A 72089-nucleotide genomic window follows, 5' to 3' on the forward strand; every position below is an offset into this window, starting at 1 on the left:
GAGCGAGAGCGAGAGCGAGAGCAAGAGAGAGAGAGAAAGAGAGAGAGAGAGAGAGCGAGAGAGAGAGAGAGAGAGTCAGTCTGAAAGAAGAAAAAGAAAGCACCTTACGATCCTTAAATCTGGTTGTGAACACTACCTCAAAGAGGGTGGACATTTCTGCTCTTGTGCCCCTGTAAAACCCATAATATCCACTGGTGATTTTTGCCTTTCTGGTCAGAATGGTTGAGTAAAGTCAAAAAAATGTAAGACTCAGGGCTCATTCTGTGAAGGAAAAGCTTGAAATGGAGAGCAACTACAACTTTGTGTAAGTTAGAAAAAAGTTTTAAAGATCATTGGTGAAGACTAAGCTGTTGGAGTCCAATGCATTTATCGTGTGCTCCTCAGTGATATCCCACTGCTCAAGTAAATATACCTAATTTGGAGTCATGTCCTCGAGAGTTGCCATTCATTGAGTTATTCACTCACCTTTGCGTTTGTCCACTGCAGCTTCTTTGGGGCTGAGACGCTCCCTCTCTGCAGAGCAAAGTGAAAGCAGGCATCAATGACCAAATACTCAGAAAATGAATATTATGAAAGAAAAGCAGCTCATGGCTAAGTTTCGCCTGAGAAGAGACAAAGATATTGAAGAAGTTCAAGACAATTTTCCCTTATGTAGCCTCCTCAGAAGCAGTGTGTAGGAATGTGTAAATTCACTTTTGTGGAAACACGTCAATTCCGCTCCAAATCTCTCTATTCATGGACATAGAGAGGTGAGGGTATGTGCCCAGATGCTTCTCCGGTAAGACGATAATTTAGTCAGGCCTGGAACCCTAACAGCTTTTTGCTTGGTCTCCGTCTCCACTTTGCTCAAGTCCTAACCTCTCCCAAGTAGGCAGTTATCCAAGTAATCTTCCTCAAGCACACAGTTAATCATCTCCTAGAAACTAGATCCTCCTCGCTATTGACGGATGGGATGGGTCTATCTATGTCCACGTAGAGTTGAAATATGGACGTCATGCAACTCTCTAGTGAGGAAGATTCATTCACTTATGCCCTGGGAAATCAGCATGTGAGCAGTGACACCTAGAATGAATGTTGCAAAAACAGATCTATAGACTATATGATTAAGATCCAAGCAGGAGGAGTACCTGCTAATTCTGTATCAAGAAGCATTTAGGAAGCATTTCCAAAAGAAAGGCTTTCCTGAACGTTTCCCCGTCATTCTCTTTGCATCAATCAAGGTCAAGGAAATCCCTCTCCCAATGATCTCAACCCTCCTCGATCCCTGATCCTTATTAGCGTTCTCCTTTTGTCCATTGGTTGTCATTCACTTAAAGAAACCTTTTCACCATGATGGGAAATTCTGCACATGCACAAGAGGAGAGGAGGAGCAGGAAGGGGGAGAAAGGGCAACAAAAGGAGACAGAAGGAGAACGACAGAGCGAGCGACAGAGCGAGGGAAGGAGCAACGCAAAGAGACACGCTCAGAGACAGAGTGAGAGACAGGAGGAGGGAAACACCGAGTGAGAAACGGAGAGAGACTGAGAGGCAATGACAGAGAAGAGCAGTGAAAACAGACCTGGGGCCTGACTGAGATAGAGAAAGAGCAAGAAGGAATGACAGAGAACGCCTGAGAGGAAGAAACAAAGGCAACGAGGAAGACAGACAGACTCAGAGAGAGTGTGTGCAAATTCTCTTTCCCTCTCCCTGCTATCTCTTCCCATGTGTGACAGTCTGTTCTTTCTCACTTTCTGTGTAGCACTCTGTCTCTTTGTCTTCCTATCTGTCTATCTCTCAGCTTACGTGTCTCTCTCTCTGTCTCTATCTTGCACTCTTTTTCTCTCTGTCTCTCTCTGCCTCTCTCTCTCTCACTCTCTCATGTTCAAATGCAAACTAAAGCAAGTATACATCAATGGACCAACCCAGAACGCCTTGAAATGCAAAACTTGAAAGAATCAATTTAAGGTTGACTAAGGGGTTTCCATAGCATTTCTAGTCAAGACAATTGGGTTGACGTTCCAATCACTTGCTCTGGGCTCCAAAAAGATACAGAACGGCCAGAGGAAGATGTGCCCTTTGAAAGGATGGGTTAACTTAGAGAGGTATAGTTGAAGTAGACGTTTACTCACCTCTGGGTTTCTCAATGGCCGATTCCTTGGGGCTGAGAGGCTCTTTATCTGCAATGGAATTGGGATGATACGTCAAATGCAGCCATACTCACGAAATGAATGTTTTCAAAGAACATCAGCTAGCTCATTCTGAATACCAACATGAGAAGGAAGCACACTATCCACTGGGTCGAAACCACTTTGTGGAGAATTTCTCTCCTAAGGGCCCAGAGGAATACAATGCTTGCTACCTGTTGATTTAGTTTTCTGCATGCATTTAAACGTCTATCTGAGGTTCCACTCTAAAGAAGCCAGGGCTGCAAGTCTGATAGGATTGGTCTCCTTGGAACCACTGATAGCTACTCAGGGTACCAAGTAAACTTCCCAAATCATGGCACATCAACAACATCCCTCCATGCCTTAAGGGCGATAACAAGGACATCTATGTCATTGGAGAGTAGAAATAGCCACAGAATCAGTTCAAGATAGCAAAGAAGACCTTTTCCGGGGTGGCATTTGGAAAGCAGTTTTGAGCAGAGAGCCACCGAGATACATGTGACAAATGAGATAAAATCTATTTATATATGTATATGTATAGTTTATATGAATAAATATATATATATATATGTATATATTTATATAGAATCACTCCAATTGATAGCATAGAAGGAGGAAGATTAATTGGCCAATCTTTGAAAGGAGGCACTCCTGAATATTCTTTGAAGAAGAGCCTTAGGTAAAGTTGAACAACTGAAGGGGCATTTCGAGCCATCATTTCACAGAGAGAGAAAATCGATGATAATCTCCATCATTTTCACTAAAAGGTATCGAGAAGAATTGGCCTTTAATATATTTCATATCATTTAGCAAAAGAATAAGTTTACAAGGTTTCTAAGAATTCGGCATTTAAAATGAGGAGAGAGAAGGAATGAGAGCATAAAGGTGAGAGCAGGAGAGTAAAAGAGCGTAAGAGAGAGAGAGAGAGGGAGCCAGTAAGCACGAAGCCAAAGACAGCATCTTATGATTACACATTCCTTCTCATCATACACATTATATGATGAGGATTGATATGTGTGCATATGTGTCCATGAGCAATCCATCATATCTGCTGGTGGTTTGGCAAAGTTGGTTTGCTAAAGTAAAAGAATTGAGATAACAGGGCTCAACCTCTCATCTTCCACCTGGAAATGGAGAGCTTGAATGACTTTGCTTAACAAGACCAAAAATGTTTTTTTGCTCTGATCTCTTTCAGAGCAAGCTGTTGATGTGCTAACATTTGTGCTGGGCTCCTCACTTATGTCCCACTGCTAAAACAAATCTATCTACTTGGGAGACATGTGAAAAAGAGTTGCAATTCTTTCGATATTCACTGACCTTTGCGTTTCTCAAGTGTTGCTTCTTTGGGGATCAGACGCTCTTTCTCTGTGGAGCAAAGTTTGAGTTTATATAAATGAAAGCACACTCATAAAAGGAATATTACGAAAGAAAGCCAGCTCCTTCTAAAGATTACCAGGAGGTGGAGCAAAGCTATACAAGTGGATCCAAACAACTGGCCTCCTATATTTGCTCCCAAGAAGCAGGAGGATTATTGCATTCAAAAATGTGAATTTAGCTTTCTGGAATCATGGAAATACAAATCTATCTGTTAATCTACAGGTACATTTATCAGTGGCTTCAGCTGCACTATGGTTCCCTGACGTTTTGTTTTGCATACCTTCAGTGTCAATGACTTATAGAAAAGTTTTGACACGATCAGCAATTCTGCGCATAACCATAGAGCAGTGCCAGTGTAAGGGTGTGCATTTTCAACAGGTCCAAGAGGGTTATACTGTAATTTATGCAAAAAATTCACTCACCTTCGGGTCTCTCTATTGTGGATTCCTTGGGGCTGACAGGCACCTTATCTGCAAAGGAATTTTCATTACACACAAAATGAAACAAAACTCAAGAAATGGCCCCGTGGAAAGAAAATCGGCCCATGAGGACTGTCACCAACATGAGAATGGAGAACTATAGACGCCTGCTTGAAAACACTTTGTCCGGAATTTTTGTCTCAAGGCCCATGAAGGATATCGGGTTTGAATAGGTGGATTTCGAGTTCCGGAAATTTGGAAATATCTCTCTGGGGTGGGACTCTAAATGCATCTGGCCTAAAAATCTGATAACAGCTTTATGATTGATCTCCTTGCCTCAGAGAGTCAGGAACCCCTGATGTGTACTCAGTAACCCAAGCAATCTTCCTCAATCATGATACATGGACAAAAGGCCTCTATGTGTTAAGGGAATACGCTATGGCATCGATGTCTATGGAGAGTAGATACAGCAAAAGAATCAGGGGAAGAGATCCAAGAAGCACGCTGAAAATATGCAAGGGGAAACCATTTTGGAGTTCCAGGCTATCCAGGATCTAGGTGCCCAATTAGACAAACTAGATATAGTGCAAATGACAGCATAGTCGCTGGAGGGTTACGGGGCAATTCCTTGTAAGGAGGCATGCGTGATTCCTGACAAAAAGGTAAACAGTCATTGCCCGTGATAATTTCACAGAAAATGATACGAAAGTCACAATCAACTTTGCTACGACTTTTTCATGAGGGTTGTCCTTTCATATACTTTTTGGAAATGTACTTGAAGAAATATACAATGTTCAGCACTTAAGTTGAGAGAAAAGGAATGAAAGACTTCAAGGGAGAGAGCTAGACAAAAAGAAAGAGAGACAGAGAGACAGAGAGAGAGAAAGTGAGAGAGAGAGAGCGAGAGCGAGAGCGAGAGCAAGAGAGAGAGAGAAAGAGAGAGAGAGAGAGAGCGAGAGAGAGAGAGAGAGAGTCAGTCTGAAAGAAGAAAAAGAAAGCACCTTACGATCCTTAAATCTGGTTGTGAACACTACCTCAAAGAGGGTGGACATTTCTGCTCTTGTGCCCCTGTAAAACCCATAATATCCACTGGTGATTTTTGCCTTTCTGGTCAGAATGGTTGAGTAAAGTCAAAAAAATGTAAGACTCAGGGCTCATCCTGTGAAGGAAAAGCTTGAAATGGAGAGCAACTACAACTTTGTGTAAGTTAGAAAAAAGTTTTAAAGATCATTGGTGAAGACTAAGCTGTTGGAGTCCAATGCATTTATCGTGTGCTCCTCAGTGATATCCCACTGCTCAAGTAAATATACCTAATTTGGAGTCATGTCCTCGAGAGTTGCCATTCATTGAGTTATTCACTCACCTTTGCGTTTGTCCACTGCAGCTTCTTTGGGGCTGAGACGCTCCCTCTCTGCAGAGCAAAGTGAAAGCAGGCATCAATGACCAAATACTCAGAAAATGAATATTATGAAAGAAAAGCAGCTCATGGCTAAGTTTCGCCTGAGAAGAGACAAAGATATTGAAGAAGTTCAAGACAATTTTCCTTATGTAGCCTCCTCAGAAGCAGTGTGTAGGAATGTGTAAATTCACTTTTGTGGAAACACGTCAATTCCGCTCCAAATCTCTCTATTCATGGACATAGAGAGGTGAGGGTATGTGCCCAGATGCTTCTCCGGTAAGACGATAATTTAGTCAGGCCTGGAACCCTAACAGCTTTTTGCTTGGTCTCCGTCTCCACTTTGCTCAAGTCCTAACCTCTCCCAAGTAGGCAGTTATCCAAGTAATCTTCCTCAAGCACACAGTTAATCATCTCCTAGAAACTAGATCCTCCTCGCTATTGACGGATGGGATGGGTCTATCTATGTCCACGTAGAGTTGAAATATGGACGTCATGCAACTCTCTAGTGAGGAAGATTCATTCACTTATGCCCTGGGAAATCAGCATGTGAGCAGTGACACCTAGAATGAATGTTGCAAAAACAGATCTATAGACTATATGATTAAGATCCAAGCAGGAGGAGTACCTGCTAATTCTGTATCAAGAAGCATTTAGGAAGCATTTCCAAAAGAAAGGCTTTCCTGAACATTTCCCCGTCATTCTCTTTGCATCAATCAAGGTCAAGGAAATCCCTCTCCCAATGATCTCAACCCTCCTCGATCCCTGATCCTTATTAGCGTTCTCCTTTTGTCCATTGGTTGTCATTCACTTAAAGAAACCTTTTCACCATGATGGGAAATTCTGCACATGCACAAGAGGAGAGGAGGAGCAGGAAGGGGGAGAAAGGGCAACAAAAGGAGACAGAAGGAGAACGACAGAGCGAGCGACAGAGCGAGGGAAGGAGCAACGCAAAGAGACACGCTCAGAGACAGAGTGAGAGACAGGAGGAGGGAAACACCGAGTGAGAAACGGAGAGAGACTGAGAGGCAATGACAGAGAAGAGCAGTGAAAACAGACCTGGGGCCTGACTGAGATAGAGAAAGAGCAAGAAGGAATGACAGAGAACGCCTGAGAGGAAGAAACAAAGGCAACGAGGAAGACAGACAGACTCAGAGAGAGTGTGTGCAAATTCTCTTTCCCTCTCCCTGCTATCTCTTCCCATGTGTGACAGTCTGTTCTTTCTCACTTTCTGTGTAGCACTCTGTCTCTTTGTCTTCCTATCTGTCTATCTCTCAGCTTACGTGTCTCTCTCTCTGTCTCTATCTTGCACTCTTTTTCTCTCTGTCTCTCTCTGCCTCTCTCTCTCTCACTCTCTCATGTTCAAATGCAAACTAAAGCAAGTATACATCAATGGACCAACCCAGAACGCCTTGAAATGCAAAACTTGAAAGAATCAATTTAAGGTTGACTAAGGGGTTTCCATAGCATTTCTAGTCAAGACAATTGGGTTGACGTTCCAATCACTTGCTCTGGGCTCCAAAAAGATACAGAACGGCCAGAGGAAGATGTGCCCTTTGAAAGGATGGGTTAACTTAGAGAGGTATAGTTGAAGTAGACGTTTACTCACCTCTGGGTTTCTCAATGGCCGATTCCTTGGGGCTGAGAGGCTCTTTATCTGCAATGGAATTGGGATGATACGTCAAATGCAGCCATACTCACGAAATGAATGTTTTCAAAGAACATCAGCTAGCTCATTCTGAATACCAACATGAGAAGGAAGCACAATATCCACTGGGTCGAAACCACTTTGTGGAGAATTTCTCTCCTAAGGGCCCAGAGGAATACAATGCTTGCTACCTGTTGATTTAGTTTTCTGCATGCATTTAAACGTCTATCTGAGGTTCCACTCTAAAGAAGCCAGGGCTGCAAGTCTGATAGGATTGGTCTCCTTGGAACCACTGATAGCTACTCAGGGTACCAAGTAAACTTCCCAAATCATGGCACATCAACAACATCCCTCCATGCCTTAAGGGCGATAACAAGGACATCTATGTCATTGGAGAGTAGAAATAGCCACAGAATCAGTTCAAGATAGCAAAGAAGACCTTTTCCGGGGTGGCATTTGGAAAGCAGTTTTGAGCAGAGAGCCACCGAGATACATGTGACAAATGAGATAAAATCTATTTATATATGTATATGTATAGTTTATATGAATAAATATATATATATATATATATGTATATATTTATATAGAATCACTCCAATTGATAGCATAGAAGGAGGAAGATTAATTGGCCAATCTTTGAAAGGAGGCACTCCTGAATATTCTTTGAAGAAGAGCCTTAGGTAAAGTTGAACAACTGAAGGGGCATTTCGAGCCATCATTTCACAGAGAGAGAAAATCGATGATAATCTCCATCATTTTCACTAAAAGGTATCGAGAAGAATTGGCCTTTAATATATTTCCTATCATTTAGTAAAAGAATAAGTTTACAAGGTTTCTAAGAATTCGGCATTTAAAATGAGGAGAGAGAAGGAATGAGAGCATAAAGGTGAGAGCAGGAGAGTAAAAGAGCGTAAGAGAGAGAGAGAGAGGGAGCCAGTAAGCACAAAGCCAAAGACAGCATCTTATGATTACACATTCCTTCTCATCATACACATTACATGATGAGGATTGGTATGTGTGCATATGTGTCCTTGAGCAATCCATCATATCTGCTGGTGGTTTGGCAAAGTTGGTTTGCTAAAGTAAAAGAATTGAGATAACAGGGCTCAACCTCTCATCTTCCACCTGGAAATGGAGAGCTTGAATGACTTTGCTTAAGAAGACCAAAAATGTTTTTTTGCTCTGATCTCTTTCAGAGCAAGCTGTTGATGTGCTAACATTTGTGCTGGGCTCCTCACTTATGTCCCACTGCTAAAACAAATCTATCTACTTGGGAGACATGTGAAAAAGAGTTGCAATTCTTTCGATATTCACTGACCTTTGCGTTTCTCAAGTGTTGCTTCTTTGGGGATCAGACGCTCTTTCTCTGTGGAGCAAAGTTTGAGTTTATATAAATGAAAGCACACTCATAAAAGGAATATTACGAAAGAAAGCCAGCTCCTTCTAAAGATTACCAGGAGGTGGAGCAAAGCTATACAAGTGGATCCAAGCAACTGGCCTCCTATATTTGCTCCCAAGAAGCAGGAGGATTATTGCATTCAAAAATGTGAATTTAGCTTTCTGGAATCATGGAAATACAAATCTATCTGTTAATCTACAGGTACATTTATCAGTGGCTTCAGCTGCACTATGGTTCCCTGACGTTTTGTTTTGCATACCTTCAGTGTCAATGACTTATAGAAAAGTTTTGACACGATCAGCAATTCTGCGCATAACCATAGAGCAGTGCCAGTGTAAGGGTGTGCATTTTCAACAGGTCCAAGAGGGTTATACTGTAATTTATGCAAAAAATTCACTCACCTTCGGGTCTCTCTATTGTGGATTCCTTGGGGCTGACAGGCACCTTATCTGCAAAGGAATTTTCATTACACACAAAATGAAACAAAACTCAAGAAATGGCCCCGTGGAAAGAAAATCGGCCCATGAGGACTGTCACCAACATGAGAATGGAGAACTATAGACGCCTGCTTGAAAACACTTTGTCCGGAATTTTTGTCTCAAGGCCCATGAAGGATATCGGGTTTGAATAGGTGGATTTCGAGTTCCGGAAATTTGGAAATATCTCTCTGGGGTGGGACTCTAAATGCATCTGGCCTAAAAATCTGATAACAGCTTTATGATTGATCTCCTTGCCTCAGAGAGTCAGGAACCCCTGATGTGTACTCAGTAACCCAAGCAATCTTCCTCAATCATGATACATGGACAAAAGGCCTCTATGTGTTAAGGGAATACGCTATGGCATCGATGTCTATGGAGAGTAGATACAGCAAAAGAATCAGGGGAAGAGATCCAAGAAGCACGCTGAAAATATGCCAAGGGGAACCCATTTTGGAGTTCCAGGCTATCCAGGATCTAGGTGCCCAATTAGACAAACTAGATATAGTGCAAATGACAGCATAGTCGCTGGAGGGTTACGGGGCAATTCCTTGTAAGGAGGCATGCGTGATTCCTGACAAAAAGGTAAACAGTCATTGCCCGTGATAATTTCACAGAAAATGATACGAAAGTCACAATCATCTTTGCTACGACTTTTTCATGAGGGTTGTCCTTTCATATACTTTTTGGAAATGTACTTGAAGAAATATACAATGTTCAGCACTTAAGTTGAGAGAAAAGGAATGAAAGACTTCAAGGGAGAGAGCTAGACAAAAAGAAAGAGAGACAGAGAGACAGAGAGAGAGAAAGTGAGAGAGAGAGAGCGAGAGCGAGAGCGAGAGCAAGAGAGAGAGAGAAAGAGAGAGAGAGAGAGAGCGAGAGAGAGAGAGAGAGAGTCAGTCTGAAAGAAGAAAAAGAAAGCACCTTACGATCCTTAAATCTGGTTGTGAACACTACCTCAAAGAGGGTGGACATTTCTGCTCTTGTGCCCCTGTAAAACCCATAATATCCACTGGTGATTTTTGCCTTTCTGGTCAGAATGGTTGAGTAAAGTCAAAAAAATGTAAGACTCAGGGCTCATCCTGTGAAGGAAAAGCTTGAAATGGAGAGCAACTACAACTTTGTGTAAGTTAGAAAAAAGTTTTAAAGATCATTGGTGAAGACTAAGCTGTTGGAGTCCAATGCATTTATCGTGTGCTCCTCAGTGATATCCCACTGCTCAAGTAAATATACCTAATTTGGAGTCATGTCCTCGAGAGTTGCCATTCATTGAGTTATTCACTCACCTTTGCGTTTGTCCACTGCAGCTTCTTTGGGGCTGAGACGCTCCCTCTCTGCAGAGCAAAGTGAAAGCAGGCATCAATGACCAAATACTCAGAAAATGAATATTATGAAAGAAAAGCAGCTCATGGCTAAGTTTCGCCTGAGAAGAGACAAAGATATTGAAGAAGTTCAAGACAATTTTCCCTTATGTAGCCTCCTCAGAAGCAGTGTGTAGGAATGTGTAAATTCACTTTTGTGGAAACACGTCAATTCCGCTCCAAATCTCTCTATTCATGGACATAGAGAGGTGAGGGTATGTGCCCAGATGCTTCTCCGGTAAGACGATAATTTAGTCAGGCCTGGAACCCTAACAGCTTTTTGCTTGGTCTCCGTCTCCACTTTGCTCAAGTCCTAACCTCTCCCAAGTAGGCAGTTATCCAAGTAATCTTCCTCAAGCACACAGTTAATCATCTCCTAGAAACTAGATCCTCCTCGCTATTGACGGATGGGATGGGTCTATCTATGTCCACGTAGAGTAGAAATATGGACGTCATGCAACTCTCTAGTGAGGAAGATTCATTCACTTATGCCCTGGGAAATCAGCATGTGAGCAGTGACACCTAGAATGAATGTTGCAAAAACAGATCTATAGACTACATGATTAAGATCCAAGCAGGAGGAGTACCTGCTAATTCTGTATCAAGAAGCATTTAGGAAGCATTTCCAAAAGAAAGGCTTTCCTGAACGTTTCCCCGTCATTCTCTTTGCATCAATCAAGGTCAAGGAAATCCCTCTCCCAATGATCTCAACCCTCCTCGATCCCTGATCCTTATTAGCGTTCTCCTTTTGTCCATTGGTTGTCATTCACTTAAAGAAACCTTTTCACCATGATGGGAAATTCTGCACATGCACAAGAGGAGAGGAGGAGCAGGAAGGGGGAGAAAGGGCAACAAAAGGAGACAGAAGGAGAACGACAGAGCGAGCGACAGAGCGAGGGAAGGAGCAACGCAAAGAGACACGCTCAGAGACAGAGTGAGAGACAGGAGGAGGGAAACACCGAGTGAGAAACGGAGAGAGACTGAGAGGCAATGACAGAGAAGAGCAGTGAAAACAGACCTGGGGCCTGACTGAGATAGAGAAAGAGCAAGAAGGAATGACAGAGAACGCCTGAGAGGAAGAAACAAAGGCAACGAGGAAGACAGACAGACTCAGAGAGAGTGTGTGCAAATTCTCTTTCCCTCTCCCTGCTATCTCTTCCCATGTGTGACAGTCTGTTCTTTCTCACTTTCTGTGTAGCACTCTGTCTCTTTGTCTTCCTATCTGTCTATCTCTCAGCTTACGTGTCTCTCTCTCTGTCTCTATCTTGCAGTCTTTTTCTCTCTGTCTCTCTCTGCCTCTCTCTCTCTCACTCTCTCATGTTCAAATGCAAACTAAAGCAAGTATACATCAATGGACCAACCCAGAACGCCTTGAAATGCAAAACTTGAAAGAATCAATTTAAGGTTGACTAAGGGGTTTCCATAGCATTTCTAGTCAAGACAATTGGGTTGACGTTCCAATCACTTGCTCTGGGCTCCAAAAAGATACAGAACGGCCAGAGGAAGATGTGCCCTTTGAAAGGATGGGTTAACTTAGAGAGGTATAGTTGAAGTAGACGTTTACTCACCTCTGGGTTTCTCAATGGCCGATTCCTTGGGGCTGAGAGGCTCTTTATCTGCAATGGAATTGGGATGATACGTCAAATGCAGCCATACTCACGAAATGAATGTTTTCAAAGAACATCAGCTAGCTCATTCTGAATACCAACATGAGAAGGAAGCACAATATCCACTGGGTCGAAACCACTTTGTGGAGAATTTCTCTCCTAAGGGCCCAGAGGAATACAATGCTTGCTACCTGTTGATTTAGTTTTCTGCATGCATTTAAACGTCTATCTGAGGTTCCACTCTAAAGAAGCCAGGGCTGCAAGTCTGATAGGATTGGTCTTCTTGGAACCACTGATAGCTACTCAGGGTACCAAGTAAACTTCCCAAATCATGGCACATCAACAACATCCCTCCATGCCTTAAGGGCGATAACAAGGACATCTATGTCATTGGAGAGTAGAAATAGCCACAGAATCAGTTCAAGATAGCAAAGAAGACCTTTTGCGGGGTGGCATTTGGAAAGCAGTTTTGAGCAGAGAGCCACCGAGATACATGTGACAAATGAGATAAAATCTATTTATATATGTATATGTATAGTTTATATGAATAAATATATATATATATATATGTATATATTTATATAGAATCACTCCAATTGATAGCATAGAAGGAGGAAGATTAATTGGCCAATCTTTGAAAGGAGGCACTCCTGAATATTCTTTGAAGAAGAGCCTTAGGTAAAGTTGAACAACTGAAGGGGCATTTCGAGCCATCATTTCACAGAGAGAGAAAATTGATGATAATCTCCATCATTTTCACTAAAAGGTATCGAGAAGAATTGGCCTTTAATATATTTCATATCATTTAGTAAAAGAATAAGTTTACAAGGTTTCTAAGAATTCGGCATTTAAAATGAGGAGAGAGAAGGAATGAGAGCATAAAGGTGAGAGCAGGAGAGTAAAAGAGCGTAAGAGAGAGAGAGAGAGGGAGCCAGTAAGCACAAAGCCAAAGACAGCATCTTATGATTACACATTCCTTCTCATCATACACATTACATGATGAGGATTGGTATGTGTGCATATGTGTCCTTGAGCAATCCATCATATCTGCTGGTGGTTTGGCAAAGTTGGTTTGCTAAAGTAAAAGAATTGAGATAACAGGGCTCAACCTCTCATCTTCCACCTGGAAATGGAGAGCTTGAATGACTTTGCTTAAGAAGACCAAAAATGTTTTTTTGCTCTGATCTCTTTCAGAGCAAGCTGTTGATGTGCTAACATTTGTGCTGGGCTCCTCACTTATGTCCCACTGCTAAAACAAATCTATCTACTTGGGAGACATGTGAAAAAGAGTTGCAATTCTTTCGATATTCACTGACCTTTGCGTTTCTCAAGTGTTGCTTCTTTGGGGATCAGACGCTCTTTCTCTGTGGAGCAAAGTTTGAGTTTATATAAATGAAAGCACACTCATAAAAGGAATATTACGAAAGAAAGCCAGCTCCTTCTAAAGATTACCAGGAGGTGGAGCAAAGCTATACAAGTGGATCCAAGCAACTGGCCTCCTATATTTGCTCCCAAGAAGCAGGAGGATTATTGCATTCAAAAATGTGAATTTAGCTTTCTGGAATCATGGAAATACAAATCTATCTGTTAATCTACAGGTACATTTATCAGTGGCTTCAGCTGCACTATGGTTCCCTGACGTTTTGTTTTGCATACCTTCAGTGTCAATGACTTATAGAAAAGTTTTGACACGATCAGCAATTCTGCGCATAACCATAGAGCAGTGCCAGTGTAAGGGTGTGCATTTTCAACAGGTCCAAGAGGGTTATACTGTAATTTATGCAAAAAATTCACTCACCTTCGGGTCTCTCTATTGTGGATTCCTTGGGGCTGACAGGCACCTTATCTGCAAAGGAATTTTCATTACACACAAAATGAAACAAAACTCAAGAAATGGCCCCGTGGAAAGAAAATCGGCCCATGAGGACTGTCACCAACATGAGAATGGAGAACTATAGACGCCTGCTTGAAAACACTTTGTCCGGAATTTTTGTCTCAAGGCCCATGAAGGATATCGGGTTTGAATAGGTGGATTTCGAGTTCCGGAAATTTGGAAATATCTCTCTGGGGTGGGACTCTAAATGCATCTGGCCTAAAAATCTGATAACAGCTTTATGATTGATCTCCTTGCCTCAGAGAGTCAGGAACCCCTGATGTGTACTCAGTAACCCAAGCAATCTTCCTCAATCATGATACATGGACAAAAGGCCTCTATGTGTTAAGGGAATACGCTATGGCATCGATGTCTATGGAGAGTAGATACAGCAAAAGAATCAGGGGAAGAGATCCAAGAAGCACGCTGAAAATATGCCAAGGGGAACCCATTTTGGAGTTCCAGGCTATCCAGGATCTAGGTGCCCAATTAGACAAACTAGATATAGTGCAAATGACAGCATAGTCGCTGGAGGGTTACGGGGCAATTCCTTGTAAGGAGGCATGCGTGATTCCTGACAAAAAGGTAAACAGTCATTGCCCGTGATAATTTCACAGAAAATGATACGAAAGTCACAATCATCTTTGCTACGACTTTTTCATGAGGGTTGTCCTTTCAAATTCTTTTTGGAAATGTACTTGAAGAAATATACAATGTTCAGCACTTAAGTTGAGAGAAAAGGAATGAAAGACTTCAAGGGAGAGAGCTAGACAAAAAGAAAGAGAGACAGAGAGACAGAGAGAGAGAAAGTGAGAGAGAGAGAGAGAGCGAGAGCGAGAGCGAGAGCAAGAGAGAGAGAGAAAGAGAGAGAGAGAGAGAGAGAGCGAGAGAGAGAGAGAGAGAGAGTCAGTCTGAAAGAAGAAAAAGAAAGCACCTTACGATCCTTAAATCTGGTTGTGAACACTACCTCAAAGAGGGTGGACATTTCTGCTCTTGTGCCCCTGTAAAACCCATAATATCCACTGGTGATTTTTGCCTTTCTGGTCAGAATGGTTGAGTAAAGTCAAAAAAATGTAAGACTCAGGGCTCATCCTGTGAAGGAAAAGCTTGAAATGGAGAGCAACTACAACTTTGTGTAAGTTAGAAAAAAGTTTTAAAGATCATTGGTGAAGACTAAGCTGTTGGAGTCCAATGCATTTATCGTGTGCTCCTCAGTGATATCCCACTGCTCAAGTAAATATACCTAATTTGGAGTCATGTCCTCGAGAGTTGCAATTCATTGAGTTATTCACTCACCTTTGCGTTTGTCCACTGCAGCTTCTTTGGGGCTGAGACGCTCCCTCTCTGCAGAGCAAAGTGAAAGCAGGCATCAATGACCAAATACTCAGAAAATGAATATTATGAAAGAAAAGCAGCTCATGGCTAAGTTTCGCATGAGAAGAGACAAAGATATTGAAGAAGTTCAAGACAATTTTCCCTTATGTAGCCTCCTCAGAAGCAGTGTGTAGGAATGTGTAAATTCACTTTTGTGGAAACACGTCAATTCCGCTCCAAATCTCTCTATTCATGGACATAGAGAGGTGAGGGTATGTGCCCAAATGCTTCTCCGGTAAGACGATAATTTAGTCAGGCCTGGAACCCTAACAGCTTTTTGCTTGGTCTCCGTCTCCACTTTGCTCAAGTCCTAACCTCTCCCAAGTAGGCAGTTATCCAAGTAATCTTCCTCAAGCACACAGTTAATCATCTCCTAGAAACTAGATCCTCCTCGCTATTGACGGATGGGATGGGTCTATCTATGTCCACGTAGAGTAGAAATATGGACGTCATGCAACTCTCTAGTGAGGAAGATTCATTCACTTATGCCCTGGGAAATCAGCATGTGAGCAGTGACACCTAGAATGAATGTTGCAAAAACAGATCTATAGACTACATGATTAAGATCCAAGCAGGAGGAGTACCTGCTAATTCTGTATCAAGAAGCATTTAGGAAGCATTTCCAAAAGAAAGGCTTTCCTGAACGTTTCCCCGTCATTCTCTTTGCATCAATCAAGGTCAAGGAAATCCCTCTCCCAATGATCTCAACCCTCCTCGATCCCTGATCCTTATTAGCGTTCTCCTTTTGTCCATTGGTTGTCATTCACTTAAAGAAACCTTTTCACCATGATGGGAAATTCTGCACATGCACAAGAGGAGAGGAGGAGCAGGAAGGGGGAGAAAGGGCAACAAAAGGAGACAGAAGGAGAACGACAGAGCGAGCGACAGAGCGAGGGAAGGAGCAACGCAAAGAGACACGCTCAGAGACAGAGTGAGAGACAGGAGGAGGGAAACACCGAGTGAGAAACGGAGAGAGACTGAGAGGCAATGACAGAGAAGAGCAGTGAAAACAGACCTGGGGCCTGACTGAGATAGAGAAAGAGCAAGAAGGAATGACAGAGAACGCCTGAGAGGAAGAAACAAAGGCAACGAGGAAGACAGACAGACTCAGAGAGAGTGTGTGCAAATTCTCTTTCCCTCTCCCTGCTATCTCTTCCCATGTGTGACAGTCTGTTCTTTCTCACTTTCTGTGTAGCACTCTGTCTCTTTGTCTTCCTATCTGTCTATCTCTCAGCTTACGTGTCTCTCTCTCTGTCTCTATCTTGCAGTCTTTTTCTCTCTGTCTCTCTCTGCCTCTCTCTCTCTCACTCTCTCATGTTCAAATGCAAACTAAAGCAAGTATACATCAATGGACCAACCCAGAACGCCTTGAAATGCAAAACTTGAAAGAATCAATTTAAGGTTGACTAAGGGGTTTCCATAGCATTTCTAGTCAAGACAATTGGGTTGACGTTCCAATCACTTGCTCTGGGCTCCAAAAAGATACAGAACGGCCAGAGGAAGATGTGCCCTTTGAAAGGATGGGTTAACTTAGAGAGGTATAGTTGAAGTAGACGTTTACTCACCTCTGGGTTTCTCAATGGCCGATTCCTTGGGGCTGAGAGGCTCTTTATCTGCAATGGAATTGGGATGATACGTCAAATGCAGCCATACTCACGAAATGAATGTTTTCAAAGAACATCAGCTAGCTCATTCTGAATACCAACATGAGAAGGAAGCACAATATCCACTGGGTCGAAACCACTTTGTGGAGAATTTCTCTCCTAAGGGCCCAGAGGAATACAATGCTTGCTACCTGTTGATTTAGTTTTCTGCATGCATTTAAACGTCTATCTGAGGTTCCACTCTAAAGAAGCCAGGGCTGCAAGTCTGATAGGATTGGTCTTCTTGGAACCACTGATAGCTACTCAGGGTACCAAGTAAACTTCCCAAATCATGGCACATCAACAACATCCCTCCATGCCTTAAGGGCGATAACAAGGACATCTATGTCATTGGAGAGTAGAAATAGCCACAGAATCAGTTCAAGATAGCAAAGAAGACCTTTTGCGGGGTGGCATTTGGAAAGCAGTTTTGAGCAGAGAGCCACCGAGATACATGTGACAAATGAGATAAAATCTATTTATATATGTATATGTATAGTTTATATGAATAAATATATATATATATATATGTATATATTTATATAGAATCACTCCAATTGATAGCATAGAAGGAGGAAGATTAATTGGCCAATCTTTGAAAGGAGGCACTCCTGAATATTCTTTGAAGAAGAGCCTTAGGTAAAGTTGAACAACTGAAGGGGCATTTCGAGCCATCATTTCACAGAGAGAGAAAATCGATGATAATCTCCATCATTTTCACTAAAAGGTATCGAGAAGAATTGGCCTTTAATATATTTCATATCATTTAGTAAAAGAATAAGTTTACAAGGTTTCTAAGAATTCGGCATTTAAAATGAGGAGAGAGAAGGAATGAGAGCATAAAGGTGAGAGCAGGAGAGTAAAAGAGCGTAAGAGAGAGAGAGAGAGGGAGCCAGTAAGCACAAAGCCAAAGACAGCATCTTATGATTACACATTCCTTCTCATCATACACATTACATGATGAGGATTGGTATGTGTGCATATGTGTCCTTGAGCAATCCATCATATCTGCTGGTGGTTTGGCAAAGTTGGTTTGCTAAAGTAAAAGAATTGAGATAACAGGGCTCAACCTCTCATCTTCCACCTGGAAATGGAGAGCTTGAATGACTTTGCTTAAGAAGACCAAAAATGTTTTTTTGCTCTGATCTCTTTCAGAGCAAGCTGTTGATGTGCTAACATTTGTGCTGGGCTCCTCACTTATGTCCCACTGCTAAAACAAATCTATCTACTTGGGAGACATGTGAAAAAGAGTTGCAATTCTTTCGATATTCACTGACCTTTGCGTTTCTCAAGTGTTGCTTCTTTGGGGATCAGACGCTCTTTCTCTGTGGAGCAAAGTTTGAGTTTATATAAATGAAAGCACACTCATAAAAGGAATATTACGAAAGAAAGCCAGCTCCTTCTAAAGATTACCAGGAGGTGGAGCAAAGCTATACAAGTGGATCCAAGCAACTGGCCTCCTATATTTGCTCCCAAGAAGCAGGAGGATTATTGCATTCAAAAATGTGAATTTAGCTTTCTGGAATCATGGAAATACAAATCTATCTGTTAATCTACAGGTACATTTATCAGTGGCTTCAGCTGCACTATGGTTCCCTGACGTTTTGTTTTGCATACCTTCAGTGTCAATGACTTATAGAAAAGTTTTGACACGATCAGCAATTCTGCGCATAACCATAGAGCAGTGCCAGTGTAAGGGTGTGCATTTTCAACAGGTCCAAGAGGGTTATACTGTAATTTATGCAAAAAATTCACTCACCTTCGGGTCTCTCTATTGTGGATTCCTTGGGGCTGACAGGCACCTTATCTGCAAAGGAATTTTCATTACACACAAAATGAAACAAAACTCAAGAAATGGCCCCGTGGAAAGAAAATCGGCCCATGAGGACTGTCACCAACATGAGAATGGAGAACTATAGACGCCTGCTTGAAAACACTTTGTCCGGAATTTTTGTCTCAAGGCCCATGAAGGATATCGGGTTTGAATAGGTGGATTTCGAGTTCCGGAAATTTGGAAATATCTCTCTGGGGTGGGACTCTAAATGCATCTGGCCTAAAAATCTGATAACAGCTTTATGATTGATCTCCTTGCCTCAGAGAGTCAGGAACCCCTGATGTGTACTCAGTAACCCAAGCAATCTTCCTCAATCATGATACATGGACAAAAGGCCTCTATGTGTTAAGGGAATACGCTATGGCATCGATGTCTATGGAGAGTAGATACAGCAAAAGAATCAGGGGAAGAGATCCAAGAAGCACGCTGAAAATATGCCAAGGGGAACCCATTTTGGAGTTCCAGGCTATCCAGGATCTAGGTGCCCAATTAGACAAACTAGATATAGTGCAAATGACAGCATAGTCGCTGGAGGGTTACGGGGCAATTCCTTGTAAGGAGGCATGCGTGATTCCTGACAAAAAGGTAAACAGTCATTGCCCGTGATAATTTCACAGAAAATGATACGAAAGTCACAATCATCTTTGCTACGACTTTTTCATGAGGGTTGTCCTTTCAAATTCTTTTTGGAAATGTACTTGAAGAAATATACAATGTTCAGCACTTAAGTTGAGAGAAAAGGAATGAAAGACTTCAAGGGAGAGAGCTAGACAAAAAGAAAGAGAGACAGAGAGACAGAGAGAGAGAAAGTGAGAGAGAGAGAGAGAGCGAGAGCGAGAGCGAGAGCAAGAGAGAGAGAGAAAGAGAGAGAGAGAGAGAGAGCGAGAGAGAGAGAGAGAGAGAGTCAGTCTGAAAGAAGAAAAAGAAAGCACCTTACGATCCTTAAATCTGGTTGTGAACACTACCTCAAAGAGGGTGGACATTTCTGCTCTTGTGCCCCTGTAAAACCCATAATATCCACTGGTGATTTTTGCCTTTCTGGTCAGAATGGTTGAGTAAAGTCAAAAAAATGTAAGACTCAGGGCTCATCCTGTGAAGGAAAAGCTTGAAATGGAGAGCAACTACAACTTTGTGTAAGTTAGAAAAAAGTTTTAAAGATCATTGGTGAAGACTAAGCTGTTGGAGTCCAATGCATTTATCGTGTGCTCCTCAGTGATATCCCACTGCTCAAGTAAATATACCTAATTTGGAGTCATGTCCTCGAGAGTTGCAATTCATTGAGTTATTCACTCACCTTTGCGTTTGTCCACTGCAGCTTCTTTGGGGCTGAGACGCTCCCTCTCTGCAGAGCAAAGTGAAAGCAGGCATCAATGACCAAATACTCAGAAAATGAATATTATGAAAGAAAAGCAGCTCATGGCTAAGTTTCGCATGAGAAGAGACAAAGATATTGAAGAAGTTCAAGACAATTTTCCCTTATGTAGCCTCCTCAGAAGCAGTGTGTAGGAATGTGTAAATTCACTTTTGTGGAAACACGTCAATTCCGCTCCAAATCTCTCTATTCATGGACATAGAGAGGTGAGGGTATGTGCCCAAATGCTTCTCCGGTAAGACGATAATTTAGTCAGGCCTGGAACCCTAACAGCTTTTTGCTTGGTCTCCGTCTCCACTTTGCTCAAGTCCTAACCTCTCCCAAGTAGGCAGTTATCCAAGTAATCTTCCTCAAGCACACAGTTAATCATCTCCTAGAAACTAGATCCTCCTCGCTATTGACGGATGGGATGGGTCTATCTATGTCCACGTAGAGTAGAAATATGGACGTCATGCAACTCTCTAGTGAGGAAGATTCATTCACTTATGCCCTGGGAAATCAGCATGTGAGCAGTGACACCTAGAATGAATGTTGCAAAAACAGATCTATAGACTACATGATTAAGATCCAAGCAGGAGGAGTACCTGCTAATTCTGTATCAAGAAGCATTTAGGAAGCATTTCCAAAAGAAAGGCTTTCCTGAACGTTTCCCCGTCATTCTCTTTGCATCAATCAAGGTCAAGGAAATCCCTCTCCCAATGATCTCAACCCTCCTCGATCCCTGATCCTTATTAGCGTTCTCCTTTTGTCCATTGGTTGTCATTCACTTAAAGAAACCTTTTCACCATGATGGGAAATTCTGCACATGCACAAGAGGAGAGGAGGAGCAGGAAGGGGGAGAAAGGGCAACAAAAGGAGACAGAAGGAGAACGACAGAGCGAGCGACAGAGCGAGGGAAGGAGCAACGCAAAGAGACACGCTCAGAGACAGAGTGAGAGACAGGAGGAGGGAAACACCGAGTGAGAAACGGAGAGAGACTGAGAGGCAATGACAGAGAAGAGCAGTGAAAACAGACCTGGGGCCTGACTGAGATAGAGAAAGAGCAAGAAGGAATGACAGAGAACGCCTGAGAGGAAGAAACAAAGGCAACGAGGAAGACAGACAGACTCAGAGAGAGTGTGTGCAAATTCTCTTTCCCTCTCCCTGCTATCTCTTCCCATGTGTGACAGTCTGTTCTTTCTCACTTTCTGTGTAGCACTCTGTCTCTTTGTCTTCCTATCTGTCTATCTCTCAGCTTACGTGTCTCTCTCTCTGTCTCTATCTTGCAGTCTTTTTCTCTCTGTCTCTCTCTGCCTCTCTCTCTCTCACTCTCTCATGTTCAAATGCAAACTAAAGCAAGTATACATCAATGGACCAACCCAGAACGCCATGAAATGCAAAACTTGAAAGAATCAATTTAAGGTTGACTAAGGGGTTTCCATAGCATTTCTAGTCAAGACAATTGGGTTGACGTTCCAATCACTTGCTCTGGGCTCCAAAAAGATACAGAACGGCCAGAGGAAGATGTGCCCTTTGAAAGGATGGGTTAACTTAGAGAGGTATAGTTGAAGTAGACGTTTACTCACCTCTGGGTTTCTCAATGGCCGATTCCTTGGGGCTGAGAGGCTCTTTATCTGCAATGGAATTGGGATGATACGTCAAATGCAGCCATACTCACGAAATGAATGTTTTCAAAGAACATCAGCTAGCTCATTCTGAATACCAACATGAGAAGGAAGCACAATATCCACTGGGTCGAAACCACTTTGTGGAGAATTTCTCTCCTAAGGGCCCAGAGGAATACAATGCTTGCTACCTGTTGATTTAGTTTTCTGCATGCATTTAAACGTCTATCTGAGGTTCCACTCTAAAGAAGCCAGGGCTGCAAGTCTGATAGGATTGGTCTCCTTGGAACCACTGATAGCTACTCAGTGTACCAAGTAAACTTCCCAAATCATGGCACATCAACAACATCCCTCCATGCCTTAAGGGCGATAACAAGGACATCTATGTCATTGGAGAGTAGAAATAGCCACAGAATCAGTTCAAGATAGCAAAGAAGACCTTTTCCGGGGTGGCATTTGGAAAGCAGTTTTGAGCAGAGAGCCACCGAGATATATGTGACAAATGAGATAAAATCTATTTATATATGTATATGTATAGTTTATATGAATAAATATATATATATATATGTATATATTTATATAGAATCACTCCAATTGATAGCATAGAAGGAGGAAGATTAATTGGCCAATCTTTGAAAGGAGGCACTCCTGAATATTCTTTGAAGAAGAGCCTTAGGTAAAGTTGAACAACTGAAGGGGCATTTCGAGCCATCATTTCACAGAGAGAGAAAATCGATGATAATCTCCATCATTTTCACTAAAAGGTATCGAGAAGAATTGGCCTTTAATATGTTTCATATCATTTAGTAAAAGTATAAGTTTACAAGGTTTCTAAGAATTCGGCATTTAAAATGAGGAGAGAGAAGGAATGAGAGCATAAAGGTGAGAGCAGGAGAGTAAAAGAGCGTAAGAGAGAGAGAGAGAGGGAGCCAGTAAGCACGAAGCCAAAGACAGCATCTTATGATTACACATTCCTTCTCATCATACACATTACATGATGAGGATTGGTATGTGTGCATATGTGTCCATGAGCAATCCATCATATCTGCTGGTGGTTTGGCAAAGTTGGTTTGCTAAAGTAAAAGAATTGAGATAACAGGGCTCAACCTCTCATCTTCCACCTGGAAATGGAGAGCTTGAATGACTTTGCTTAAGAAGACCAAAAATGTTTTTTTGCTCTGATCTCTTTCAGAGCAAGCTGTTGATGTGCTAACATTTGTGCTGGGCTCCTCACTTATGTCCCACTGCTAAAACAAATCTATCTACTTGGGAGACATGTGAAAAAGAGTTGCAATTCTTTCGATATTCACTGACCTTTGCGTTTCTCAAGTGTTGCTTCTTTGGGGATCAGACGCTCTTTCTCTGTGGAGCAAAGTTTGAGTTTATATAAATGAAAGCACACTCATAAAAGGAATATTACGAAAGAAAGCCAGCTCCTTCTAAAGATTACCAGGAGGTGGAGCAAAGCTATACAAGTGGATCCAAGCAACTGGCCTCCTATATTTGCTCCCAAGAAGCAGGAGGATTATTGCATTCAAAAATGTGAATTTAGCTTTCTGGAATCATGGAAATACAAATCTATCTGTTAATCTACAGGTACATTTATCAGTGGCTTCAGCTGCACTATGGTTCCCTGACGTTTTGTTTTGCATACCTTCAGTGTCAATGACTTATAGAAAAGTTTTGACACGATCAGCAATTCTGCGCATAACCATAGAGCAGTGCCAGTGTAAGGGTGTGCATTTTCAACAGGTCCAAGAGGGTTATACTGTAATTTATGCAAAAAATTCACTCACCTTCGGGTCTCTCTATTGTGGATTCCTTGGGGCTGACAGGCACCTTATCTGCAAAGGAATTTTCATTACACACAAAATGAAACAAAACTCAAGAAATGGCCCCGTGGAAAGAAAATCGGCCCATGAGGACTGTCACCAACATGAGAATGGAGAACTATAGACGCCTGCTTGAAAACACTTTGTCCGGAATTTTTGTCTCAAGGCCCATGAAGGATATCGGGTTTGAATAGGTGGATTTCGAGTTCCGGAAATTTGGAAATATCTCTCTGGGGTGGGACTCTAAATGCATCTGGCCTAAAAATCTGATAACAGCTTTATGATTGATCTCCTTGCCTCAGAGAGTCAGGAACCCCTGATGTGTACTCAGTAACCCAAGCAATCTTCCTCAATCATGATACATGGACAAAAGGCCTCTATGTGTTAAGGGAATACGCTATGGCATCGATGTCTATGGAGAGTAGATACAGCAAAAGAATCAGGGGAAGAGATCCAAGAAGCACGCTGAAAATATGCCAAGGGGAACCCATTTTGGAGTTCCAGGCTATCCAGGATCTAGGTGCCCAATTAGACAAACTAGATATAGTGCAAATGACAGCATAGTCGCTGGAGGGTTACGGGGCAATTCCTTGTAAGGAGGCATGCGTGATTCCTGACAAAAAGGTAAACAGTCATTGCCCGTGATAATTTCACAGAAAATGATACGAAAGTCACAATCATCTTTGCTACGACTTTTTCATGAGGGTTGTCCTTTCATATTCTTTTTGGAAATGTACTTGAAGAAATATACAATGTTCAGCACTTAAGTTGAGAGAAAAGGAATGAAAGACTTCAAGGGAGAGAGCTAGACAAAAAGAAAGAGAGACAGAGAGACAGAGAGAGAGAAAGTGAGAGAGAGAGAGAGAGAGAGAGAGAGAGAGCGAGAGCAAGAGAGAGAGAGAAAGAGAGAGAGAGAGAGAGAGAGCGAGAGAGAGAGAGAGAGAGTCAGTCTGAAAGAAGAAAAAGAAAGCACCTTACGATCCTTAAATCTGGTTGTGAACACTACCTCAAAGAGGGTGGACATTTCTGCTCTTGTGCCCCTGTAAAACCCATAATATCCACTGGTGATTTTTGCCTTTCTGGTCAGAATGGTTGAGTAAAGTCAAAAAAATGTAAGACTCAGGGCTCATCCTGTGAAGGAAAATCTTGAAATGGAGTGCAACTACAACTTTGTGTAAGTTAGAAAAAAGTTTTAAAGATCATTGGTGAAGACTAAGCTGTTGGAGTCCAATGCATTTATCGTGTGCTCCTCAGTGATATCCCACTGCTCAAGTAAATATACCTAATTTGGAGTCATGTCCTCGAGAGTTGCAATTCATTGAGTTATTCACTCACCTTTGCGTTTGTCCACTGCAGCTTCTTTGGGGCTGAGACGCTCCCTCTCTGCAGAGCAAAGTGAAAGCAGGCATCAATGACCAAATACTCAGAGAATGAATATTATGAAAGAAAAGCAGCTCATGGCTAAGTTTCGCATGAGAAGAGACAAAGATATTGAAGAAGTTCAAGACAATTTTCCCTTATGTAGCCTCCTCAGAAGCAGTGTGTAGGAATGTGTAAATTCACTTTTGTGGAAACACGTCAATTCCGCTCCAAATCTCTCTATTCATGGACATAGAGAGGTGAGGGTATGTGCCCAAATGCTTCTCCGGTAAGACGATAATTTAGTCAGGCCTGGAACCCTAACAGCTTTTTGCTTGGTCTCCGTCTCCACTTTGCTCAAGTCCTAACCTCTCCCAAGTAGGCAGTTATCCAAGTAATCTTCCTCAAGCACACAGTTAATCATCTCCTAGAAACTAGATCCTCCTCGCTATTGACGGATGGGATGGGTCTATCTATGTCCACGTAGAGTAGAAATATGGACGTCATGCAACTCTCTAGTGAGGAAGATTCATTCACTTATGCCCTGGGAAATCAGCATGTGAGCAGTGACACCTAGAATGAATGTTGCAAAAACAGATCTATAGACTACATGATTAAGATCCAAGCAGGAGGAGTACCTGCTAATTCTGTATCAAGAAGCATTTAGGAAGCATTTCCAAAAGAAAGGCTTTCCTGAACGTTTCCCCGTCATTCTCTTTGCATCAATCAAGGTCAAGGAAATCCCTCTCCCAATGATCTCAACCCTCCTCGATCCCTGATCCTTATTAGCGTTCTCCTTTTGTCCATTGGTTGTCATTCACTTAAAGAAACCTTTTCACCATGATGGGAAATTCTGCACATGCACAAGAGGAGAGGAGGAGCAGGAAGGGGGAGAAAGGGCAACAAAAGGAGACAGAAGGAGAACGACAGAGCGAGCGACAGAGCGAGGGAAGGAGCAACGCAAAGAGACACGCTCAGAGACAGAGTGAGAGACAGGAGGAGGGAAACACCGAGTGAGAAACGGAGAGAGACTGAGAGGCAATGACAGAGAAGAGCAGTGAAAACAGACCTGGGGCCTGACTGAGATAGAGAAAGAGCAAGAAGGAATGACAGAGAACGCCTGAGAGGAAGAAACAAAGGCAACGAGGAAGACAGACAGACTCAGAGAGAGTGTGTGCAAATTCTCTTTCCCTCTCCCTGCTATCTCTTCCCATGTGTGACAGTCTGTTCTTTCTCACTTTCTGTGTAGCACTCTGTCTCTTTGTCTTCCTATCTGTCTATCTCTCAGCTTACGTGTCTCTCTCTCTGTCTCTATCTTGCAGTCTTTTTCTCTCTGTCTCTCTCTGCCTCTCTCTCTCTCACTCTCTCATGTTCAAATGCAAACTAAAGCAAGTATACATCAATGGACCAACCCAGAACGCCTTGAAATGCAAAACTTGAAAGAATCAATTTAAGGTTGACTAAGGGGTTTCCATAGCATTTCTAGTCAAGACAATTGGGTTGACGTTCCAATCACTTGCTCTGGGCTCCAAAAAGATACAGAACGGCCAGAGGAAGATGTGCCCTTTGAAAGGATGTGTTAACTTAGAGAGGTATAGTTGAAGTAGACGTTTACTCACCTCTGGGTTTCTCAATGGCCGATTCCTTGGGGCTGAGAGGCTCTTTATCTGCAATGGAATTGGGATGATACGTCAAATGCAGCCATACTCACGAAATGAATGTTTTCAAAGAACATCAGCTAGCTCATTCTGAATACCAACATGAGAAGGAAGCACAATATCCACTGGGTCGAAACCACTTTGTGGAGAATTTCTCTCCTAAGGGCCCAGAGGAATACAATGCTTGCTACCTGTTGATTTAGTTTTCTGCATGCATTTAAACGTCTATCTGAGGTTCCACTCTAAAGAAGCCAGGGCTGCAAGTCTGATAGGATTGGTCTCCTTGGAACCACTGATAGCTACTCAGGGTACCAAGTAAACTTCCCAAATCATGGCACATCAACAACATCCCTCCATGCCTTAAGGGCGATAACAAGGACATCTATGTCATTGGAGAGTAGAAATAGCCACAGAATCAGTTCAAGATAGCAAAGAAGACCTTTTCCGGGGTGGCATTTGGAAAGCAGTTTTGAGCAGAGAGCCACCGAGATACATGTGACAAATGAGATAAAATCTATTTATATATGTATATGTATAGTTTATATGAATAAATATATATATATGTATATATTTATATAGAATCACTCCAATTGATAGCATAGAAGGAGGAAGATTAATTGGCCAATCTTTGAAAGGAGGCACTCCTGAATATTCTTTGAAGAAGAGCCTTAGGTAAAGTTGAACAACTGAAGGGGCATTTCGAGCCATCATTTCACAGAGAGAGAAAATCGATGATAATCTCCATCATTTTCACTAAAAGGTATCGAGAAGAATTGGCCTTTAATATGTTTCATATCATTTAGTAAAAGTATAAGTTTACAAGGTTTCTAAGAATTCGGCATTTAAAATGAGGAGAGAGAAGGAATGAGAGCATAAAGGTGAGAGCAGGAGAGTAAAAGAGCGTAAGAGAGAGAGAGAGAGGGAGCCAGTAAGCACGAAGCCAAAGACAGCATCTTATGATTACACATTCCTTCTCATCATACACATTACATGATGAGGATTGGTATGTGTGCATATGTGTCCATGAGCAATCCATCATATCTGCTGGTGGTTTGGCAAAGTTGGTTTGCTAAAGTAAAAGAATTGAGATAACAGGGCTCAACCTCTCATCTTCCACCTGGAAATGGAGAGCTTGAATGACTTTGCTTAAGAAGACCAAAAATGTTTTTTTGCTCTGATCTCTTTCAGAGCAAGCTGTTGATGTGCTAACATTTGTGCTGGGCTCCTCACTTATGTCCCACTGCTAAAACAAATCTATCTACTTGGGAGACATGTGAAAAAGAGTTGCAATTCTTTCGATATTCACTGACCTTTGCGTTTCTCAAGTGTTGCTTCTTTGGGGATCAGACGCTCTTTCTCTGTGGAGCAAAGTTTGAGTTTATATAAATGAAAGCACACTCATAAAAGGAATATTACGAAAGAAAGCCAGCTCCTTCTAAAGATTACCAGGAGGTGGAGCAAAGCTATACAAGTGGATCCAAGCAACTGGCCTCCTATATTTGCTCCCAAGAAGCAGGAGGATTATTGCATTCAAAAATGTGAATTTAGCTTTCTGGAATCATGGAAATACAAATCTATCTGTTAATCTACAGGTACATTTATCAGTGGCTTCAGCTGCACTATGGTTCCCTGACGTTTTGTTTTGCATACCTTCAGTGTCAATGACTTATAGAAAAGTTTTGACACGATCAGCAATTCTGCGCATAACCATAGAGCAGTGCCAGTGTAAGGGTGTGCATTTTCAACAGGTCCAAGAGGGTTATACTGTAATTTATGCAAAAAATTCACTCACCTTCGGGTCTCTCTATTGTGGATTCCTTGGGGCTGACAGGCACCTTATCTGCAAAGGAATTTTCATTACACACAAAATGAAACAAAACTCAAGAAATGGCCCCGTGGAAAGAAAATCGGCCCATGAGGACTGTCACCAACATGAGAATGGAGAACTATAGACGCCTGCTTGAAAACACTTTGTCCGGAATTTTTGTCTCAAGGCCCATGAAGGATATCGGGTTTGAATAGGTGGATTTCGAGTTCCGGAAATTTGGAAATATCTCTCTGGGGTGGGACTCTAAATGCATCTGGCCTAAAAATCTGATAACAGCTTTATGATTGATCTCCTTGCCTCAGAGAGTCAGGAACCCCTGATGTGTACTCAGTAACCCAAGCAATCTTCCTCAATCATGATACATGGACAAAAGGCCTCTATGTGTTAAGGGAATACGCTATGGCATCGATGTCTATGGAGAGTAGATACAGCAAAAGAATCAGGGGAAGAGATCCAAGAAGCACGCTGAAAATATGCCAAGGGGAACCCATTTTGGAGTTCCAGGCTATCCAGGATCTAGGTGCCCAATTAGACAAACTAGATATAGTGCAAATGACAGCATAGTCGCTGGAGGGTTACGGGGCAATTCCTTGTAAGGAGGCATGCGTGATTCCTGACAAAAAGGTAAACAGTCATTGCCCGTGATAATTTCACAGAAAATGATACGAAAGTCACAATCATCTTTGCTACGACTTTTTCATGAGGGTTGTCCTTTCATATTCTTTTTGGAAATGTACTTGAAGAAATATACAATGTTCAGCACTTAAGTTGAGAGAAAAGGAATGAAAGACTTCAAGGGAGAGAGCTAGATAAAAAGAAAGAGAGACAGAGAGACAGAGAGAGAGAAAGTGAGAGAGAGAGAGAGAGAGAGAGCGAGAGCGAGAGCAAGAGAGAGAGAGAAAGAGAGAGAGAGAGAGAGAGCGAGAGAGAGAGAGAGAGAGTCAGTCTGAAAGAAGAAAAAGAAAGCACCTTACGATCCTTAAATCTGGTTGTGAACACTACCTCAAAGAGGGTGGACATTTCTGCTCTTGTGCCCCTGTAAAACCCATAATATCCACTGGTGATTTTTGCCTTTCTGGTCAGAATGGTTGAGTAAAGTCAAAAAAATGTAAGACTCAGGGCTCATCCTGTGAAGGAAAATCTTGAAATGGAGTGCAACTACAACTTTGTGTAAGTTAGAAAAAAGTTTTAAAGATCATTGGTGAAGACTAAGCTGTTGGAGTCCAATGCATTTATCGTGTGCTCCTCAGTGATATCCCACTGCTCAAGTAAATATACCTAATTTGGAGTCATGTCCTCGAGAGTTGCAATTCATTGAGTTATTCACTCACCTTTGCGTTTGTCCACTGCAGCTTCTTTGGGGCTGAGACGCTCCCTCTCTGCAGAGCAAAGTGAAAGCAGGCATCAATGACCAAATACTCAGAAAATGAATATTATGAAAGAAAAGCAGCTCATGGCTAAGTTTCGCATGAGAAGAGACAAAGATATTGAAGAAGTTCAAGACAATTTTCCCTTATGTAGCCTCCTCAGAAGCAGTGTGTAGGAATGTGTAAATTCACTTTTGTGGAAACACGTCAATTCCGCTCCAAATCTCTCTATTCATGGACATAGAGAGGTGAGGGTATGTGCCCAAATGCTTCTCCGGTAAGACGATAATTTAGTCAGGCCTGGAACCCTAACAGCTTTTTGCTTGGTCTCCGTCTCCACTTTGCTCAAGTCCTAACCTCTCCCAAGTAGGCAGTTATCCAAGTAATCTTCCTCAAGCACACAGTTAATCATCTCCTAGAAACTAGATCCTCCTCGCTATTGACGGATGGGATGGGTCTATCTATGTCCACGTAGAGTAGAAATATGGACGTCATGCAACTCTCTAGTGAGGAAGATTCATTCACTTATGCCCTGGGAAATCAGCATGTGAGCAGTGACACCTAGAATGAATGTTGCAAAAACAGATCTATAGACTACATGATTAAGATCCAAGCAGGAGGAGTACCTGCTAATTCTGTATCAAGAAGCATTTAGGAAGCATTTCCAAAAGAAAGGCTTTCCTGAACGTTTCCCCGTCATTCTCTTTGCATCAATCAAGGTCAAGGAAATCCCTCTCCCAATGATCTCAACCCTCCTCGATCCCTGATCCTTATTAGCGTTCTCCTTTTGTCCATTGGTTGTCATTCACTTAAAGAAACCTTTTCACCATGATGGGAAATTCTGCACATGCACAAGAGGAGAGGAGGAGCAGGAAGGGGGAGAAAGGGCAACAAAAGGAGACAGAAGGAGAACGACAGAGCGAGCGACAGAGCGAGGGAAGGAGCAACGCAAAGAGACACGCTCAGAGACAGAGTGAGAGACAGGAGGAGGGAAACACCGAGTGAGAAACGGAGAGAGACTGAGAGGCAATGACAGAGAAGAGCAGTGAAAACAGACCTGGGGCCTGACTGAGATAGAGAAAGAGCAAGAAGGAATGACAGAGAACGCCTGAGAGGAAGAAACAAAGGCAACGAGGAAGACAGACAGACTCAGAGAGAGTGTGTGCAAATTCTCTTTCCCTCTCCCTGCTATCTCTTCCCATGTGTGACAGTCTGTTCTTTCTCACTTTCTGTGTAGCACTCTGTCTCTTTGTCTTCCTATCTGTCTATCTCTCAGCTTACGTGTCTCTCTCTCTGTCTCTATCTTGCACTCTTTTTCTCTCTGTCTCTCTCTGCCTCTCTCTCTCTCACTCTCTCATGTTCAAATGCAAACTAAAGCAAGTATACATCAATGGACCAACCCAGAACGCCTTGAAATGCAAAACTTGAAAGAATCAATTTAAGGTTGACTAAGGGGTTTCCATAGCATTTCTAGTCAAGACAATTGGGTTGACGTTCCAATCACTTGCTCTGGGCTCCAAAAAGATACAGAACGGCCAGAGGAAGATGTGCCCTTTGAAAGGATGTGTTAACTTAGAGAGGTATAGTTGAAGTAGACGTTTACTCACCTCTGGGTTTCTCAATGGCCGATTCCTTGGGGCTGAGAGGCTCTTTATCTGCAATGGAATTGGGATGATACGTCAAATGCAGCCATACTCACGAAATGAATGTTTTCAAAGAACATCAGCTAGCTCATTCTGAATACCAACATGAGAAGGAAGCACAATATCCACTGGGTCGAAACCACTTTGTGGAGAATTTCTCTCCTAAGGGCCCAGAGGAATACAATGCTTGCTACCTGTTGATTTAGTTTTCTGCATGCATTTAAACGTCTATCTGAGGTTCCACTCTAAAGAAGCCAGGGCTGCAAGTCTGATAGGATTGGTCTCCTTGGAACCACTGATAGCTACTCAGTGTACCAAGTAAACTTCCCAAATCATGGCACATCAACAACATCCCTCCATGCCTTAAGGGCGATAACAAGGACATCTATGTCATTGGAGAGTAGAAATAGCCACAGAATCAGTTCAAGATAGCAAAGAAGACCTTTTCCGGGGTGGCATTTGGAAAGCAGTTTTGAGCAGAGAGCCACCGAGATATATGTGACAAATGAGATAAAATCTATTTATATATGTATATGTATAGTTTATATGAATAAATATATATATATGTATATATTTATATAGAATCACTCCAATTGATAGCATAGAAGGAGGAAGATTAATTGGCCAATCTTTGAAAGGAGGCACTCCTGAATATTCTTTGAAGAAGAGCCTTAGGTAAAGTTGAACAACTGAAGGGGCATTTCGAGCCATCATTTCACAGAGAGAGAAAATCGATGATAATCTCCATCATTTTCACTAAAAGGTATCGAGAAGAATTGGCCTTTAATATGTTTCATATCATTTAGTAAAAGTATAAGTTTACAAGGTTTCTAAGAATTCGGCATTTAAAATGAGGAGAGAGAAGGAATGAGAGCATAAAGGTGAGAGCAGGAGAGTAAAAGAGCGTAAGAGAGAGAGAGAGAGGGAGCCAGTAAGCACGAAGCCAAAGACAGCATCTTATGATTACACATTCCTTCTCATCATACACATTACATGATGAGGATTGGTATGTGTGCATATGTGTCCATGAGCAATCCATCATATCTGCTGGTGGTTTGGCAAAGTTGGTTTGCTAAAGTAAAAGAATTGAGATAACAGGGCTCAACCTCTCATCTTCCACCTGGAAATGGAGAGCTTGAATGACTTTGCTTAAGAAGACCAAAAATGTTTTTTTGCTCTGATCTCTTTCAGAGCAAGCTGTTGATGTGCTAACATTTGTGCTGGGCTCCTCACTTATGTCCCACTGCTAAAACAAATCTATCTACTTGGGAGACATGTGAAAAAGAGTTGCAATTCTTTCGATATTCACTGACCTTTGCGTTTCTCAAGTGTTGCTTCTTTGGGGATCAGACGCTCTTTCTCTGTGGAGCAAAGTTTGAGTTTATATAAATGAAAGCACACTCATAAAAGGAATATTACGAAAGAAAGCCAGCTCCTTCTAAAGATTACCAGGAGGTGGAGCAAAGCTATACAAGTGGATCCAAGCAACTGGCCTCCTATATTTGCTCCCAAGAAGCAGGAGGATTATTGCATTCAAAAATGTGAATTTAGCTTTCTGGAATCATGGAAATACAAATCTATCTGTTAATCTACAGGTACATTTATCAGTGGCTTCAGCTGCACTATGGTTCCCTGACGTTTTGTTTTGCATACCTTCAGTGTCAATGACTTATAGAAAAGTTTTGACACGATCAGCAATTCTGCGCATAACCATAGAGCAGTGCCAGTGTAAGGGTGTGCATTTTCAACAGGTCCAAGAGGGTTATACTGTAATTTATGCAAAAAATTCACTCACCTTCGGGTCTCTCTATTGTGGATTCCTTGGGGCTGACAGGCACCTTATCTGCAAAGGAATTTTCATTACACACAAAATGAAACAAAACTCAAGAAATGGCCCCGTGGAAAGAAAATCGGCCCATGAGGACTGTCACCAACATGAGAATGGAGAACTATAGACGCCTGCTTGAAAACACTTTGTCCGGAATTTTTGTCTCAAGGCCCATGAAGGATATCGGGTTTGAATAGGTGGATTTCGAGTTCCGGAAATTTGGAAATATCTCTCTGGGGTGGGACTCTAAATGCATCTGGCCTAAAAATCTGATAACAGCTTTATGATTGATCTCCTTGCCTCAGAGAGTCAGGAACCCCTGATGTGTACTCAGTAACCCAAGCAATCTTCCTCAATCATGATACATGGACAAAAGGCCTCTATGTGTTAAGGGAATACGCTATGGCATCGATGTCTATGGAGAGTAGATACAGCAAAAGAATCAGGGGAAGAGATCCAAGAAGCACGCTGAAAATATGCCAAGGGGAACCCATTTTGGAGTTCCAGGCTATCCAGGATCTAGGTGCCCAATTAGACAAACTAGATATAGTGCAAATGACAGCATAGTCGCTGGAGGGTTACGGGGCAATTCCTTGTAAGGAGGCATGCGTGATTCCTGACAAAAAGGTAAACAGTCATTGCCCGTGATAATTTCACAGAAAATGATACGAAAGTCACAATCATCTTTGCTACGACTTTTTCATGAGGGTTGTCCTTTCATATTCTTTTTGGAAATGTACTTGAAGAAATATACAATGTTCAGCACTTAAGTTGAGAGAAAAGGAATGAAAGACTTCAAGGGAGAGAGCTAGACAAAAAGAAAGAGAGACAGAGAGACAGAGAGAGCGAAAGTGAGAGAGAGAGAGAGAGAGAGAGCGAGAGCGAGAGCAAGAGAGAGAGAGAAAGAGAGAGAGAGAGAGAGAGCGAGAGAGAGAGAGAGAGAGTCAGTCTGAAAGAAGAAAAAGAAAGCACCTTACGATCCTTAAATCTGGTTGTGAACACTACCTCAAAGAGGGTGGACATTTCTGCTCTTGTGCCCCTGTAAAACCCATAATATCCACTGGTGATTTTTGCCTTTCTGGTCAGAATGGTTGAGTAAAGTCAAAAAAATGTAAGACTCAGGGCTCATCCTGTGAAGGAAAATCTTGAAATGGAGTGCAACTACAACTTTGTGTAAGTTAGAAAAAAGTTTTAAAGATCATTGGTGAAGACTAAGCTGTTGGAGTCCAATGCATTTATCGTGTGCTCCTCAGTGATATCCCACTGCTCAAGTAAATATACCTAATTTGGAGTCATGTCCTCGAGAGTTGCAATTCATTGAGTTATTCACTCACCTTTGCGTTTGTCCACTGCAGCTTCTTTGGGGCTGAGACGCTCCCTCTCTGCAGAGCAAAGTGAAAGCAGGCATCAATGACCAAATACTCAGAAAATGAATATTATGAAAGAAAAGCAGCTCATGGCTAAGTTTCGCATGAGAAGAGACAAAGATATTGAAGAAGTTCAAGACAATTTTCCCTTATGTAGCCTCCTCAGAAGCAGTGTGTAGGAATGTGTAAATTCACTTTTGTGGAAACACGTCAATTCCGCTCCAAATCTCTCTATTCATGGACATAGAGAGGTGAGGGTATGTGCCCAAATGCTTCTCCGGTAAGACGATAATTTAGTCAGGCCTGGAACCCTAACAGCTTTTTGCTTGGTCTCCGTCTCCACTTTGCTCAAGTCCTAACCTCTCCCAAGTAGGCAGTTATCCAAGTAATCTTCCTCAAGCACACAGTTAATCATCTCCTAGAAACTAGATCCTCCTCGCTATTGACGGATGGGATGGGTCTATCTATGTCCACGTAGAGTAGAAATATGGACGTCATGCAACTCTCTAGTGAGGAAGATTCATTCACTTATGCCCTGGGAAATCAGCATGTGAGCAGTGACACCTAGAATGAATGTTGCAAAAACAGATCTATAGACTACATGATTAAGATCCAAGCAGGAGGAGTACCTGCTAATTCTGTATCAAGAAGCATTTAGGAAGCATTTCCAAAAGAAAGGCTTTCCTGAACGTTTCCCCGTCATTCTCTTTGCATCAATCAAGGTCAAGGAAATCCCTCTCCCAATGATCTCAACCCTCCTCGATCCCTGATCCTTATTAGCGTTCTCCTTTTGTCCATTGGTTGTCATTCACTTAAAGAAACCTTTTCACCATGATGGGAAATTCTGCACATGCACAAGAGGAGAGGAGGAGCAGGAAGGGGGAGAAAGGGCAACAAAAGGAGACAGAAGGAGAACGACAGAGCGAGCGACAGAGCGAGGGAAGGAGCAACGCAAAGAGACACGCTCAGAGACAGAGTGAGAGACAGGAGGAGGGAAACACCGAGTGAGAAACGGAGAGAGACTGAGAGGCAATGACAGAGAAGAGCAGTGAAAACAGACCTGGGGCCTGACTGAGATAGAGAAAGAGCAAGAAGGAATGACAGAGAACGCCTGAGAGGAAGAAACAAAGGCAACGAGGAAGACAGACAGACTCAGAGAGAGTGTGTGCAAATTCTCTTTCCCTCTCCCTGCTATCTCTTCCCATGTGTGACAGTCTGTTCTTTCTCACTTTCTGTGTAGCACTCTGTCTCTTTGTCTTCCTATCTGTCTATCTCTCAGCTTACGTGTCTCTCTCTCTGTCTCTATCTTGCACTCTTTTTCTCTCTGTCTCTCTCTGCCTCTCTCTCTCTCACTCTCTCATGTTCAAATGCAAACTAAAGCAAGTATACATCAATGGACCAACCCAGAACGCCTTGAAATGCAAAACTTGAAAGAATCAATTTAAGGTTGACTAAGGGGTTTCCATAGCATTTCTAGTCAAGACAATTGGGTTGACGTTCCAATCACTTGCTCTGGGCTCCAAAAAGATACAGAACGGCCAGAGGAAGATGTGCCCTTTGAAAGGATGTGTTAACTTAGAGAGGTATAGTTGAAGTAGACGTTTACTCACCTCTGGGTTTCTCAATGGCCGATTCCTTGGGGCTGAGAGGCTCTTTATCTGCAATGGAATTGGGATGATACGTCAAATGCAGCCATACTCACGAAATGAATGTTTTCAAAGAACATCAGCTAGCTCATTCTGAATACCAACATGAGAAGGAAGCACAATATCCACTGGGTCGAAACCACTTTGTGGAGAATTTCTCTCCTAAGGGCCCAGAGGAATACAATGCTTGCTACCTGTTGATTTAGTTTTCTGCATGCATTTAAACGTCTATCTGAGGTTCCACTCTAAAGAAGCCAGGGCTGCAAGTCTGATAGGATTGGTCTCCTTGGAACCACTGATAGCTACTCAGTGTACCAAGTAAACTTCCCAAATCATGGCACATCAACAACATCCCTCCATGCCTTAAGGGCGATAACAAGGACATCTATGTCATTGGAGAGTAGAAATAGCCACAGAATCAGTTCAAGATAGCAAAGAAGACCTTTTCCGGGGTGGCATTTGGAAAGCAGTTTTGAGCAGAGAGCCACCGAGATATATGTGACAAATGAGATAAAATCTATTTATATATGTATATGTATAGTTTATATGAATAAATATATATATATGTATATATTTATATAGAATCACTCCAATTGATAGCATAGAAGGAGGAAGATTAATTGGCCAATCTTTGAAAGGAGGCACTCCTGAATATTCTTTGAAGAAGAGCCTTAGGTAAAGTTGAACAACTGAAGGGGCATTTCGAGCCATCATTTCACAGAGAGAGAAAATCGATGATAATCTCCATCATTTTCACTAAAAGGTATCGAGAAGAATTGGCCTTTAATATGTTTCATATCATTTAGTAAAAGTATAAGTTTACAAGGTTTCTAAGAATTCGGCATTTAAAATGAGGAGAGAGAAGGAATGAGAGCATAAAGGTGAGAGCAGGAGAGTAAAAGAGCGTAAGAGAGAGAGAGAGAGGGAGCCAGTAAGCACGAAGCCAAAGACAGCATCTTATGATTACACATTCCTTCTCATCATACACATTACATGATGAGGATTGGTATGTGTGCATATGTGTCCATGAGCAATCCATCATATCTGCTGGTGGTTTGGCAAAGTTGGTTTGCTAAAGTAAAAGAATTGAGATAACAGGGCTCAACCTCTCATCTTCCACCTGGAAATGGAGAGCTTGAATGACTTTGCTTAAGAAGACCAAAAATGTTTTTTTGCTCTGATCTCTTTCAGAGCAAGCTGTTGATGTGCTAACATTTGTGCTGGGCTCCTCACTTATGTCCCACTGCTAAAACAAATCTATCTACTTGGGAGACATGTGAAAAAGAGTTGCAATTCTTTCGATATTCACTGACCTTTGCGTTTCTCAAGTGTTGCTTCTTTGGGGATCAGACGCTCTTTCTCTGTGGAGCAAAGTTTGAGTTTATATAAATGAAAGCACACTCATAAAAGGAATATTACGAAAGAAAGCCAGCTCCTTCTAAAGATTACCAGGAGGTGGAGCAAAGCTATACAAGTGGATCCAAGCAACTGGCCTCCTATATTTGCTCCCAAGAAGCAGGAGGATTATTGCATTCAAAAATGTGAATTTAGCTTTCTGGAATCATGGAAATACAAATCTATCTGTTAATCTACAGGTACATTTATCAGTGGCTTCAGCTGCACTATGGTTCCCTGATGTTTTGTTTTGCATACCTTCAGTGTCAATGACTTATAGAAAAGTTTTGACACGATCAGCAATTCTGCGCATAACCATAGAGCAGTGCCAGTGTAAGGGTGTGCATTTTCAACAGGTCCAAGAGGGTTATACTGTAATTTATGCAAAAAATTCACTCACCTTCGGGTCTCTCTATTGTGGATTCCTTGGGGCTGACAGGCACCTTATCTGCAAAGGAATTTTCCTTACACACAAAATGAAACAAAACTCAAGAAATGGCCCCGTGGAAAGAAAATCGGCCCATGAGGACTGTCACCAACATGAGAATGGAGAACTATAGACGCCTGCTTGAAAACACTTTGTCCGGAATTTTTGTCTCAAGGCCCATGAAGGATATCGGGTTTGAATAGGTGGATTTCGAGTTCCGGAAATTTGGAAATATCTCTCTGGGGTGGGACTCTAAATGCATCTGGCCTAAAAATCTGATAACAGCTTTATGATTGATCTCCTTGCCTCAGAGAGTCAGGAACCCCTGATGTGTACTCAGTAACCCAAGCAATCTTCCTCAATCATGATACATGGACAAAAGGCCTCTATGTGTTAAGGGAATACGCTATGGCATCGATGTCTATGGAGAGTAGATACAGCAAAAGAATCAGGGGAAGAGATCCAAGAAGCACGCTGAAAATATGCCAAGGGGAACCCATTTTGGAGTTCCAGGCTATCCAGGATCTAGGTGCCCAATTAGACAAACTAGATATAGTGCAAATGACAGCATAGTCGCTGGAGGGTTACGGGGCAATTCCTTGTAAGGAGGCATGCGTGATTCCTGACAAAAAGGTAAACAGTCATTGCCCGTGATAATTTCACAGAAAATGATACGAAAGTCACAATCATCTTTGCTACGACTTTTTCATGAGGGTTGTCCTTTCATATTCTTTTTGGAAATGTACTTGAAGAAATATACAATGTTCAGCACTTAAGTTGAGAGAAAAGGAATGAAAGACTTCAAGGGAGAGAGCTAGACAAAAAGAAAGAGAGACAGAGAGACAGAGAGAGAGAAAGTGAGAGAGAGAGAGAGAGAGAGAGAGAGAGAGCGAGAGCAAGAGAGAGAGAGAAAGAGAGAGAGAGAGAGAGAGAGCGAGAGAGAGAGAGAGAGAGTCAGTCTGAAAGAAGAAAAAGAAAGCACCTTACGATCCTTAAATCTGGTTGTGAACACTACCTCAAAGAGGGTGGACATTTCTGCTCTTGTGCCCCTGTAAAACCCATAATATCCACTGGTGATTTTTGCCTTTCTGGTCAGAATGGTTGAGTAAAGTCAAAAAAATGTAAGACTCAGGGCTCATCCTGTGAAGGAAAATCTTGAAATGGAGTGCAACTACAACTTTGTGTAAGTTAGAAAAAAGTTTTAAAGATCATTGGTGAAGACTAAGCTGTTGGAGTCCAATGCATTTATCGTGTGCTCCTCAGTGATATCCCACTGCTCAAGTAAATATACCTAATTTGGAGTCATGTCCTCGAGAGTTGCAATTCATTGAGTTATTCACTCACCTTTGCGTTTGTCCACTGCAGCTTCTTTGGGGCTGAGACGCTCCCTCTCTGCAGAGCAAAGTGAAAGCAGGCATCAATGACCAAATACTCAGAGAATGAATATTATGAAAGAAAAGCAGCTCATGGCTAAGTTTCGCATGAGAAGAGACAAAGATATTGAAGAAGTTCAAGACAATTTTCCCTTATGTAGCCTCCTCAGAAGCAGTGTGTAGGAATGTGTAAATTCACTTTTGTGGAAACACGTCAATTCCGCTCCAAATCTCTCTATTCATGGACATAGAGAGGTGAGGGTATGTGCCCAAATGCTTCTCCGGTAAGACGATAATTTAGTCAGGCCTGGAACCCTAACAGCTTTTTGCTTGGTCTCCGTCTCCACTTTGCTCAAGTCCTAACCTCTCCCAAGTAGGCAGTTATCCAAGTAATCTTCCTCAAGCACACAGTTAATCATCTCCTAGAAACTAGATCCTCCTCGCTATTGACGGATGGGATGGGTCTATCTATGTCCACGTAGAGTAGAAATATGGACGTCATGCAACTCTCTAGTGAGGAAGATTCATTCACTTATGCCCTGGGAAATCAGCATGTGAGCAGTGACACCTAGAATGAATGTTGCAAAAACAGATCTATAGACTACATGATTAAGATCCAAGCAGGAGGAGTACCTGCTAATTCTGTATCAAGAAGCATTTAGGAAGCATTTCCAAAAGAAAGGCTTTCCTGAACGTTTCCCCGTCATTCTCTTTGCATCAATCAAGGTCAAGGAAATCCCTCTCCCAATGATCTCAACCCTCCTCGATCCCTGATCCTTATTAGCGTTCTCCTTTTGTCCATTGGTTGTCATTCACTTAAAGAAACCTTTTCACCATGATGGGAAATTCTGCACATGCACAAGAGGAGAGGAGGAGCAGGAAGGGGGAGAAAGGGCAACAAAAGGAGACAGAAGGAGAACGACAGAGCGAGCGACAGAGCGAGGGAAGGAGCAACGCAAAGAGACACGCTCAGAGACAGAGTGAGAGACAGGAGGAGGGAAACACCGAGTGAGAAACGGAGAGAGACTGAGAGGCAATGACAGAGAAGAGCAGTGAAAACAGACCTGGGGCCTGACTGAGATAGAGAAAGAGCAAGAAGGAATGACAGAGAACGCCTGAGAGGAAGAAACAAAGGCAACGAGGAAGACAGACAGACTCAGAGAGAGTGTGTGCAAATTCTCTTTCCCTCTCCCTGCTATCTCTTCCCATGTGTGACAGTCTGTTCTTTCTCACTTTCTGTGTAGCACTCTGTCTCTTTGTCTTCCTATCTGTCTATCTCTCAGCTTACGTGTCTCTCTCTCTGTCTCTATCTTGCAGTCTTTTTCTCTCTGTCTCTCTCTGCCTCTCTCTCTCTCACTCTCTCATGTTCAAATGCAAACTAAAGCAAGTATACATCAATGGACCAACCCAGAACGCCTTGAAATGCAAAACTTGAAAGAATCAATTTAAGGTTGACTAAGGGGTTTCCATAGCATTTCTAGTCAAGACAATTGGGTTGACGTTCCAATCACTTGCTCTGGGCTCCAAAAAGATACAGAACGGCCAGAGGAAGATGTGCCCTTTGAAAGGATGTGTTAACTTAGAGAGGTATAGTTGAAGTAGACGTTTACTCACCTCTGGGTTTCTCAATGGCCGATTCCTTGGGGCTGAGAGGCTCTTTATCTGCAATGGAATTGGGATGATACGTCAAATGCAGCCATACTCACGAAATGAATGTTTTCAAAGAACATCAGCTAGCTCATTCTGAATACCAACATGAGAAGGAAGCACAATATCCACTGGGTCGAAACCACTTTGTGGAGAATTTCTCTCCTAAGGGCCCAGAGGAATACAATGCTTGCTACCTGTTGATTTAGTTTTCTGCATGCATTTAAACGTCTATCTGAGGTTCCACTCTAAAGAAGCCAGGGCTGCAAGTCTGATAGGATTGGTCTCCTTGGAACCACTGATAGCTACTCAGGGTACCAAGTAAACTTCCCAAATCATGGCACATCAACAACATCCCTCCATGCCTTAAGGGCGATAACAAGGACATCTATGTCATTGGAGAGTAGAAATAGCCACAGAATCAGTTCAAGATAGCAAAGAAGACCTTTTCCGGGGTGGCATTTGGAAAGCAGTTTTGAGCAGAGAGCCACCGAGATACATGTGACAAATGAGATAAAATCTATTTATATATGTATATGTATAGTTTATATGAATAAATATATATATATGTATATATTTATATAGAATCACTCCAATTGATAGCATAGAAGGAGGAAGATTAATTGGCCAATCTTTGAAAGGAGGCACTCCTGAATATTCTTTGAAGAAGAGCCTTAGGTAAAGTTGAACAACTGAAGGGGCATTTCGAGCCATCATTTCACAGAGAGAGAAAATCGATGATAATCTCCATCATTTTCACTAAAAGGTATCGAGAAGAATTGGCCTTTAATATGTTTCATATCATTTAGTAAAAGTATAAGTTTACAAGGTTTCTAAGAATTCGGCATTTAAAATGAGGAGAGAGAAGGAATGAGAGCATAAAGGTGAGAGCAGGAGAGTAAAAGAGCGTAAGAGAGAGAGAGAGAGGGAGCCAGTAAGCACGAAGCCAAAGACAGCATCTTATGATTACACATTCCTTCTCATCATACACATTACATGATGAGGATTGGTATGTGTGCATATGTGTCCATGAGCAATCCATCATATCTGCTGGTGGTTTGGCAAAGTTGGTTTGCTAAAGTAAAAGAATTGAGATAACAGGGCTCAACCTCTCATCTTCCACCTGGAAATGGAGAGCTTGAATGACTTTGCTTAAGAAGACCAAAAATGTTTTTTTGCTCTGATCTCTTTCAGAGCAAGCTGTTGATGTGCTAACATTTGTGCTGGGCTCCTCACTTATGTCCCACTGCTAAAACAAATCTATCTACTTGGGAGACATGTGAAAAAGAGTTGCAATTCTTTCGATATTCACTGACCTTTGCGTTTCTCAAGTGTTGCTTCTTTGGGGATCAGACGCTCTTTCTCTGTGGAGCAAAGTTTGAGTTTATATAAATGAAAGCACACTCATAAAAGGAATATTACGAAAGAAAGCCAGCTCCTTCTAAAGATTACCAGGAGGTGGAGCAAAGCTATACAAGTGGATCCAAGCAACTGGCCTCCTATATTTGCTCCCAAGAAGCAGGAGGATTATTGCATTCAAAAATGTGAATTTAGCTTTCTGGAATCATGGAAATACAAATCTATCTGTTAATCTACAGGTACATTTATCAGTGGCTTCAGCTGCACTATGGTTCCCTGACGTTTTGTTTTGCATACCTTCAGTGTCAATGACTTATAGAAAAGTTTTGACACGATCAGCAATTCTGCGCATAACCATAGAGCAGTGCCAGTGTAAGGGTGTGCATTTTCAACAGGTCCAAGAGGGTTATACTGTAATTTATGCAAAAAATTCACTCACCTTCGGGTCTCTCTATTGTGGATTCCTTGGGGCTGACAGGCACCTTATCTGCAAAGGAATTTTCATTACACACAAAATGAAACAAAACTCAAGAAATGGCCCCGTGGAAAGAAAATCGGCCCATGAGGACTGTCACCAACATGAGAATGGAGAACTATAGACGCCTGCTTGAAAACACTTTGTCCGGAATTTTTGTCTCAAGGCCCATGAAGGATATCGGGTTTGAATAGGTGGATTTCGAGTTCCGGAAATTTGGAAATATCTCTCTGGGGTGGGACTCTAAATGCATCTGGCCTAAAAATCTGATAACAGCTTTATGATTGATCTCCTTGCCTCAGAGAGTCAGGAACCCCTGATGTGTACTCAGTAACCCAAGCAATCTTCCTCAATCATGATACATGGACAAAAGGCCTCTATGTGTTAAGGGAATACGCTATGGCATCGATGTCTATGGAGAGTAGATACAGCAAAAGAATCAGGGGAAGAGATCCAAGAAGCACGCTGAAAATATGCCAAGGGGAACCCATTTTGGAGTTCCAGGCTATCCAGGATCTAGGTGCCCAATTAGACAAACTAGATATAGTGCAAATGACAGCATAGTCGCTGGAGGGTTACGGGGCAATTCCTTGTAAGGAGGCATGCGTGATTCCTGACAAAAAGGTAAACAGTCATTGCCCGTGATAATTTCACAGAAAATGATACGAAAGTCACAATCATCTTTGCTACGACTTTTTCATGAGGGTTGTCCTTTCATATTCTTTTTGGAAATGTACTTGAAGAAATATACAATGTTCAGCACTTAAGTTGAGAGAAAAGGAATGAAAGACTTCAAGGGAGAGAGCTAGATAAAAAGAAAGAGAGACAGAGAGACAGAGAGAGAGAAAGTGAGAGAGAGAGAGAGAGAGAGAGCGAGAGCGAGAGCAAGAGAGAGAGAGAAAGAGAGAGAGAGAGAGAGAGCGAGAGAGAGAGAGAGAGAGTCAGTCTGAAAGAAGAAAAAGAAAGCACCTTACGATCCTTAAATCTGGTTGTGAACACTACCTCAAAGAGGGTGGACATTTCTGCTCTTGTGCCCCTGTAAAACCCATAATATCCACTGGTGATTTTTGCCTTTCTGGTCAGAATGGTTGAGTAAAGTCAAAAAAATGTAAGACTCAGGGCTCATCCTGTGAAGGAAAATCTTGAAATGGAGTGCAACTACAACTTTGTGTAAGTTAGAAAAAAGTTTTAAAGATCATTGGTGAAGACTAAGCTGTTGGAGTCCAATGCATTTATCGTGTGCTCCTCAGTGATATCCCACTGCTCAAGTAAATATACCTAATTTGGAGTCATGTCCTCGAGAGTTGCAATTCATTGAGTTATTCACTCACCTTTGCGTTTGTCCACTGCAGCTTCTTTGGGGCTGAGACGCTCCCTCTCTGCAGAGCAAAGTGAAAGCAGGCATCAATGACCAAATACTCAGAAAATGAATATTATGAAAGAAAAGCAGCTCATGGCTAAGTTTCGCATGAGAAGAGACAAAGATATTGAAGAAGTTCAAGACAATTTTCCCTTATGTAGCCTCCTCAGAAGCAGTGTGTAGGAATGTGTAAATTCACTTTTGTGGAAACACGTCAATTCCGCTCCAAATCTCTCTATTCATGGACATAGAGAGGTGAGGGTATGTGCCCAAATGCTTCTCCGGTAAGACGATAATTTAGTCAGGCCTGGAACCCTAACAGCTTTTTGCTTGGTCTCCGTCTCCACTTTGCTCAAGTCCTAACCTCTCCCAAGTAGGCAGTTATCCAAGTAATCTTCCTCAAGCACACAGTTAATCATCTCCTAGAAACTAGATCCTCCTCGCTATTGACGGATGGGATGGGTCTATCTATGTCCACGTAGAGTAGAAATATGGACGTCATGCAACTCTCTAGTGAGGAAGATTCATTCACTTATGCCCTGGGAAATCAGCATGTGAGCAGTGACACCTAGAATGAATGTTGCAAAAACAGATCTATAGACTACATGATTAAGATCCAAGCAGGAGGAGTACCTGCTAATTCTGTATCAAGAAGCATTTAGGAAGCATTTCCAAAAGAAAGGCTTTCCTGAACGTTTCCCCGTCATTCTCTTTGCATCAATCAAGGTCAAGGAAATCCCTCTCCCAATGATCTCAACCCTCCTCGATCCCTGATCCTTATTAGCGTTCTCCTTTTGTCCATTGGTTGTCATTCACTTAAAGAAACCTTTTCACCATGATGGGAAATTCTGCACATGCACAAGAGGAGAGGAGGAGCAGGAAGGGGGAGAAAGGGCAACAAAAGGAGACAGAAGGAGAACGACAGAGCGAGCGACAGAGCGAGGGAAGGAGCAACGCAAAGAGACACGCTCAGAGACAGAGTGAGAGACAGGAGGAGGGAAACACCGAGTGAGAAACGGAGAGAGACTGAGAGGCAATGACAGAGAAGAGCAGTGAAAACAGACCTGGGGCCTGACTGAGATAGAGAAAGAGCAAGAAGGAATGACAGAGAACGCCTGAGAGGAAGAAACAAAGGCAACGAGGAAGACAGACAGACTCAGAGAGAGTGTGTGCAAATTCTCTTTCCCTCTCCCTGCTATCTCTTCCCATGTGTGACAGTCTGTTCTTTCTCACTTTCTGTGTAGCACTCTGTCTCTTTGTCTTCCTATCTGTCTATCTCTCAGCTTACGTGTCTCTCTCTCTGTCTCTATCTTGCACTCTTTTTCTCTCTGTCTCTCTCTGCCTCTCTCTCTCTCACTCTCTCATGTTCAAATGCAAACTAAAGCAAGTATACATCAATGGACCAACCCAGAACGCCTTGAAATGCAAAACTTGAAAGAATCAATTTAAGGTTGACTAAGGGGTTTCCATAGCATTTCTAGTCAAGACAATTGGGTTGACGTTCCAATCACTTGCTCTGGGCTCCAAAAAGATACAGAACGGCCAGAGGAAGATGTGCCCTTTGAAAGGATGTGTTAACTTAGAGAGGTATAGTTGAAGTAGACGTTTACTCACCTCTGGGTTTCTCAATGGCCGATTCCTTGGGGCTGAGAGGCTCTTTATCTGCAATGGAATTGGGATGATACGTCAAATGCAGCCATACTCACGAAATGAATGTTTTCAAAGAACATCAGCTAGCTCATTCTGAATACCAACATGAGAAGGAAGCACAATATCCACTGGGTCGAAACCACTTTGTGGAGAATTTCTCTCCTAAGGGCCCAGAGGAATACAATGCTTGCTACCTGTTGATTTAGTTTTCTGCATGCATTTAAACGTCTATCTGAGGTTCCACTCTAAAGAAGCCAGGGCTGCAAGTCTGATAGGATTGGTCTCCTTGGAACCACTGATAGCTACTCAGTGTACCAAGTAAACTTCCCAAATCATGGCACATCAACAACATCCCTCCATGCCTTAAGGGCGATAACAAGGACATCTATGTCATTGGAGAGTAGAAATAGCCACAGAATCAGTTCAAGATAGCAAAGAAGACCTTTTCCGGGGTGGCATTTGGAAAGCAGTTTTGAGCAGAGAGCCACCGAGATATATGTGACAAATGAGATAAAATCTATTTATATATGTATATGTATAGTTTATATGAATAAATATATATATATGTATATATTTATATAGAATCACTCCAATTGATAGCATAGAAGGAGGAAGATTAATTGGCCAATCTTTGAAAGGAGGCACTCCTGAATATTCTTTGAAGAAGAGCCTTAGGTAAAGTTGAACAACTGAAGGGGCATTTCGAGCCATCATTTCACAGAGAGAGAAAATCGATGATAATCTCCATCATTTTCACTAAAAGGTATCGAGAAGAATTGGCCTTTAATATGTTTCATATCATTTAGTAAAAGTATAAGTTTACAAGGTTTCTAAGAATTCGGCATTTAAAATGAGGAGAGAGAAGGAATGAGAGCATAAAGGTGAGAGCAGGAGAGTAAAAGAGCGTAAGAGAGAGAGAGAGAGGGAGCCAGTAAGCACGAAGCCAAAGACAGCATCTTATGATTACACATTCCTTCTCATCATACACATTACATGATGAGGATTGGTATGTGTGCATATGTGTCCATGAGCAATCCATCATATCTGCTGGTGGTTTGGCAAAGTTGGTTTGCTAAAGTAAAAGAATTGAGATAACAGGGCTCAACCTCTCATCTTCCACCTGGAAATGGAGAGCTTGAATGACTTTGCTTAAGAAGACCAAAAATGTTTTTTTGCTCTGATCTCTTTCAGAGCAAGCTGTTGATGTGCTAACATTTGTGCTGGGCTCCTCACTTATGTCCCACTGCTAAAACAAATCTATCTACTTGGGAGACATGTGAAAAAGAGTTGCAATTCTTTCGATATTCACTGACCTTTGCGTTTCTCAAGTGTTGCTTCTTTGGGGATCAGACGCTCTTTCTCTGTGGAGCAAAGTTTGAGTTTATATAAATGAAAGCACACTCATAAAAGGAATATTACGAAAGAAAGCCAGCTCCTTCTAAAGATTACCAGGAGGTGGAGCAAAGCTATACAAGTGGATCCAAGCAACTGGCCTCCTATATTTGCTCCCAAGAAGCAGGAGGATTATTGCATTCAAAAATGTGAATTTAGCTTTCTGGAATCATGGAAATACAAATCTATCTGTTAATCTACAGGTACATTTATCAGTGGCTTCAGCTGCACTATGGTTCCCTGACGTTTTGTTTTGCATACCTTCAGTGTCAATGACTTATAGAAAAGTTTTGACACGATCAGCAATTCTGCGCATAACCATAGAGCAGTGCCAGTGTAAGGGTGTGCATTTTCAACAGGTCCAAGAGGGTTATACTGTAATTTATGCAAAAAATTCACTCACCTTCGGGTCTCTCTATTGTGGATTCCTTGGGGCTGACAGGCACCTTATCTGCAAAGGAATTTTCATTACACACAAAATGAAACAAAACTCAAGAAATGGCCCCGTGGAAAGAAAATCGGCCCATGAGGACTGTCACCAACATGAGAATGGAGAACTATAGACGCCTGCTTGAAAACACTTTGTCCGGAATTTTTGTCTCAAGGCCCATGAAGGATATCGGGTTTGAATAGGTGGATTTCGAGTTCCGGAAATTTGGAAATATCTCTCTGGGGTGGGACTCTAAATGCATCTGGCCTAAAAATCTGATAACAGCTTTATGATTGATCTCCTTGCCTCAGAGAGTCAGGAACCCCTGATGTGTACTCAGTAACCCAAGCAATCTTCCTCAATCATGATACATGGACAAAAGGCCTCTATGTGTTAAGGGAATACGCTATGGCATCGATGTCTATGGAGAGTAGATACAGCAAAAGAATCAGGGGAAGAGATCCAAGAAGCACGCTGAAAATATGCCAAGGGGAACCCATTTTGGAGTTCCAGGCTATCCAGGATCTAGGTGCCCAATTAGACAAACTAGATATAGTGCAAATGACAGCATAGTCGCTGGAGGGTTACGGGGCAATTCCTTGTAAGGAGGCATGCGTGATTCCTGACAAAAAGGTAAACAGTCATTGCCCGTGATAATTTCACAGAAAATGATACGAAAGTCACAATCATCTTTGCTACGACTTTTTCATGAGGGTTGTCCTTTCATATTCTTTTTGGAAATGTACTTGAAGAAATATACAATGTTCAGCACTTAAGTTGAGAGAAAAGGAATGAAAGACTTCAAGGGAGAGAGCTAGACAAAAAGAAAGAGAGACAGAGAGACAGAGAGAGAGAAAGTGAGAGAGAGAGAGAGAGAGAGAGCGAGAGCGAGAGCAAGAGAGAGAGAGAAAGAGAGAGAGAGAGAGAGAGCGAGAGAGAGAGAGAGAGAGTCAGTCTGAAAGAAGAAAAAGAAAGCACCTTACGATCCTTAAATCTGGTTGTGAACACTACCTCAAAGAGGGTGGACATTTCTGCTCTTGTGCCCCTGTAAAACCCATAATATCCACTGGTGATTTTTGCCTTTCTGGTCAGAATGGTTGAGTAAAGTCAAAAAAATGTAAGACTCAGGGCTCATCCTGTGAAGGAAAATCTTGAAATGGAGTGCAACTACAACTTTGTGTAAGTTAGAAAAAAGTTTTAAAGATCATTGGTGAAGACTAAGCTGTTGGAGTCCAATGCATTTATCGTGTGCTCCTCAGTGATATCCCACTGCTCAAGTAAATATACCTAATTTGGAGTCATGTCCTCGAGAGTTGCAATTCATTGAGTTATTCACTCACCTTTGCGTTTGTCCACTGCAGCTTCTTTGGGGCTGAGACGCTCCCTCTCTGCAGAGCAAAGTGAAAGCAGGCATCAATGACCAAATACTCAGAAAATGAATATTATGAAAGAAAAGCAGCTCATGGCTAAGTTTCGCATGAGAAGAGACAAAGATATTGAAGAAGTTCAAGACAATTTTCCCTTATGTAGCCTCCTCAGAAGCAGTGTGTAGGAATGTGTAAATTCACTTTTGTGGAAACACGTCAATTCCGCTCCAAATCTCTCTATTCATGGACATAGAGAGGTGAGGGTATGTGCCCAAATGCTTCTCCGGTAAGACGATAATTTAGTCAGGCCTGGAACCCTAACAGCTTTTTGCTTGGTCTCCGTCTCCACTTTGCTCAAGTCCTAACCTCTCCCAAGTAGGCAGTTATCCAAGTAATCTTCCTCAAGCACACAGTTAATCATCTCCTAGAAACTAGATCCTCCTCGCTATTGACGGATGGGATGGGTCTATCTATGTCCACGTAGAGTAGAAATATGGACGTCATGCAACTCTCTAGTGAGGAAGATTCATTCACTTATGCCCTGGGAAATCAGCATGTGAGCAGTGACACCTAGAATGAATGTTGCAAAAACAGATCTATAGACTACATGATTAAGATCCAAGCAGGAGGAGTACCTGCTAATTCTGTATCAAGAAGCATTTAGGAAGCATTTCCAAAAGAAAGGCTTTCCTGAACGTTTCCCCGTCATTCTCTTTGCATCAATCAAGGTCAAGGAAATCCCTCTCCCAATGATCTCAACCCTCCTCGATCCCTGATCCTTATTAGCGTTCTCCTTTTGTCCATTGGTTGTCATTCACTTAAAGAAACCTTTTCACCATGATGGGAAATTCTGCACATGCACAAGAGGAGAGGAGGAGCAGGAAGGGGGAGAAAGGGCAACAAAAGGAGACAGAAGGAGAACGACAGAGCGAGCGACAGAGCGAGGGAAGGAGCAACGCAAAGAGACACGCTCAGAGACAGAGTGAGAGACAGGAGGAGGGAAACACCGAGTGAGAAACGGAGAGAGACTGAGAGGCAATGACAGAGAAGAGCAGTGAAAACAGACCTGGGGCCTGACTGAGATAGAGAAAGAGCAAGAAGGAATGACAGAGAACGCCTGAGAGGAAGAAACAAAGGCAACGAGGAAGACAGACAGACTCAGAGAGAGTGTGTGCAAATTCTCTTTCCCTCTCCCTGCTATCTCTTCCCATGTGTGACAGTCTGTTCTTTCTCACTTTCTGTGTAGCACTCTGTCTCTTTGTCTTCCTATCTGTCTATCTCTCAGCTTACGTGTCTCTCTCTCTGTCTCTATCTTGCACTCTTTTTCTCTCTGTCTCTCTCTGCCTCTCTCTCTCTCACTCTCTCATGTTCAAATGCAAACTAAAGCAAGTATACATCAATGGACCAACCCAGAACGCCTTGAAATGCAAAACTTGAAAGAATCAATTTAAGGTTGACTAAGGGGTTTCCATAGCATTTCTAGTCAAGACAATTGGGTTGACGTTCCAATCACTTGCTCTGGGCTCCAAAAAGATACAGAACGGCCAGAGGAAGATGTGCCCTTTGAAAGGATGTGTTAACTTAGAGAGGTATAGTTGAAGTAGACGTTTACTCACCTCTGGGTTTCTCAATGGCCGATTCCTTGGGGCTGAGAGGCTCTTTATCTGCAATGGAATTGGGATGATACGTCAAATGCAGCCATACTCACGAAATGAATGTTTTCAAAGAACATCAGCTAGCTCATTCTGAATACCAACATGAGAAGGAAGCACAATATCCACTGGGTCGAAACCACTTTGTGGAGAATTTCTCTCCTAAGGGCCCAGAGGAATACAATGCTTGCTACCTGTTGATTTAGTTTTCTGCATGCATTTAAACGTCTATCTGAGGTTCCACTCTAAAGAAGCCAGGGCTGCAAGTCTGATAGGATTGGTCTCCTTGGAACCACTGATAGCTACTCAGTGTACCAAGTAAACTTCCCAAATCATGGCACATCAACAACATCCCTCCATGCCTTAAGGGCGATAACAAGGACATCTATGTCATTGGAGAGTAGAAATAGCCACAGAATCAGTTCAAGATAGCAAAGAAGACCTTTTCCGGGGTGGCATTTGGAAAGCAGTTTTGAGCAGAGAGCCACCGAGATATATGTGACAAATGAGATAAAATCTATTTATATATGTATATGTATAGTTTATATGAATAAATATATATATATGTATATATTTATATAGAATCACTCCAATTGATAGCATAGAAGGAGGAAGATTAATTGGCCAATCTTTGAAAGGAGGCACTCCTGAATATTCTTTGAAGAAGAGCCTTAGGTAAAGTTGAACAACTGAAGGGGCATTTCGAGCCATCATTTCACAGAGAGAGAAAATCGATGATAATCTCCATCATTTTCACTAAAAGGTATCGAGAAGAATTGGCCTTTAATATGTTTCATATCATTTAGTAAAAGTATAAGTTTACAAGGTTTCTAAGAATTCGGCATTTAAAATGAGGAGAGAGAAGGAATGAGAGCATAAAGGTGAGAGCAGGAGAGTAAAAGAGCGTAAGAGAGAGAGAGAGAGGGAGCCAGTAAGCACGAAGCCAAAGACAGCATCTTATGATTACACATTCCTTCTCATCATACACATTACATGATGAGGATTGGTATGTGTGCATATGTGTCCATGAGCAATCCATCATATCTGCTGGTGGTTTGGCAAAGTTGGTTTGCTAAAGTAAAAGAATTGAGATAACAGGGCTCAACCTCTCATCTTCCACCTGGAAATGGAGAGCTTGAATGACTTTGCTTAAGAAGACCAAAAATGTTTTTTTGCTCTGATCTCTTTCAGAGCAAGCTGTTGATGTGCTAACATTTGTGCTGGGCTCCTCACTTATGTCCCACTGCTAAAACAAATCTATCTACTTGGGAGACATGTGAAAAAGAGTTGCAATTCTTTCGATATTCACTGACCTTTGCGTTTCTCAAGTGTTGCTTCTTTGGGGATCAGACGCTCTTTCTCTGTGGAGCAAAGTTTGAGTTTATATAAATGAAAGCACACTCATAAAAGGAATATTACGAAAGAAAGCCAGCTCCTTCTAAAGATTACCAGGAGGTGGAGCAAAGCTATACAAGTGGATCCAAGCAACTGGCCTCCTATATTTGCTCCCAAGAAGCAGGAGGATTATTGCATTCAAAAATGTGAATTTAGCTTTCTGGAATCATGGAAATACAAATCTATCTGTTAATCTACAGGTACATTTATCAGTGGCTTCAGCTGCACTATGGTTCCCTGACGTTTTGTTTTGCATACCTTCAGTGTCAATGACTTATAGAAAAGTTTTGACACGATCAGCAATTCTGCGCATAACCATAGAGCAGTGCCAGTGTAAGGGTGTGCATTTTCAACAGGTCCAAGAGGGTTATACTGTAATTTATGCAAAAAATTCACTCACCTTCGGGTCTCTCTATTGTGGATTCCTTGGGGCTGACAGGCACCTTATCTGCAAAGGAATTTTCCTTACACACAAAATGAAACAAAACTCAAGAAATGGCCCCGTGGAAAGAAAATCGGCCCATGAGGACTGTCACCAACATGAGAATGGAGAACTATAGACGCCTGCTTGAAAACACTTTGTCCGGAATTTTTGTCTCAAGGCCCATGAAGGATATCGGGTTTGAATAGGTGGATTTCGAGTTCCGGAAATTTGGAAATATCTCTCTGGGGTGGGACTCTAAATGCATCTGGCCTAAAAATCTGATAACAGCTTTATGATTGATCTCCTTGCCTCAGAGAGTCAGGAACCCCTGATGTGTACTCAGTAACCCAAGCAATCTTCCTCAATCATGATACATGGACAAAAGGCCTCTATGTGTTAAGGGAATACGCTATGGCATCGATGTCTATGGAGAGTAGATACAGCAAAAGAATCAGGGGAAGAGATCCAAGAAGCACGCTGAAAATATGCCAAGGGGAACCCATTTTGGAGTTCCAGGCTATCCAGGATCTAGGTGCCCAATTAGACAAACTAGATATAGTGCAAATGACAGCATAGTCGCTGGAGGGTTACGGGGCAATTCCTTGTAAGGAGGCATGCGTGATTCCTGACAAAAAGGTAAACAGTCATTGCCCGTGATAATTTCACAGAAAATGATACGAAAGTCACAATCATCTTTGCTACGACTTTTTCATGAGGGTTGTCCTTTCATATTCTTTTTGGAAATGTACTTGAAGAAATATACAATGTTCAGCACTTAAGTTGAGAGAAAAGGAATGAAAGACTTCAAGGGAGAGAGCTAGACAAAAAGAAAGAGAGACAGAGAGACAGAGAGAGAGAAAGTGAGAGAGAGAGAGAGAGAGAGAGAGAGAGCGAGAGCAAGAGAGAGAGAGAAAGAGAGAGAGAGAGAGAGAGCGAGAGAGAGAGAGAGAGAGTCAGTCTGAAAGAAGAAAAAGAAAGCACCTTACGATCCTTAAATCTGGTTGTGAACACTACCTCAAAGAGGGTGGACATTTCTGCTCTTGTGCCCCTGTAAAACCCATAATATCCACTGGTGATTTTTGCCTTTCTGGTCAGAATGGTTGAGTAAAGTCAAAAAAATGTAAGACTCAGGGCTCATCCTGTGAAGGAAAATCTTGAAATGGAGTGCAACTACAACTTTGTGTAAGTTAGAAAAAAGTTTTAAAGATCATTGGTGAAGACTAAGCTGTTGGAGTCCAATGCATTTATCGTGTGCTCCTCAGTGATATCCCACTGCTCAAGTAAATATACCTAATTTGGAGTCATGTCCTCGAGAGTTGCAATTCATTGAGTTATTCACTCACCTTTGCGTTTGTCCACTGCAGCTTCTTTGGGGCTGAGACGCTCCCTCTCTGCAGAGCAAAGTGAAAGCAGGCATCAATGACCAAATACTCAGAAAATGAATATTATGAAAGAAAAGCAGCTCATGGCTAAGTTTCGCATGAGAAGAGACAAAGATATTGAAGAAGTTCAAGACAATTTTCCCTTATGTAGCCTCCTCAGAAGCAGTGTGTAGGAATGTGTAAATTCACTTTTGTGGAAACACGTCAATTCCGCTCCAAATCTCTCTATTCATGGACATAGAGAGGTGAGGGTATGTGCCCAAATGCTTCTCCGGTAAGACGATAATTTAGTCAGGCCTGGAACCCTAACAGCTTTTTGCTTGGTCTCCGTCTCCACTTTGCTCAAGTCCTAACCTCTCCCAAGTAGGCAGTTATCCAAGTAATCTTCCTCAAGCACACAGTTAATCATCTCCTAGAAACTAGATCCTCCTCGCTATTGACGGATGGGATGGGTCTATCTATGTCCATGTAGAGTAGAAATATGGACGTCATGCAACTCTCTAGTGAGGAAGATTCATTCACTTATGCCCTGGGAAATCAGCATGTGAGCAGTGACACCTAGAATGAATGTTGCAAAAACAGATCTATAGACTACATGATTAAGATCCAAGCAGGAGGAGTACCTGCTAATTCTGTATCAAGAAGCATTTAGGAAGCATTTCCAAAAGAAAGGCTTTCCTGAACGTTTCCCCGTCATTCTCTTTGCATCAATCAAGGTCAAGGAAATCCCTCTCCCAATGATCTCAACCCTCCTCGATCCCTGATCCTTATTAGCGTTCTCCTTTTGTCCATTGGTTGTCATTCACTTAAAGAAACCTTTTCACCATGATGGGAAATTCTGCACATGCACAAGAGGAGAGGAGGAGCAGGAAGGGGGAGAAAGGGCAACAAAAGGAGACAGAAGGAGAACGACAGAGCGAGCGACAGAGCGAGGGAAGGAGCAACGCAAAGAGACACGCTCAGAGACAGAGTGAGAGACAGGAGGAGGGAAACACCGAGTGAGAAACGGAGAGAGACTGAGAGGCAATGACAGAGAAGAGCAGTGAAAACAGACCTGGGGCCTGACTGAGATAGAGAAAGAGCAAGAAGGAATGACAGAGAACGCCTGAGAGGAAGAAACAAAGGCAACGAGGAAGACAGACAGACTCAGAGAGAGTGTGTGCAAATTCTCTTTCCCTCTCCCTGCTATCTCTTCCCATGTGTGACAGTCTGTTCTTTCTCACTTTCTGTGTAGCACTCTGTCTCTTTGTCTTCCTATCTGTCTATCTCTCAGCTTACGTGTCTCTCTCTCTGTCTCTATCTTGCACTCTTTTTCTCTCTGTCTCTCTCTGCCTCTCTCTCTCTCACTCTCTCATGTTCAAATGCAAACTAAAGCAAGTATACATCAATGGACCAACCCAGAACGCCTTGAAATGCAAAACTTGAAAGAATCAATTTAAGGTTGACTAAGGGGTTTCCATAGCATTTCTAGTCAAGACAATTGGGTTGACGTTCCAATCACTTGCTCTGGGCTCCAAAAAGATACAGAACGGCCAGAGGAAGATGTGCCCTTTGAAAGGATGTGTTAACTTAGAGAGGTATAGTTGAAGTAGACGTTTACTCACCTCTGGGTTTCTCAATGGCCGATTCCTTGGGGCTGAGAGGCTCTTTATCTGCAATGGAATTGGGATGATACGTCAAATGCAGCCATACTCACGAAATGAATGTTTTCAAAGAACATCAGCTAGCTCATTCTGAATACCAACATGAGAAGGAAGCACAATATCCACTGGGTCGAAACCACTTTGTGGAGAATTTCTCTCCTAAGGGCCCAGAGGAATACAATGCTTGCTACCTGTTGATTTAGTTTTCTGCATGCATTTAAACGTCTATCTGAGGTTCCACTCTAAAGAAGCCAGGGCTGCAAGTCTGATAGGATTGGTCTCCTTGGAACCACTGATAGCTACTCAGTGTACCAAGTAAACTTCCCAAATCATGGCACATCAACAACATCCCTCCATGCCTTAAGGGCGATAACAAGGACATCTATGTCATTGGAGAGTAGAAATAGCCACAGAATCAGTTCAAGATAGCAAAGAAGACCTTTTCCGGGGTGGCATTTGGAAAGCAGTTTTGAGCAGAGAGCCACCGAGATATATGTGACAAATGAGATAAAATCTATTTATATATGTATATGTATAGTTTATATGAATAAATATATATATATGTATATATTTATATAGAATCACTCCAATTGATAGCATAGAAGTAGGAAGATTAATTGGCCAATCTTTGAAAGGAGGCACTCCTGAATATTCTTTGAAGAAGAGCCTTAGGTAAAGTTGAACAACTGAAGGGGCATTTCGAGCCATCATTTCACAGAGAGAGAAAATCGATGATAATCTCCATCATTTTCACTAAAAGGTATCGAGAAGAATTGGCCTTTAATATGTTTCATATCATTTAGTAAAAGTATAAGTTTACAAGGTTTCTAAGAATTCGGCATTTAAAATGAGGAGAGAGAAGGAATGAGAGCATAAAGGTGAGAGCAGGAGAGTAAAAGAGCGTAAGAGAGAGAGAGAGAGGGAGCCAGTAAGCACGAAGCCAAAGACAGCATCTTATGATTACACATTCCTTCTCATCATACACATTACATGATGAGGATTGGTATGTGTGCATATGTGTCCATGAGCAATCCATCATATCTGCTGGTGGTTTGGCAAAGTTGGTTTGCTAAAGTAAAAGAATTGAGATAACAGGGCTCAACCTCTCATCTTCCACCTGGAAATGGAGAGCTTGAATGACTTTGCTTAAGAAGACCAAAAATGTTTTTTTGCTCTGATCTCTTTCAGAGCAAGCTGTTGATGTGCTAACATTTGTGCTGGGCTCCTCACTTATGTCCCACTGCTAAAACAAATCTATTTACTTGGGAGACATGTGAAAAAGAGTTGCAATTCTTTCGATATTCACTGACCTTTGCGTTTCTCAAGTGTTGCTTCTTTGGGGATCAGACGCTCTTTCTCTGTGGAGCAAAGTTTGAGTTTATATAAATGAAAGCACACTCATAAAAGGAATATTACGAAAGAAAGCCAGCTCCTTCTAAAGATTACCAGGAGGTGGAGCAAAGCTATACAAGTGGATCCAAGCAACTGGCCTCCTATATTTGCTCCCAAGAAGCAGGAGGATTATTGCATTCAAAAATGTGAATTTAGCTTTCTGGAATCATGGAAATACAAATCTATCTGTTAATCTACAGGTACATTTATCAGTGGCTTCAGCTGCACTATGGTTCCCTGATGTTTTGTTTTGCATACCTTCAGTGTCAATGACTTATAGAAAAGTTTTGACACGATCAGCAATTCTGCGCATAACCATAGAGCAGTGCCAGTGTAAGGGTGTGCATTTTCAACAGGTCCAAGAGGGTTATACTGTAATTTATGCAAAAAATTCACTCACCTTCGGGTCTCTCTATTGTGGATTCCTTGGGGCTGACAGGCACCTTATCTGCAAAGGAATTTTCATTACACACAAAATGAAACAAAACTCAAGAAATGGCCCCGTGGAAAGAAAATCGGCCCATGAGGACTGTCACCAACATGAGAATGGAGAACTATAGACGCCTGCTTGAAAACACTTTGTCCGGAATTTTTGTCTCAAGGCCCATGAAGGATATCGGGTTTGAATAGGTGGATTTCGAGTTCCAGAAATTTGGAAATATCTCTCTGGGGTGGGACTCTAAATGCATCTGGCCTAAAAATCTGATAACAGCTTTATGATTGATCTCCTTGCCTCAGAGAGTCAGGAACCCCTGATGTGTACTCAGTAACCCAAGCAATCTTCCTCAATCATGATACATGGACAAAAGGCCTCTATGTGTTAAGGGAATACGCTATGGCATCGATGTCTATGGAGAGTAGATACAGCAAAAGAATCAGGGGAAGAGATCCAAGAAGCACGCTGAAAATATGCCAAGGGGAACCCATTTTGGAGTTCCAGGCTATCCAGGATCTAGGTGCCCAATTAGACAAACTAGATATAGTGCAAATGACAGCATAGTCGCTGGAGGGTTACGGGGCAATTCCTTGTAAGGAGGCATGCGTGATTCCTGACAAAAAGGTAAACAGTCATTGCCCGTGATAATTTCACAGAAAATGATACGAAAGTCACAATCATCTTTGCTACGACTTTTTCATGAGGGTTGTCCTTTCATATTCTTTTTGGAAATGTACTTGAAGAAATATACAATGTTCAGCACTTAAGTTGAGAGAAAAGGAATGAAAGACTTCAAGGGAGAGAGCTAGACAAAAAGAAAGAGAGACAGAGAGACAGAGAGAGAGAAAGTGAGAGAGAGAGAGAGAGAGAGAGCGAGAGCGAGAGCAAGAGAGAGAGAGAAAGAGAGAGAGAGAGAGAGAGAGCGAGCGAGAGAGAGAGAGAGTCAGTCTGAAAGAAGAAAAAGAAAGCACCTTACGATCCTTAAATCTGGTTGTGAACACTACCTCAAAGAGGGTGGACATTTCTGCTCTTGTGCCCCTGTAAAACCCATAATATCCACTGGTGATTTTTGCCTTTCTGGTCAGAATGGTTGAGTAAAGTCAAAAAAATGTAAGACTCAGGGCTCATCCTGTGAAGGAAAATCTTGAAATGGAGTGCAACTACAACTTTGTGTAAGTTAGAAAAAAGTTTTAAAGATCATTGGTGAAGACTAAGCTGTTGGAGTCCAATGCATTTATCGTGTGCTCCTCAGTGATATCCCACTGCTCAAGTAAATATACCTAATTTGGAGTCATGTCCACGAGAGTTGCAATTCATTGAGTTATTCACTCACCTTTGCGTTTGTCCACTGCAGCTTCTTTGGGGCTGAGACGCTCCCTCTCTGCAGAGCAAAGTGAAAGCAGGCATCAATGACCAAATACTCAGAAAATGAATATTATGAAAGAAAAGCAGCTCATGGCTAAGTTTCGCATGAGAAGAGACAAAGATATTGAAGAAGTTCAAGACAATTTTCCCTTATGTAGCCTCCTCAGAAGCAGTGTGTAGGAATGTGTAAATTCACTTTTGTGGAAACACGTCAATTCCGCTCCAAATCTCTCTATTCATGGACATAGAGAGGTGAGGGTATGTGCCCAAATGCTTCTCCGGTAAGACGATAATTTAGTCAGGCCTGGAACCCTAACAGCTTTTTGCTTGGTCTCCGTCTCCACTTTGCTCAAGTCCTAACCTCTCCCAAGTAGGCAGTTATCCAAGTAATCTTCCTCAAGCACACAGTTAATCATCTCCTAGAAACTAGATCCTCCTCGCTATTGACGGATGGGATGGGTCTATCTATGTCCACGTAGAGTAGAAATATGGACGTCATGCAACTCTCTAGTGAGGAAGATTCATTCACTTATGCCCTGGGAAATCAGCATGTGAGCAGTGACACCTAGAATGAATGTTGCAAAAACAGATCTATAGACTACATGATTAAGATCCAAGCAGGAGGAGTACCTGCTAATTCTGTATCAAGAAGCATTTAGGAAGCATTTCCAAAAGAAAGGCTTTCCTGAACGTTTCCCCGTCATTCTCTTTGCATCAATCAAGGTCAAGGAAATCCCTCTCCCAATGATCTCAACCCTCCTCGATCCCTGATCCTTATTAGCGTTCTCCTTTTGTCCATTGGTTGTCATTCACTTAAAGAAACCTTTTCACCATGATGGGAAATTCTGCACATGCACAAGAGGAGAGGAGGAGCAGGAAGGGGGAGAAAGGGCAACAAAAGGAGACAGAAGGAGAACGACAGAGCGAGCGACAGAGCGAGGGAAGGAGCAACGCAAAGAGACACGCTCAGAGACAGAGTGAGAGACAGGAGGAGGGAAACACCGAGTGAGAAACGGAGAGAGACTGAGAGGCAATGACAGAGAAGAGCAGTGAAAACAGACCTGGGGCCTGACTGAGATAGAGAAAGAGCAAGAAGGAATGACAGAGAACGCCTGAGAGGAAGAAACAAAGGCAACGAGGAAGACAGACAGACTCAGAGAGAGTGTGTGCAAATTCTCTTTCCCTCTCCCTGCTATCTCTTCCCATGTGTGACAGTCTGTTCTTTCTCACTTTCTGTGTAGCACTCTGTCTCTTTGTCTTCCTATCTGTCTATCTCTCAGCTTACGTGTCTCTCTCTCTGTCTCTATCTTGCAGCCTTTTTCTCTCTGCCTCTCTCTGCCTCTCTCTCTCTCACTCTCTCATGTTCAAATGCAAACTAAAGCAAGTATACATCAATGGACCAACCCAGAACGCCTTGAAATGCAAAACTTGAAAGAATCAATTTAAGGTTGACTAAGGGGTTTCCATAGCATTTCTAGTCAAGACAATTGGGTTGACGTTCCAATCACTTGCTCTGGGCTCCAAAAAGATACAGAACGGCCAGAGGAAGATGTGCCCTTTGAAAGGATGGGTTAACTTAGAGAGGTATAGTTGAAGTAGACGTTTACTCACCTCTGGGTTTCTCAATGGCCGATTCCTTGGGGCTGAGAGGCTCTTTATCTGCAATGGAATTGGGATGATACGTCAAATGCAGCCATACTCACGAAATGAATGTTTTCAAAGAACATCAGCTAGCTCATTCTGAATACCAACATGAGAAGGAAGCACAATATCCACTGGGTCGAAACCACTTTGTGGAGAATTTCTCTCCTAAGGGCCCAGAGGAATACAATGCTTGCTACCTGTTGATTTAGTTTTCTGCATGCATTTAAACGTCTATCTGAGGTTCCACTCTAAAGAAGCCAGGGCTGCAAGTCTGATAGGATTGGTCTCCTTGGAACCACTGATAGCTACTCAGGGTACCAAGTAAACTTCCCAAATCATGGCACATCAACAACATCCCTCCATGCCTTAAGGGCGATAACAAGGACATCTATGTCATTGGAGAGTAGAAATAGCCACAGAATCAGTTCAAGATAGCAAAGAAGACCTTTTCCGGGGTGGCATTTGGAAAGCAGTTTTGAGCAGAGAGCCACCGAGATACATGTGACAAATGAGATAAAATCTATTTATATATGTATATGTATAGTTTATATGAATAAATATATATATATATATATGTATATATTTATATAGAATCACTCCAATTGATAGCATAGAAGGAGGAAGATTAATTGGCCAATCTTTGAAAGGAGGCACTCCTGAATATTCTTTGAAGAAGAGCCTTAGGTAAAGTTGAACAACTGAAGGGGCATTTCGAGCCATCATTTCACAGAGAGAGAAAATCGATGATAATCTCCATCATTTTCACTAAAAGGTATCGAGAAGAATTGGCCTTTAATATGTTTCATATCATTTAGTAAAAGTATAAGTTTACAAGGTTTCTAAGAATTCGGCATTTAAAATGAGGAGAGAGAAGGAATGAGAGCATAAAGGTGAGAGCAGGAGAGTAAAAGAGCGTAAGAGAGAGAGAGAGAGGGAGCCAGTAAGCACGAAGCCAAAGACAGCATCTTATGATTACACATTCCTTCTCATCATACACATTACATGATGAGGATTGGTATGTGTGCATATGTGTCCATGAGCAATCCATCATATCTGCTGGTGGTTTGGCAAAGTTGGTTTGCTAAAGTAAAAGAATTGAGATAACAGGGCTCAACCTCTCATCTTCCACCTGGAAATGGAGAGCTTGAATGACTTTGCTTAAGAAGACCAAAAATGTTTTTTTGCTCTGATCTCTTTCAGAGCAAGCTGTTGATGTGCTAACATTTGTGCTGGGCTCCTCACTTATGTCCCACTGCTAAAACAAATCTATCTACTTGGGAGACATGTGAAAAAGAGTTGCAATTCTTTCGATATTCACTGACCTTTGCGTTTCTCAAGTGTTGCTTCTTTGGGGATCAGACGCTCTTTCTCTGTGGAGCAAAGTTTGAGTTTATATAAATGAAAGCACACTCATAAAAGGAATATTACGAAAGAAAGCCAGCTCCTTCTAAAGATTACCAGGAGGTGGAGCAAAGCTATACAAGTGGATCCAAGCAACTGGCCTCCTATATTTGCTCCCAAGAAGCAGGAGGATTATTGCATTCAAAAATGTGAATTTAGCTTTCTGGAATCATGGAAATACAAATCTATCTGTTAATCTACAGGTACATTTATCAGTGGCTTCAGCTGCACTATGGTTCCCTGATGTTTTGTTTTGCATACCTTCAGTGTCAATGACTTATAGAAAAGTTTTGACACGATCAGCAATTCTGCGCATAACCATAGAGCAGTGCCAGTGTAAGGGTGTGCATTTTCAACAGGTCCAAGAGGGTTATACTGTAATTTATGCAAAAAATTCACTCACCTTCGGGTCTCTCTATTGTGGATTCCTTGGGGCTGACAGGCACCTTATCTGCAAAGGAATTTTCATTACACACAAAATGAAACAAAACTCAAGAAATGGCCCCGTGGAAAGAAAATCGGCCCATGAGGACTGTCACCAACATGAGAATGGAGAACTATAGACGCCTGCTTGAAAACACTTTGTCCGGAATTTTTGTCTCAAGGCCCATGAAGGATATCGGGTTTGAATAGGTGGATTTCGAGTTCCAGAAATTTGGAAATATCTCTCTGGGGTGGGACTCTAAATGCATCTGGCCTAAAAATCTGATAACAGCTTTATGATTGATCTCCTTGCCTCAGAGAGTCAGGAACCCCTGATGTGTACTCAGTAACCCAAGCAATCTTCCTCAATCATGATACATGGACAAAAGGCCTCTATGTGTTAAGGGAATACGCTATGGCATCGATGTCTATGGAGAGTAGATACAGCAAAAGAATCAGGGGAAGAGATCCAAGAAGCACGCTGAAAATATGCCAAGGGGAACCCATTTTGGAGTTCCAGGCTATCCAGGATCTAGGTGCCCAATTAGACAAACTAGATATAGTGCAAATGACAGCATAGTCGCTGGAGGGTTACGGGGCAATTCCTTGTAAGGAGGCATGCGTGATTCCTGACAAAAAGGTAAACAGTCATTGCCCGTGATAATTTCACAGAAAATGATACGAAAGTCACAATCATCTTTGCTACGACTTTTTCATGAGGGTTGTCCTTTCATATTCTTTTTGGAAATGTACTTGAAGAAATATACAATGTTCAGCACTTAAGTTGAGAGAAAAGGAATGAAAGACTTCAAGGGAGAGAGCTAGACAAAAAGAAAGAGAGACAGAGAGACAGAGAGAGAGAAAGTGAGAGAGAGAGAGAGAGAGAGAGCGAGAGCGAGAGCAAGAGAGAGAGAGAAAGAGAGAGAGAGAGAGAGAGCGAGCGAGAGAGAGAGAGAGTCAGTCTGAAAGAAGAAAAAGAAAGCACCTTACGATCCTTAAATCTGGTTGTGAACACTACCTCAAAGAGGGTGGACATTTCTGCTCTTGTGCCCCTGTAAAACCCATAATATCCACTGGTGATTTTTGCCTTTCTGGTCAGAATGGTTGAGTAAAGTCAAAAAAATGTAAGACTCAGGGCTCATCCTGTGAAGGAAAATCTTGAAATGGAGTGCAACTACAACTTTGTGTAAGTTAGAAAAAAGTTTTAAAGATCATTGGTGAAGACTAAGCTGTTGGAGTCCAATGCATTTATCGTGTGCTCCTCAGTGATATCCCACTGCTCAAGTAAATATACCTAATTTGGAGTCATGTCCACGAGAGTTGCAATTCATTGAGTTATTCACTCACCTTTGCGTTTGTCCACTGCAGCTTCTTTGGGGCTGAGACGCTCCCTCTCTGCAGAGCAAAGTGAAAGCAGGCATCAATGACCAAATACTCAGAAAATGAATATTATGAAAGAAAAGCAGCTCATGGCTAAGTTTCGCATGAGAAGAGACAAAGATATTGAAGAAGTTCAAGACAATTTTCCCTTATGTAGCCTCCTCAGAAGCAGTGTGTAGGAATGTGTAAATTCACTTTTGTGGAAACACGTCAATTCCGCTCCAAATCTCTCTATTCATGGACATAGAGAGGTGAGGGTATGTGCCCAAATGCTTCTCCGGTAAGACGATAATTTAGTCAGGCCTGGAACCCTAACAGCTTTTTGCTTGGTCTCCGTCTCCACTTTGCTCAAGTCCTAACCTCTCCCAAGTAGGCAGTTATCCAAGTAATCTTCCTCAAGCACACAGTTAATCATCTCCTAGAAACTAGATCCTCCTCGCTATTGACGGATGGGATGGGTCTATCTATGTCCACGTAGAGTAGAAATATGGACGTCATGCAACTCTCTAGTGAGGAAGATTCATTCACTTATGCCCTGGGAAATCAGCATGTGAGCAGTGACACCTAGAATGAATGTTGCAAAAACAGATCTATAGACTACATGATTAAGATCCAAGCAGGAGGAGTACCTGCTAATTCTGTATCAAGAAGCATTTAGGAAGCATTTCCAAAAGAAAGGCTTTCCTGAACGTTTCCCCGTCATTCTCTTTGCATCAATCAAGGTCAAGGAAATCCCTCTCCCAATGATCTCAACCCTCCTCGATCCCTGATCCTTATTAGCGTTCTCCTTTTGTCCATTGGTTGTCATTCACTTAAAGAAACCTTTTCACCATGATGGGAAATTCTGCACATGCACAAGAGGAGAGGAGGAGCAGGAAGGGGGAGAAAGGGCAACAAAAGGAGACAGAAGGAGAACGACAGAGCGAGCGACAGAGCGAGGGAAGGAGCAACGCAAAGAGACACGCTCAGAGACAGAGTGAGAGACAGGAGGAGGGAAACACCGAGTGAGAAACGGAGAGAGACTGAGAGGCAATGACAGAGAAGAGCAGTGAAAACAGACCTGGGGCCTGACTGAGATAGAGAAAGAGCAAGAAGGAATGACAGAGAACGCCTGAGAGGAAGAAACAAAGGCAACGAGGAAGACAGACAGACTCAGAGAGAGTGTGTGCAAATTCTCTTTCCCTCTCCCTGCTATCTCTTCCCATGTGTGACAGTCTGTTCTTTCTCACTTTCTGTGTAGCACTCTGTCTCTTTGTCTTCCTATCTGTCTATCTCTCAGCTTACGTGTCTCTCTCTCTGTCTCTATCTTGCAGCCTTTTTCTCTCTGCCTCTCTCTGCCTCTCTCTCTCTCACTCTCTCATGTTCAAATGCAAACTAAAGCAAGTATACATCAATGGACCAACCCAGAACGCCTTGAAATGCAAAACTTGAAAGAATCAATTTAAGGTTGACTAAGGGGTTTCCATAGCATTTCTAGTCAAGACAATTGGGTTGACGTTCCAATCACTTGCTCTGGGCTCCAAAAAGATACAGAACGGCCAGAGGAAGATGTGCCCTTTGAAAGGATGGGTTAACTTAGAGAGGTATAGTTGAAGTAGACGTTTACTCACCTCTGGGTTTCTCAATGGCCGATTCCTTGGGGCTGAGAGGCTCTTTATCTGCAATGGAATTGGGATGATACGTCAAATGCAGCCATACTCACGAAATGAATGTTTTCAAAGAACATCAGCTAGCTCATTCTGAATACCAACATGAGAAGGAAGCACAATATCCACTGGGTCGAAACCACTTTGTGGAGAATTTCTCTCCTAAGGGCCCAGAGGAATACAATGCTTGCTACCTGTTGATTTAGTTTTCTGCATGCATTTAAACGTCTATCTGAGGTTCCACTCTAAAGAAGCCAGGGCTGCAAGTCTGATAGGATTGGTCTCCTTGGAACCACTGATAGCTACTCAGGGTACCAAGTAAACTTCCCAAATCATGGCACATCAACAACATCCCTCCATGCCTTAAGGGCGATAACAAGGACATCTATGTCATTGGAGAGTAGAAATAGCCACAGAATCAGTTCAAGATAGCAAAGAAGACCTTTTCCGGGGTGGCATTTGGAAAGCAGTTTTGAGCAGAGAGCCACCGAGATACATGTGACAAATGAGATAAAATCTATTTATATATGTATATGTATAGTTTATATGAATAAATATATATATATATGTATATATTTATATAGAATCACTCCAATTGATAGCATAGAAGGAGGAAGATTAATTGGCCAATCTTTGAAAGGAGGCACTCCTGAATATTCTTTGAAGAAGAGCCTTAGGTAAAGTTGAACAACTGAAGGGGCATTTCGAGCCATCATTTCACAGAGAGAGAAAATCGATGATAATCTCCATCATTTTCACTAAAAGGTATCGAGAAGAATTGGCCTTTAATATGTTTCATATCATTTAGTAAAAGTATAAGTTTACAAGGTTTCTAAGAATTCGGCATTTAAAATGAGGAGAGAGAAGGAATGAGAGCATAAAGGTGAGAGCAGGAGAGTAAAAGAGCGTAAGAGAGAGAGAGAGAGGGAGCCAGTAAGCACGAAGCCAAAGACAGCATCTTATGATTACACATTCCTTCTCATCATACACATTACATGATGAGGATTGGTATGTGTGCATATGTGTCCATGAGCAATCCATCATATCTGCTGGTGGTTTGGCAAAGTTGGTTTGCTAAAGTAAAAGAATTGAGATAACAGGGCTCAACCTCTCATCTTCCACCTGGAAATGGAGAGCTTGAATGACTTTGCTTAAGAAGACCAAAAATGTTTTTTTGCTCTGATCTCTTTCAGAGCAAGCTGTTGATGTGCTAACATTTGTGCTGGGCTCCTCACTTATGTCCCACTGCTAAAACAAATCTATCTACTTGGGAGACATGTGAAAAAGAGTTGCAATTCTTTCGATATTCACTGACCTTTGCGTTTCTCAAGTGTTGCTTCTTTGGGGATCAGACGCTCTTTCTCTGTGGAGCAAAGTTTGAGTTTATATAAATGAAAGCACACTCATAAAAGGAATATTACGAAAGAAAGCCAGCTCCTTCTAAAGATTACCAGGAGGTGGAGCAAAGCTATACAAGTGGATCCAAGCAACTGGCCTCCTATATTTGCTCCCAAGAAGCAGGAGGATTATTGCATTCAAAAATGTGAATTTAGCTTTCTGGAATCATGGAAATACAAATCTATCTGTTAATCTACAGGTACATTTATCAGTGGCTTCAGCTGCACTATGGTTCCCTGACGTTTTGTTTTGCATACCTTCAGTGTCAATGACTTATAGAAAAGTTTTGACACGATCAGCAATTCTGCGCATAACCATAGAGCAGTGCCAGTGTAAGGGTGTGCATTTTCAACAGGTCCAAGAGGGTTATACTGTAATTTATGCAAAAAATTCACTCACCTTCGGGTCTCTCTATTGTGGATTCCTTGGGGCTGACAGGCACCTTATCTGCAAAGGAATTTTCCTTACACACAAAATGAAACAAAACTCAAGAAATGGCCCCGTGGAAAGAAAATCGGCCCATGAGGACTGTCACCAACATGAGAATGGAGAACTATAGACGCCTGCTTGAAAACACTTTGTCCGGAATTTTTGTCTCAAGGCCCATGAAGGATATCGGGTTTGAATAGGTGGATTTCGAGTTCCGGAAATTTGGAAATATCTCTCTGGGGTGGGACTCTAAATGCATCTGGCCTAAAAATCTGATAACAGCTTTATGATTGATCTCCTTGCCTCAGAGAGTCAGGAACCCCTGATGTGTACTCAGTAACCCAAGCAATCTTCCTCAATCATGATACATGGACAAAAGGCCTCTATGTGTTAAGGGAATACGCTATGGCATCGATGTCTATGGAGAGTAGATACAGCAAAAGAATCAGGGGAAGAGATCCAAGAAGCACGCTGAAAATATGCCAAGGGGAACCCATTTTGGAGTTCCAGGCTATCCAGGATCTAGGTGCCCAATTAGACAAACTAGATATAGTGCAAATGACAGCATAGTCGCTGGAGGGTTACGGGGCAATTCCTTGTAAGGAGGCATGCGTGATTCCTGACAAAAAGGTAAACAGTCATTGCCCGTGATAATTTCACAGAAAATGATACGAAAGTCACAATCATCTTTGCTACGACTTTTTCATGAGGGTTGTCCTTTCATATTCTTTTTGGAAATGTACTTGAAGAAATATACAATGTTCAGCACTTAAGTTGAGAGAAAAGGAATGAAAGACTTCAAGGGAGAGAGCTAGACAAAAAGAAAGAGAGACAGAGAGACAGAGAGAGAGAAAGTGAGAGAGAGAGAGAGAGAGAGAGAGAGAGAGAGAGAGAGAGAGCGAGAGCAAGAGAGAGAGAGAAAGAGAGAGAGAGAGAGAGACGCGAGAGAGAGAGAGAGAGAGTCAGTCTGAAAGAAGAAAAAGAAAGCACCTTACGATCCTTAAATCTGGTTGTGAACACTACCTCAAAGAGGGTGGACATTTCTGCTCTTGTGCCCCTGTAAAACCCATAATATCCACTGGTGATTTTTGCCTTTCTGGTCAGAATGGTTGAGTAAAGTCAAAAAAATGTAAGACTCAGGGCTCATCCTGTGAAGGAAAATCTTGAAATGGAGTGCAACTACAACTTTGTGTAAGTTAGAAAAAAGTTTTAAAGATCATTGGTGAAGACTAAGCTGTTGGAGTCCAATGCATTTATCTTGTGCTCCTCAGTGATATCCCACTGCTCAAGTAAATATACCTAATTTGGAGTCATGTCCTCGAGAGTTGCAATTCATTGAGTTATTCACTCACCTTTGCGTTTGTCCACTGCAGCTTCTTTGGGGCTGAGACGCTCCCTCTCTGCAGAGCAAAGTGAAAGCAGGCATCAATGACCAAATACTCAGAAAATGAATATTATGAAAGAAAAGCAGCTCATGGCTAAGTTTCGCATGAGAAGAGACAAAGATATTGAAGAAGTTCAAGACAATTTTCCCTTATGTAGCCTCCTCAGAAGCAGTGTGTAGGAATGTGTAAATTCACTTTTGTGGAAACACGTCAATTCCGCTCCAAATCTCTCTATTCATGGACATAGAGAGGTGAGGGTATGTGCCCAAATGCTTCTCCGGTAAGACGATAATTTAGTCAGGCCTGGAACCCTAACAGCTTTTTGCTTGGTCTCCGTCTCCACTTTGCTCAAGTCCTAACCTCTCCCAAGTAGGCAGTTATCCAAGTAATCTTCCTCAAGCACACAGTTAATCATCTCCTAGAAACTAGATCCTCCTCGCTATTGACGGATGGGATGGGTCTATCTATGTCCACGTAGAGTAGAAATATGGACGTCATGCAACTCTCTAGTGAGGAAGATTCATTCACTTATGCCCTGGGAAATCAGCATGTGAGCAGTGACACCTAGAATGAATGTTGCAAAAACAGATCTATAGACTACATGATTAAGATCCAAGCAGGAGGAGTACCTGCTAATTCTGTATCAAGAAGCATTTAGGAAGCATTTCCAAAAGAAAGGCTTTCCTGAACGTTTCCCCGTCATTCTCTTTGCATCAATCAAGGTCAAGGAAATCCCTCTCCCAATGATCTCAACCCTCCTCGATCCCTGATCCTTATTAGCGTTCTCCTTTTGTCCATTGGTTGTCATTCACTTAAAGAAACCTTTTCACCATGATGGGAAATTCTGCACATGCACAAGAGGAGAGGAGGAGCAGGAAGGGGGAGAAAGGGCAACAAAAGGAGACAGAAGGAGAACGACAGAGCGAGCGACAGAGCGAGGGAAGGAGCAACGCAAAGAGACACGCTCAGAGACAGAGTGAGAGACAGGAGGAGGGAAACACCGAGTGAGAAACGGAGAGAGACTGAGAGGCAATGACAGAGAAGAGCAGTGAAAACAGACCTGGGGCCTGACTGAGATAGAGAAAGAGCAAGAAGGAATGACAGAGAACGCCTGAGAGGAAGAAACAAAGGCAACGAGGAAGACAGACAGACTCAGAGAGAGTGTGTGCAAATTCTCTTTCCCTCTCCCTGCTATCTCTTCCCATGTGTGACAGTCTGTTCTTTCTCACTTTCTGTGTAGCACTCTGTCTCTTTGTCTTCCTATCTGTCTATCTCTCAGCTTACGTGTCTCTCTCTCTGTCTCTATCTTGCACTCTTTTTCTCTCTGTCTCTCTCTGCCTCTCTCTCTCTCACTCTCTCATGTTCAAATGCAAACTAAAGCAAGTATACATCAATGGACCAACCCAGAACGCCTTGAAATGCAAAACTTGAAAGAATCAATTTAAGGTTGACTAAGGGGTTTCCATAGCATTTCTAGTCAAGACAATTGGGTTGACGTTCCAATCACTTGCTCTGGGCTCCAAAAAGATACAGAACGGCCAGAGGAAGATGTGCCCTTTGAAAGGATGGGTTAACTTAGAGAGGTATAGTTGAAGTAGACGTTTACTCACCTCTGGGTTTCTCAATGGCCGATTCCTTGGGGCTGAGAGGCTCTTTATCTGCAATGGAATTGGGATGATACGTCAAATGCAGCCATACTCACGAAATGAATGTTTTCAAAGAACATCAGCTAGCTCATTCTGAATACCAACATGAGAAGGAAGCACAATATCCACTGGGTCGAAACCACTTTGTGGAGAATTTCTCTCCTAAGGGCCCAGAGGAATACAATGCTTGCTACCTGTTGATTTAGTTTTCTGCATGCATTTAAACGTCTATCTGAGGTTCCACTCTAAAGAAGCCAGGGCTGCAAGTCTGATAGGATTGGTCTCCTTGGAACCACTGATAGCTACTCAGTGTACCAAGTAAACTTCCCAAATCATGGCACATCAACAACATCCCTCCATGCCTTAAGGGCGATAACAAGGACATCTATGTCATTGGAGAGTAGAAATAGCCACAGAATCAGTTCAAGATAGCAAAGAAGACCTTTTCCGGGGTGGCATTTGGAAAGCGGTTTTGAGCAGAGAGCCACCGAGATACATGTGACAAATGAGATAAAATCTATTTATATATGTATATGTATAGTTTATATGAATAAATATATATATATATGTATATATTTATATAGAATCACTCCAATTGATAGCATAGAAGGAGGAAGATTAATTGGCCAATCTTTGAAAGGAGGCACTCCTGAATATTCTTTGAAGAAGAGCCTTAGGTAAAGTTGAACAACTGAAGGGGCATTTCGAGCCATCATTTCACAGAGAGAGAAAATCGATGATAATCTCCATCATTTTCACTAAAAGGTATCGAGAAGAATTGGCCTTTAATATGTTTCATATCATTTAGTAAAAGTATAAGTTTACAAGGTTTCTAAGAATTCGGCATTTAAAATGAGGAGAGAGAAGGAATGAGAGCATAAAGGTGAGAGCAGGAGAGTAAAAGAGCGTAAGAGAGAGAGAGAGAGGGAGCCAGTAAGCACGAAGCCAAAGACAGCATCTTATGATTACACATTCCTTCTCATCATACACATTACATGATGAGGATTGGTATGTGTGCATATGTGTCCATGAGCAATCCATCATATCTGCTGGTGGTTTGGCAAAGTTGGTTTGCTAAAGTAAAAGAATTGAGATAACAGGGCTCAACCTCTCATCTTCCACCTGGAAATGGAGAGCTTGAATGACTTTGCTTAAGAAGACCAAAAATGTTTTTTTGCTCTGATCTCTTTCAGAGCAAGCTGTTGATGTGCTAACATTTGTGCTGGGCTCCTCACTTATGTCCCACTGCTAAAACAAATCTATCTACTTGGGAGACATGTGAAAAAGAGTTGCAATTCTTTCGATATTCACTGACCTTTGCGTTTCTCAAGTGTTGCTTCTTTGGGGATCAGACGCTCTTTCTCTGTGGAGCAAAGTTTGAGTTTATATAAATGAAAGCACACTCATAAAAGGAATATTACGAAAGAAAGCCAGCTCCTTCTAAAGATTACCAGGAGGTGGAGCAAAGCTATACAAGTGGATCCAAGCAACTGGCCTCCTATATTTGCTCCCAAGAAGCAGGAGGATTATTGCATTCAAAAATGTGAATTTAGCTTTCTGGAATCATGGAAATACAAATCTATCTGTTAATCTACAGGTACATTTATCAGTGGCTTCAGCTGCACTATGGTTCCCTGACGTTTTGTTTTGCATACCTTCAGTGTCAATGACTTATAGAAAAGTTTTGACACGATCAGCAATTCTGCGCATAACCATAGAGCAGTGCCAGTGTAAGGGTGTGCATTTTCAACAGGTCCAAGAGGGTTATACTGTAATTTATGCAAAAAATTCACTCACCTTCGGGTCTCTCTATTGTGGATTCCTTGGGGCTGACAGGCACCTTATCTGCAAAGGAATTTTCCTTACACACAAAATGAAACAAAACTCAAGAAATGGCCCCGTGGAAAGAAAATCGGCCCATGAGGACTGTCACCAACATGAGAATGGAGAACTATAGACGCCTGCTTGAAAACACTTTGTCCGGAATTTTTGTCTCAAGGCCCATGAAGGATATCGGGTTTGAATAGGTGGATTTCGAGTTCCGGAAATTTGGAAATATCTCTCTGGGGTGGGACTCTAAATGCATCTGGCCTAAAAATCTGATAACAGCTTTATGAT

The sequence above is a fragment of the Sminthopsis crassicaudata genome, chromosome 4 (assembly GCF_048593235.1).
Source record: "Sminthopsis crassicaudata isolate SCR6 chromosome 4, ASM4859323v1, whole genome shotgun sequence".
Taxonomy (NCBI): domain Eukaryota; kingdom Metazoa; phylum Chordata; class Mammalia; order Dasyuromorphia; family Dasyuridae; genus Sminthopsis; species Sminthopsis crassicaudata.